The sequence below is a fragment of the Hyperoodon ampullatus genome (genome assembly GCF_949752795.1).
Source record: "Hyperoodon ampullatus genome assembly, chromosome: 10".
In the NCBI taxonomy this organism is placed as follows: domain Eukaryota; kingdom Metazoa; phylum Chordata; class Mammalia; order Artiodactyla; family Ziphiidae; genus Hyperoodon; species Hyperoodon ampullatus.
In genome coordinates, this window is record NC_136923.1 from 90,850,182 (window position 1) to 90,922,270 (window position 72,089).

A 72,089-nucleotide genomic window follows, 5' to 3' on the forward strand; every position below is an offset into this window, starting at 1 on the left:
ATAATAAGAGATGGGAGCTGTTTGTGAATGCTGGGACTATGAATGTCTTACAGATGCAGATAGAGTAACAGTATGAGCTAAGGCAGAAAGGTGGGAAAGAGCATGGCACATTAGAGATAGAATAAAAGTCATGGACCATCCACTATATCAAAATTACTTTGTGGTTCACTGATAAATATGAATGGGTAACTATGGGTCACCAGACATTTGAGTCAAACAACATGAGGCTTATAAAATCAACAGAAGAGGGCCTATAGAAAAGAATAATTGATTCTGGAAAGAAAAAGGTAATTCAGGAGGGAAAGAGAACTTTAAAAATACTATTTCAGTACTCTCAGATTTGAGAAACTATCTTATCCAGAATTGAACAGAATCAAAGCACTAGAAACTGTTCTTGGAAATGATACATATGGCTGCTAAAATAAAACACTAAGAGGATAACTGAATAATAATTTGGACACAAGTTATTAAAGTTGCTGATCTGAAATATTCTGAAATGTTTATCCCTCTCTGCACTTATACCTAAAAACATAAAGCAAAACCACAAAGAGATGAAAAACATGAGAAAATACTGAAACATGGGTAATATTTATTTAAAATGTTTTATAAAGTGTTCAAAAACAAAGTAAAAAAAAATTGTTGAAGATGTAACAGGAAAATTTCTCTGAGCAGAAGAAAACTACATCTTTAGATTTGAAAAGGGCTACAAAGTAATTGTGTATTAATTCATTGTTTGTTTACTTATTCAGCAAATAGTTATTGAGCTCAGGTTATTCCAAATTTGGGGGATATAAAAATGAGTATCAAAAATAATAAAAAATAATTTAAAAAAATCTGTGGTAGGCAGTATTTTTAAATGGCCTCCAAGATTCCCACCCCTTTTTGTACATGCCCCCTATAATCTCCCCTTGAGTATGGGGAGGAACCTAAAACCTAAAACTATGATGGCTCTTACTCCCATGCTAGGTTACATTGTATGGTAAAGGTGAAGGGATTTTGCAGATATAATTAAGGTCCCTAAACAGTTTGACTTTGAGTTGAGTTATCCATATCTAGAATAGTCTCCTAGGTAGGCCTGACCTAATCAAGTGAGCTCTTTAAAAGTGGATTTAGGACTTCCCTGAGCTTAGAGACTAGAAGAAGAAACTCTTTCTGTTGCTATGTTTTTTTGTTTGTTTGTTTTTTGTTTTTTTTTGTTTTTTTTTGTTTTTGCGGTACGCGGGCCTCTCACTGTTGTGGCCTCTCCCGTTGCGGAGCACAGGCTCCGGACACGCAGGCTCAGCGGCCATGGCTCACGGGCCCAGCCGCTCTGCGGCATGTGGGATCTTCCCGGACCAGGGCACGAACTCGTGTCCCCTGCATCGGCAGGCGGACTCTCAATCACTGCGCCACCAGGGAAGCCCCTGTTGCTATGTTTGAAGAAGGAACTTTCCATGAATTCTACAGCATCAAGGAAATAAATTTTGCCAACAACCTGACAGACCATGGAAATAAATCCTTCCCTAGTCGAGCCTCCAGATGAGAATGCAGCCAAATAAACACCTTGATTTTAGCCTGTGAGACGCTGAGCAGAGGACTTAACTAAGTCTTTCCTGGAGTTCTGACCTACAGAAATTATGCTATAATAAACAGGTGTTATTTTAAACTGCTAAATTTGTGGTAATCTGTTAAGCAGTAATAGAAATCTAACACAGTATCTACACACATTATTGCAAAATTTCAGAACTTCAAGTGTAAAAGAAAGTGCCATAAAGCTTTCAAAAGAAATTTTAAAAGCTATAAAATTCAGAATAACTTGAATATTTATTAAAAATACCATATTCTAGAAAACAATGGAAGAATTCCTTCAGTGTTCTAAGGGGAAATGATTTAAAAACAATTAAGAAAATGAGAGAGTGAAATAGAGACATTTTCTGACATGTAAGGACTTTGAAAGTACACTGTCTGTATGGCATGATTTGGAGAAAATGATAGAATATAAGAAAGAATCAATCTGACCTTCACTCTTAGAAAAGTCTCCTTAGAGGCATACACATGAATATGTGCCAAATGGGTCACTTGAATCTGGAGTATTTGCAGTATCAGTGTCATAAATGCCAATTATTGTTTTTCTTTTTACGTTTTTGTTGAGGTAGAATATATATAGACTAATGAGCATCAAGTTGGCTAATCTTTATAAGGTTTAATGAATTTTTAAGGGTGTATACATCTAAGTAATGACTACCAAGATTAAAATATAGAACATTTCCAGTGCCCCCAGAAGGTTAACATTAAGCCCCTTTCCAGTCATACCCCTCCCACCCCCAAAATGGTAAATACCATTTCCACTTCTATCACCATTGATTAGTTCTGTCAGTTCTTGAACTTCATCTATATACAGTCCTATGGTGTGTATTATTTTGTGCTTGGCTTCTTTTGCTGAGAGAGTCATTCTTATAATCATGTTTGCCAGTAGTTCATTCTGTTTTCATTGCTGTGTAGTATTTAATATATTACTTCACTTATATACCACAATTTAGCCATTCTCCTTTCCGACGTTTGAGTTGGTTTTGGTTTTTGGCTATTATGAATAAAGCTGCTGTGAACATCCTTCCACAGTTTTTGGTGGTTGTATGCACTCATTTGTGTTCAGGCAAATACCTAGGAGTGGGATTATTGGGTAAAAGGGTACTAGATAGTTTCATTGTTTTTAACATTTATATTGAACCTATAGGGAAAACATGGAAGGCTCATAGTAATAAAGTAAATCAAATAACAAAAATCTTGGCAACTTCAAAGCAAGGTTAAGACTGACAGAAGTAAAAGCTAGATGGAAAAAAATATCCCAGCTCATTTATTTATATCCATGAAACTAAACTCAGGGTAAATTTTTTGAACTCTATTCTGATAATGATTTGCCTCTACTTAAAAACCATTAAGTGCCTTTCCCTTGCTCTTAGGAAAAGGGCAAAACTCCTTAATAAAGCCTTCAGGCTCTGCATGGCCAGAATATATTTATCTTTTTTGTCTTAACCCTCTGCTCTTCCTGACTTTCTCCACTGAGTCCCACTGACTTCTTGCATATCAAACTCTCCATGACTTTTCTGCCACAGGGCATTTACATGAGCTGCTCCTCTGCCTGGAATGCTCCTACTACCATTTTGCACACAGTTAAATCCTACTCATCCTTCGGATCTCTTATCAAGGGTCATCTTTTCTGAGAAGCCATCTGAAACCTCCTTAATGTAAATTCTCATAACTTCATTAACTTCTGGGTAGTACTTATCGCTGCAATTTATTTGTTTACGTTATCAATGATTGATTTTTGCCCTTTCATTAGGTGGTAATTTCCATAATGACAGGGTTTATCTCTGTTTTAGACATTTTGTTGCCAGGATCTAACAGTATTTGGTCCATATGGACACTCAATAAATATTTATCAAGCAAAAGAAGCAATCTTACATGGTGGAGATAATTTTGAAATTGAAGAACCAGTATCATTTAAAATCATGAAGGTAATAACTTGAAGAATTGAAAATAATAATATAATATAAATTGGAACACAGATAGGAGAAGACTCTAGTAAGTGAACTAACTTCCTCTTATTTCTAGAAAGGAGTCTTTATAAACTATTGAAAGCCTAGTACTTATAATTATAATCACTATAAGAACTAAAATTAGAAACACTTAAATGTAATTATCTGCTTTTCCCAATCACCCTTCCCCACACTCCCAACACAAACTCTCTTTGCTGCAAACTTCAGCATCTCAGCAACCAGGAGTGCTGTGCCTCAGACAAACAGACACAGTTGGTGACACTACAAGTACTTTCTTCCCTCTCATGGGGCTTTGCAGCTTGGAAGAGTTGGTATGCAACTTTCCAGGCCCAGCAGAGGTGGGATAGCATGACCCTGGGCCTTCTGCTAGACCTGCCTACACCTCTGGCCCCATCTGAAACCCCAAAGGATAAAGGAACTGCGGTCGAGAACATCCAGTCATCTGTCCCAAGCACAGTTACAGAAAAACAAGGTCTCCTGAAAAGAAGAAAAGGCTGAGCTTTTTCAGAACTTTATCCTGTCTCTACCGTGTGGCTGACAGGGTCGTGGTGCTCCAGCCAGGTGTCAGGCCTGAGCCTCAGAGGTGGGAGAGTTGAGTTCAGGACATTGGTCCACCAGAGACTTCCCGGCCCCACATATTACCAACCGGCAAGAGCTCTCCCAGAGATCTCCATCTCAACGCTAAGACCCAGCTCTACTCAACGACCAGCAAGCTCCAGTGCTGGACACCCCATGCCAAACAACTAGCAAGACAGGAACACAAACCCACCCGTTAGCAGAGAGGATGCTTAAAATCATATTAAGTTCACAGACACCCCAAAACACACCACCAGATGTGCTCCTGCCCACCAGAAAGACAAGATCCAGCCTCATCCATCAGAACACAGGCACCACTACCCCCCAACCAGGAAGCCTACACAACCCAACGAACCAACCTTAGCCACAGGGGTAGACACCAAAAACAATGGGAACTACGAACCTGCACCCTGTGAAAAGGAGACACTAAACACAGTAAGTTAAGCAAAATGAGAAGACAGAGAACTACACAGCAGATGAAGGAGCAAGGTAAAAACCCACCAGATCAAATAAAGAGGAAATAGGCAGTCTACCTGAAAAAGAATTCAGAGTAATGATAGTAAAGATGATCCAAAATCTTGGAAATAGAATGGAGAAAATATAGAAACATTTAACAAGGACCTAGAAGAAAAAAGGAGCAAACAAATAATGATGAACGACACAATAAATGAAATTAAAAATTCTCTAGAAGGAATTAATAGCAGAATAACTGAGGCAGAAGAACGGATAAGTGACATGGAAGATAAAATAGTGGAAATAACTACCACAGAGCAGAATAGAGAAAAAAGAATGAAAAGAATTGAGGACAGTCTCAGAGACCTCTGGGACAACATTAAATGCCCCAACATTCGAATTATAGTGGTCCCAGAAGAAGAAGAGAAAAAGAAAGGGTCTGAGAAAATATTTGAAGAGATTCTAGTTGAAAACTTCCCTAATATGGGAAAGTAAATAGTCAATCAAGTCCAAGAAGCACAGAGAATCCCATACAGGATAAATCTAAGGAGAAACACGCCAAGAAACAAATTAATCAAATTATCAAAAATTAAATATAAAGATAAAATACAAAAAGCAGCAAGGAAAAAGCAACAAATAACAAATAACGTACTAGGGAATCCCCATAAGGTTAACAGTTGATCTTTCAGCAGAAACTCTGCAAGCCAGAAGGGACTGGCAGGACATATTTAAAATGATGAAAGGGAAAAACCTACAACCAAGATTACTCTACCCACCAAGGATCTCATTCAGATTTGATGGAGAAATTAAACTCTCTACACAAGCAAAAGCTAAGAGAATTCAGCACCATCAAACCAGCTTTACAACAAATGCTAAAGGAACTTCTCTAGGCAGGAAACACAAGAGAAGGAAAAGACCTACAATACCAAACCCAAAACAACTGAGGAATTGGTAATAGGAACATACATATCGATAATTACCTTAAATGTAAATGGATTAACTGATCCAAACAAAAGACATAGATTGTGTGAATGGATACAGAAACAAGACCTGTATATATACTGCCTATAAGAGAACTACTTCAGGGCTTCCCAGGTGGCACAGTGGTTGAGAGTCCACCCGCTGATGCAGGGGATGCAGGTTCGTGCCCCAGTCCGGGAGGATCCCACATGCCGCAAAGCGGCTAGGCCCGTGAGCCATGGCCGCTGAGCCTGCACGTCTGGAGCCTGTGCTCCGCAACAGGAGAGGCCACAACAGTGAGAGGCCCATGTACCGCAAAAAAAAAAAAAAAAAAAAAAAAAAAGAGAACCACTTCAGACCTAGGGACACATACAGACAAAAAGTGAGAGGATGGAAAAAGATATTCTAGGCAAATGGAAATCAAAAGAAAGATGGAGTAGCAATTCTCATATCAGGCAAAATAGACTTTAAAATAAAGACTATTACAAGAGACAAAGAAGGACACTACATAATGATCAAGGGATCAATCCAAGAAGAAGATAAAACAATTGTAAATATTTATGCACCCAACATAGGAGCACCTCAATACATAAGGCAAATGCTAAGATCCATAAAAGGGGAAATTAACAGTAACACAATAATAGTAGGGGACTTTAACACCCCACTTTCACCAATGGACAGATCAACCAAAATGAAAATAAATAAGGAAACATAAGCTTTAAATGACACATTAAACAAGATGGACTTAATTGATATTTATACAACATTCCATTCAAAAACAACAGAATATTTTTGTGTATGGTGTTAGGGAGTGTTCTAATTTCCTTCTTTTACACGTAGCTGTCCAGTTTTCCCAGCACCACTTATTGAAGAGGCTGTCCTTTCTCCAATGTATATTCTTGCCTCCTTTATCAAAAGTAAGGTGAACATATGTATGTGGGTTTATCTCTGGGCTTTCTATCCTGTTCCATTGATCTATATTTCTGTTTTTGTGCCACTACCGTACTCTCTTAATTACTATAGCTTTGTAGTATAGTCTGAAGTCAGGGAGCCTGATTCCTCTAGCTCCATTTTTCTTTCTCAAGATTGCTTTAGCTATTCGGGGTCTCTTCTGTTTCCATACAAATTGTGAAATTTTTTGTTCTAGTTCTGTGAAAAATGCCATTGGTAGTTTGATAGGGATTGCATTGCATCTGTAGATTGCTTTGGGTAGTATGGTCATCTTCACAATGTTGATTCTTCTAACCCAAGAACATGGTATGTCCCTCCATCTGTTTGTATCATCTTTAATTTCTTTCGTCAGTGTCTTATAGTTTTCTGCATAGAGGTCTTTTGTCTCTTAGGTAGGTTTATACCTAGGTATTTTATTCTTTTTGTTGCAATGGTAAATCAGAGATTTTCCTTAATTTCTCTTTCAGATTTTTCATCATTAGCTTATAGGAATGCAAGATTTCTGTGCATTAATTTTGTATCCTGCTACTTTACCAAATTCATTGATTAGCTCTGGTAGTAGTTTGGTAGCATCTTTAGGATTCTCTGTGTAGAGTATCATGTCATCTGCAAACAGTGACAGATTTACTTCTTCTTTTCTGATTTGGATTTCTTTTATTTATTTTTCTTGCCTGGTTGCTGTGGCTAAAACTTCCAAAACTATGTTGAATAATAGTGGTGAGAGTGGGCAACCTTGTCTTATTCCTTATCTTAGTGGAAATGGTTTCAGTTTTTCACCATTGAGGACAATGTTGGCTGTGGGTTTGTCATACATGGTCCTGGGCTGTTGTTTGCTAGAAGATTTTTAATCACAGTTTCAATTTCAGTGCTTGTGCTTGGTCTGTTTATATTTTCTATTTCTTCCTGATTCAGTCTCAGAAGGTTGTGCTTTTCTAAGAATTAGTCCATTTCTTCCAGGTTGTCCATTTTATTGGCATACGGTGGCTTGTAGTATTCTCTCATGATCCTTTGTATTTCTGCAGTGTCAACTGTTACTTCTCTTTTTTTATTTCTATTTCTATTGATTTGAGTCTTCTCCCGTTTTTTCTTGATGAGACTGGCTAATGGTTTATCAATTTTGTTTATCTTCTCAAAGAACCAGCTTTTAGTTTTATTGATCTTTGCTATTGTTTCCTTCATTTCTTTTTTATTTATTTCTGATCTCATATTTATTATTTCTTTCCTTGTGCTAAATCTGGGGGGGGGTTGTTTCTTTTTTCTCTAATTGCTTTAGGTGTAAGGTTAGGTTTTTTATCTGAGATGTTTCTTGTTTCTTAAGGTAGGATTGTATTGCTATAAACTTTCCTCTTAGAACTGCTTTTGCTGCATCCCATAGGTTTTGGATCATCGTATTTTCATTGTCATCTGTCTCTAGGTATTTTTTTATTTCCTCTTTAATTTCTTCAGTGATCTCTTGGTTATTAAGTAGTGTGTTGTTTAGCCCCCATGTTTTTGTATTTTTTAGAGATCTTTTCCTGTAATTGATATCTAGTCTCATAGCGTTGTGGTCGGAAAAGATACTTGATACAATTTCAATTTTCTTAAATTTACCAAGGCTTTGTTTTTGACCCAAGATATTATCTATCTTGGAGAATGTTCCCTGAGCACTTGAGAAGAAAATGTATTCTGTTGGCTTTGGATGGAATGTCCTATAAATATCAATTAAGTCCATCTTGCTTAATGTGTCATTTAAAGCTTGTGTTTCCTCATTTATTTTCATTTTGGATGATTTGCCCATTGGTGAAAATAGGGTGTTAAAGTCCCCTACTATGATTGTGTTACTGTTAGTGGGAATGTAAATGGATACAGCCAGTATGGAGAACAGTATGGAGGTTCCTTAAAAAGCTAAAAATAGAACTACCACACGACCCAGCAATCCCATTACTGGGCATATAGCCTGAGAAAACCATAATTCAAAATGAGTCATGTACCACAATGTTCATTGCAGCTCTATTTATAATAGCCAGGACATGGAAGAAACCTAAGTGTCCATCGACAGATGAATGGATAAAGAAGATGTGGCACATATATACAGTGGAATATTACTCAGCCATAAAAAGCAACGAAACTGAGTTAGTTGTAGTGAGGTGGATGGACCTAGAGTCTTTCATACAGAGTGAAGTAAGTCAGAAAGAGAAAACATATACTGTATGCCAACACATATATATGGAACCTAAAAAAATGGTTCTGATCAACCTAGGGGCAGGACAGGAATAAAGATGCAGACATATAGAATGGACTTGAGGACACAGGAAGGGGGAAGGGTAAGCTGGGACGAAGTGAGAGGGTAACACTGACATATATACACTACCAAATGTAAATAGATAGCTAGTGGGAAGCAGCCACATAGCACAAGGATATCAGCTTGGTGCTTTGTGACCACCTAGAAGGGTGAGATAGGGAGGGTGGGAGGGAGATGCAAGAGGGAAGGGATATGGGGATATATGTGTATGTATAGCTGATTCACTTTGTTATACAGCAGAAACTAACACAACAACGTAAAGCAATTATACTCCAATAAAGATGTTAAAAAAAAAACAACCCTTCCTAGGATCTGTCATTAGCTAGAACAATAAGCACTTCTTAATAGCTAGTGAATAGCTAAAGCAGTACAAGTCTGTGTTATTATGTCTTTTCAATATTACTTCAAATTTTCAAGTTAAAGTAGATTAAAGTCACAAATGAAATTTAAATAGATAAATAAAAATAAATGTAATTATCTCTAGGGAACATGTCTGGAGCTGGGGAATTGAGATTGGGGAGATGGATTTTAACTTTTAAAATTACACTTATTTTAAATTTATTATTTATTTTACACTTATTTTAAATTTATTTTACTCTTTTTCCTTTATTCTAGTGCATAACAGAAAGCTGAAACCCAAGGTTATTATACATTTCCAACTTTAGAAATCTTTGTAAGTGTAGGGGTTCAGAACAGGCCTCCCCAAGATGTCTACTTTGACATGTGGATTATTTTGAGCTAAAGGTAGTGGAGTCCCTTGGAGCTCAAGAGAAACTACTGACCCTCCCTTAGCTTAGAGAAGTTTATATTGGAAACTTTTCCCAGAAAAGAATTATGATCAGAGATAAATTTTATCTAAGCAGACCCATCTATCTGGCAGGACAAACATCTAATTATTAAACATCTGCTCTTCTTAGCATCCTGTGAATGACCCTCCTGTCCTTGGATTCCCCTGGCCCTTAGCCCATTCCTTAGCTCAGGATGGCATATACACCTCCTTTTACCTTTCTGCCTCTGATCCTCTCATGTATATAGGATTCCTGTACATACGAAGTTAAATTTGATTTCCTTCTGCTAATATGTCTCATGTCATTTTATTTGACGAGCCACAAAGAACCAAAGAAGGGAAGGGGGGCAGGAAATTCCCCCCTTCCCGACAGAAGATTGGGGAACCCAATTTGCATATCTGCCCCTGTGTCAGGGGTCAGGTTTAGGGTAAGGCACATGGGATTAGGTATTCGAGGTTGTTGACAAATGTTCTAGATCTGTGATAAATTCAAGCCTTCTGGGGTAAAGTAATGAAGCCACAAACTGATTCAAAGACTATAAAGGGTAACAGCAGATTTTCAAAGTTCACACAGTAATATGTCCAGGTTCCCTGGAATTAGTTCAGGCAGTCAGGCATTAGGGCAAAACATCGCTGTCCAGGATGGTTCCTGCATTTTCCCCACACTAGTCATAGGCTAGGTGACCAATTTGACCAAGCCAAATTGGTCACATATCACAATGCCAGAGTGGAATAAAGGGAATAAAATATTTGTCATATTATAGGTTTCAAATAGAAGACCTCAACAGCTGAGGAGGAGCAAATACTTTTAATTTAACTGCTGAATCCAAGCTAAGGGGTTGGATTATCAGGAGAAAACTTGATCGTAAGGTATGGGAACTTGGGTGCAGGGTGGTCCATATTAATTCTGGTAAAGCATGACTGACTTACTGTCTAAGTAACTTTCTTGAAGGGCCAGGCTCTTGGCATTTAACATATTTAGTAAATGCCAACCTGTTCTCTATTCACAAAACTAACTATTTTTGAAGGCTTTCTGTTGCCCAGAGCCAGAAATAATTCTTCTCTTCTTCATCTCCCAAAGCACTTTTTCCAATTTTTATGGCATTTAGCATGTTATGTTATATACTCTGATTACATATGTGCATTTGTTACTTCCCTCGTTAATCTCTGAACTCATGGAAATTTTGGGTATATACATTTGTCACAGGGACTGACCATGGGCCTTGCACATCATTTGTGAAAGAAGATTCAATACCAGATTAAGTACTACCTGAGGACCCCAAGATGACAAATTTTGCCCATCTCTTTTTTTTTTTTTTTTTTTTTTTTTTTTTTTTTTTTTTTGTGGTATGCGGGCCTCTCACTGTTGTGGCCTCTCCCGTTGCGGAGCACAGGCTCCGGATGCGCAGGCTCAGCAGCCATGGCTCACGGGCCCAGCCGCTCCGCGGCATATGGGATCCTCCCAGACCGGGGCACGAACCCGTATCCCCTGCATCGGCAGGCGGACTCTCAACCACTGCGCCACCAGGGAGGCCCTGCCCATCTCTTTTGAGACTGAATTGTCATCTGCAATGTGCCTTATGACGATGCTTTGGATGCGTCACAGAATTCAGAGTTTACATTGCCATATACAAGCTATAAGTATATACTATTATTTCCACTTATAACCTTTAGAGGAATGGAAATGTTTTCTATTGGTGTTAACAGGTACTACACATCTTTCTAGATCAGATATTTGTGTTAAGAAACTAAACAATGATTTTCATTAATAAGAACTGAGAAGATATTTGAATATGTCTGTTTTAATAATAACAATTTCTTCAGGCTGCATAGTTTAAGCTACTTTCTAAGATTACATCATCTAAATCCTTATAAAAGTTACAATATTTTTCCACAAAGACAAACTAAGACTCTACATATCCATTGTCTATAAACCTAAAATAGTAATGAAAATTCGTGCAAGCAACATTCAAAGCAAGCAATTTTCTGTGATTTTAAGTATATGCAAAGAAATTCTGAGTAACCTACACATTCAAGGTGTGTCTTCTAAGAAATAAAGATCTGGGGTCTACTTATGTTCCAGAGAATTCCTTTTTTCTTCTTCTCCTAAGGCTGTTATCTCTTTTCTTGTTATTATGGATGAAATTGGTTTAGAACATAAAAAACAGAATTGATATTTGATCCTTGAATAATGCTGAAGATAATATATGCAGGAAAGTTTTTCCAAGCATGTCTGGGTATATACCTTTGAATTTTACTGGAAAACATGTCATTTCATTCAGAACTCTGAATTAAGAGGCACAATTTTTTGCTGAAGGCTATTTTAAATTAGGCTAATAAATTGCTACTCTCTGCCTTGCGTGATAATGCATTACATTATCTACTGATGTACATGTATTGTTTGACTCTAATGGTGTGGAAATTAAATGTTAGACATGGGCCAGATGTTCCTATAGATGAACATGAAGTATGACTCTGGCATAGTTATGTCTCACTGGGACAGAGAGAAGAATGCGGCAACCACCTTAAAAAATATCCTCTGATATTGGTCTCGTAAGAACTACCATTGTGTAAGCCTAGACCTTCTCTTTGTCCTTGTTTTTGAGAAGTGTTATAAATGTCACCAGTATTTGCACCTGTTCGTGAGGAAAGAGACCCTGTTTCCTAAAATACAGGATAAAACAAATCATGAGTATAAAACTACCTGGAGGGGTATCCAGAGATGGTAAATATCTGTCATCTTTATTGGACAGACAGCAGCTGCTTGGAATGTTTCCCTGGACTGAGCACCTCAACGTGGCAGTGAGGGGTCATTCCTTTGCAACTGCAAAGAGTTCACAGCAGGGTAGGAGGGATGTGGAAGTTGGGGGGAAGGGAAATGGCAAACAAATGGGCCTTATGGTGAATTTTAATCAAGATTCCCTGCTGGCTTTAGCCCCATTGGAAAAAAAAGGGGAAAAAAAAGAAACCCATAATCTCCTATTTGAGGCTAACTTACGAATGGGATCATAACTCAAATAGCAGAAACACGTCATAAGAATGGGGAGGGTGGGGGAGCACACAGAGTGTTTGCTGCTCTTGCTTCTACTGATGCTAAACAGACTACTGCTAATATGTCAATATATCTTTGAAAATCATCAGAGAAGTGGCATAGGAAATAAATACATTACATCATCTTACCATAAGTCAGTCACCCACTCACTGAGAAATGTTTTTGAGGATCTGTGTTAATGGACGCAAGGATGGGCTTCTGGAAGCTTAGAGGTGGGTGCACTTCAGTTGTGGATAAAAAAGTGAAGAAGGAAATCTATGGGCATGTTCAATAATATCCAAGAAAAACTGTGGAGAAAGACAAACACATCTCACTGCAAGGCTAGGTCAGTGTTTGCAAGTATCTTCTTTTAAAAGAGCTGCTGACTTCCAAGAGGAATATCATGAGAAAATGCAACATGGAGAAAGAGAAGAATTTATCCCTTCATGAGTTATTTCAGCTGCAAGTGTTGCTATCATTTTCCCCTCTCACTCTCTTGTGTTTTGCTTGAAATATGGACAGTGAGGGATTCATTGCTTTGTGCACTAGAGGTTTCATTCGTATGCTTCTCACTAACAGTGATACTTCCTTTCTGATTTATGTGACTTCATTTCTATTTTCTTTATTTAGCATCATTTCTGATTTTTAGTCCAATAAACTGATTTCTCAGGAGTCGCCTAACTTTTCTCTTTTGCCTTGTTCTCCTGTCTTCTTTCCTTCTTTGTTAGGTCACTTTTGGGGGAAAAAAGTAGTGTTTTGAAAATCTTTTTCTTATTAATCATAAAGGCAAAGTAGTCAGTTTTTATCTCTCACATGAATTTTCTACACAGATGAATGTCATGCCTTTCTGGATCTCCCTCTCAAGCTATACATGAACAGAAACCTATCATTTTCCTATTATAAAATATTATTAGTCACATGTTCAGTATGTTCCTAATGTCATCAACTCCAGAAAATTAAAATAATCTATTCCTGCCTTCCAGGACCATTGAGGTTCATGAGTTGATAAGTAACTGTCAGGAACCTTCACCTGTTGGATAAAATTGCTCCCATTTCTCTTAGTCCCGGAAGTTTTCCTTCCTTATCATCTAATCAAATGGCTTCTCATGATCCCTGAAATAGAGAGTTGGCAGAATACCCTTCGATAGGTTGATGTTGGCATTTTTGTGCTTAACAAGTTTCCTGGTTATCCTGCCAAAATCAACAATTGACATCTTAAAGTCAAACTGTTTTGCTCTTTTTTTAATGTGCTAGAAGATATCTTTAATAATGAGACATTAAATACAGTCACCAAACAAGCAGAGCAAAAAGGGGGAAATGAGGGAGAACAAGAAGAGAAAACATGAGCTTCTGATGGTCTTGCTCTTAATTGGTCATTTCCTCTAGACTCTCACGTCTTCAGCTTTGGTACAGTAAGTGGATGGACTCAGGAAGAAGGAGGCCATTTTGACCCTTAGCCTCTACAAGAAGAGTCATCTGCAGAACCATTATGAGTTCACTAGGTATTTTACTGAGGTTGGAGACTAAAGCCTTAACTGGCTTTGTCCTCTGGACATATGTTTCCCTGCACACCTAAAGAAGCAGATTACCATGGCAGGATAACCTGGGAATCCAGGATCCTTAATAATATTCAAATACTAAATATTGTGTAGCTAGAATAGTATATTGTTAAAGAACATGAATTTGGGAGTTAGGGAGGCTTGAAATAGAATCACATCATCACCACCAATGGTCTGTATGGTCATGGCCAAGTTGTTTAAATCCCCTCAACCTCAGCTTTCTTATTTGTACAGTAATTGTGACTATAGTATGAACTTCATAGGATTATTGTGATTATTAAATGAGATAATATACATTAAAATGTTTAATCAAGTGCTTAGTGCATACACCCTAAATACATGTTATCTGCTATTAGTAAAGCATTAATACTAATCATAATCATATTGGTAAAGGTTAGTAGGAAAAGGTTTTTTTTAAAAAGTTCAGTTAGACTCTGGCTGTTTAGGATAAACTGAGTATTTTTCCTAAATCCAGCAGTCTTGGTAGACTGCAATCTTGAAAATAATTGGGGAATTGAGGCTAACACATATGAAACAACATGAATGCAGAGATAAAAACAATATTTTATAAACGAACTTTGCTTTCAAAACTATTATGAGTTGTACCTATCCACTTAGGTCTTTTTGGTCTTGTTTATGGTCTTAGGTCTTATTTTTTGTTTTGCTTTTTTTTGTTCAAAGAGAAGCGGGAGGTTTCCTGTGTGAATTCTGGACCTACTACAATTGCTCACTTGCTTATCAAACATTGCTTGCTTGAAAATGATTTGCCCAGAAATTACTAGATGTGAGGTCTTTATGTTAACCCAGAATATATCATCTCAGTTTGACCTCTGCCATCACTATTATTGTAAGGGTTTAGATTTGGCATCCAGTCCCTGCTTTCTTCAGCTTCTGACCCTTACCTCCAGTTTTTGGAACTGCTGTCCTTAATTTCACTCTGGCAGTGCCAAAAGACTACTCATAATGTTGCCATGATATTTGTATTGTGTTTTACAGTTTAGCAAGTGTTTTTGCATGCAATTGGTTCATTTAAACATATGAATAGGCACTAAATTATGTAGCATGTAATGTGTGGATTTTAAGAGAGTAGATACAACAAACCAGTAAAAGATGTATTGGTCTAGGAAGACTTCATATACTGGAGGATTGGACTGGGCATTGAAGATGGAGCACAATAGTGTTTATCTTTCATACCTTCTCATTTCATTCATTTTGTTTAGTTTTATATAACAAATGAATATATTCTCCTTAGTGACAGAAAAAGCAACTGGGGTAAATTAAATAATTGTAGAAATTCAGAATTTTTTCATCATATGAGATAATAGATACTAAAAGATTCCTCTAAGAAAAACATTATTAAATCCATCAATAAATTATAGTCAATATGGATTTATTTAATTTACATATTTTAAAATTAGTAACCTCTATGCCTCCTTTCCTCTGAGTTTATTGCTTTTATAATATTTAATTTTTGAGTTTATTATATAACTGGGGTAATAATAATTACCCAGTGGTTTTATCTTAGAGTTATATTAAATGAATTATTTGGCCTCCTGTCCTATTATCATGGTTTTCTTAATTTCTGTATTCTTTATTTTGATTCACCTCTTCATTGGTCGCATTTAATCTTGAAGTAGGTTTCTCAAAAAAAAATTTAATTGCTGCTGAGTTTCACTGAACATGTTATTTCATGTGTGGAAATACTTTTATGTTGTTTTGTTGTTTTCATCTGAAGAGAAAACTGACTTGATATAATGGAGATTTTGTTATATTATTTTAGAAACTGAGTATTTATTGTGAGACCAGTCAGATCTTCCCACATATATGTTACTTGCTTTTTCTTTCTGGAAACTTAAAGTGTGCTCTGTTATTCAATAACTTAACTAAATGTTTTTTATATTACTAGCTTTATATCAACTCTTCTTGGTAATGATACATCCTACCAACTGGAAGATTCAGTCATGATTTTACTTTAGGTAAATTTTCCTGTATTATATCTCTGGTTATTTTCTGTGCTACTGGTTGGAGTCTTCACTTCAGCAATATCAATCACCTCTATGGTGGATACAGTTTCCACATCTACTGCCTTTCTAATTATTTTAAACTTATTATCTCTTTACTTCTACTCACTATGAATAAATAAAGCCTTATCTCCATGATAATTTTCTTGCTGCTTCTAGTCTATTTTATTAGTTCTTTCTTATCTTACATATTTTTTTTTACAACATCCCTTTTCTTCTTATTCTCATCTTTTTCTGTATTATTGTGCTTTCCTTGTGTTACTGAATCCATATCCTTATTGGATTACTCAATGGATACAAAGCACCAGCAGAGACTCTGCCTTGGTTCCTTGGATTGCATATTTTTTCATATTGAATATCTATGTTACCTTTCAAAATAAATGCCTTTCTACACTTATAAATTTTGATTTTTGTGGGCCCTAATATAATTTCATAGCTTTCAAACCATTTCCTTTCCTTTTCTAACTTTGTCCAGATCTTAATTTTTCTCTGAAATAGTGTTTGTGATTTTACCTGGACATCATTCCCACTTTATCTGGGATCTTCTGTTATGAACTAGAGGGCGTACAGAGCAGGATGTAGAGAAGGGGAAAGCACAGCTGAGGCTGACTGCAATCTTTGCTGAGCTCCCAAGTTCACTCTTATTGCTGAGATCCCACCAGATGTCCTTTATTAGACTCATTCCACCCAGCTTGGCATGAATTCAACTCTTTGGGGCTTTGGCTCACTCCCCCAACTTAGCACTATATGCTGGAGCAAGAGAATTAGGGCCTTCCTGTTTCTGTCAAGGTCCAGATGTAGTTTGTAAAGCATTTACTCAGTGTTTATCTTGATTTTCTCAGGCACATCTACTCATCCCTTTAGCCCACTTCTTTTCAAGTTAGAGTATTCAGAAGTATCCTCAGGATTTTTATAGCTTCCTATATCCTTAGTCCTGCTTCCTGAGGTAGGAGCAGGGTTGGGAATCCTGTCAACTTGGTCATTATACCAGAATCTTCTTTCCTTTCACTGGTCATCACTTTTTGGAGTTTATAATTTTCCATATTTCTTTCTACTGATGGAAATTTTGTTGTAGGGTTGTTTTTGCTTTTGTTTATTGAAGGTGGGAGATTCTGTACCACTATTTCATGGTGCCACCACCTCTCAGACTCAAAGTTATATTCAACTGTTTTTGTGAGATATGCACCTTAAAAATGTAGATTAAATACTAATGTATTGAAATAAATAAGAAGGTATGTGAAACACTTAAATTCAATGGCTTGGGCTATCAAAAATATTAAAATTTATCAACACTGAGTGTTCCTTTTGTATGAAGTTTTGGACCTAGTGGTGTGAGAGACATAAGGGCAAGTAAATAGAGACAGGGAAATGGAAAGAGACACAAATATGCTTATGATTATTCTACAAAGGAACATTAAGTACTTTCAATAACAAATCATAGACTCAATGTTTAGGTGAGTTAGTATTCCCAGTTAAGGGAATATCGAAAGGCATAATGGAGAACACAGCATTGATAATGTATTTCAGAGATAATTAGGGAAGAGGATAAAGTCATAAATTTTAGATATGGAGGTAGAAAAGCAGAGACTTTAGTAGGAAAAGAACAAGCTATATGATAAGCATATAATTTTACACACACAGGTGCATTGGGGGCAGTGGGAAAAAAAGACTAAAAGTGGAGTGTGGAGCTGCAGTGTAGGCAACTGAATGCCAGAGTGACTTAACTAATGGATAAGATTAGATAAGTCTTTCTATTGAAAGCCATGAATAGTTACAATAAACAAGTAGTAATAATAAGCAAGAGCATGATACAAATAGGTCAGCAAGGATGAACATTAACCTGGTGGGAGGACAGAGGTTGAATCCTGAGATATTGCAAAAAATGCCACAGTAGGTATCATGAGACAGTCTCCCCTTCCAGCTTTTCCACTCTACCCAGATGTGTGAGACAGTGAGTCATTTGACCCCTCCTGACCCCACTGCTCTCTTTGTAAAATAAAGGTGGTGAACCTGGGTTCTGATATTTATTCTAGCTCTCACATAGCAGAGGTCTGGATATTGTGATAAGGAAAACATGGGAAATACGAAGACTCTTTAGAATATAGTAATAATTTTTGCAAAAATAAATGGAGGGAATGAATTATGGTGATTGGAGTACTTATAGAAAATATTTTTGTAATTCAAGGGAATTTTCAGAGGAAGAATCAAGTAGGAGAAATTGTATTCTAAGATGATTCCAAGTTTCTGATTTTGTGTTATAGGAGGATACAGATGACCTTCAGAAGTGGAGAAACCAGGCTAAGGAGCTTCTTTTAAGAACAGAATCATTACATCAGCATGGAATATTGGGATGTTAAGGTAGTGAAGCCTACATACAGTGATGGTAATTTGGCAGTTAGAAATACAAGTCTAATACCACGAAAGAAAAATGTAAGAAATTTAATAATCAACTTTATAAAAGTAATCATTGAACCATAAAAGTGGAATGTAGTTTGTGAGATAGAGAGGAAATAAACAGAAAATGCAGTATAAATTCAACCTTTAAAGGAATGCTTAATAGTAGTTAAGATGCTCTAGGCAAAATATAAGTGGTAGAGAAAGGAAAGATAGTAACATGAATAATTTGTTCATTGATCAACCAATGTTTGAGGGGTACTTATTGAAAGACACTGAACTGATACTTTAGGAAGGAAAATGAAATTCTACCCTCAAATCTGACAGAAATATGACATGTGTTGTTTTTTATTTTGGTTAATTATGTACATCTATTAAGAGATATGGCTAAATGCCTTGAGAATTCTGAGAGCAGATATATTATTGAATACTTTCTACTGGGAGATACATGGGAATATTACTTTACATAGTAATTGGCATTTCTTCCAATACTTAAAGATGGATAAAATATTCATATGGAGAGAATTCGGTAGGGAAAATCCCAGATGGAAATTGATACTAGTTGTGGTTCTATAGTAGTGGGGATGCTTGTAGGAAGCCTAAAGCACAATCTGATGGAGATCTGGGAATACTTGAGTCACTATTTATAGGGACTGTTTATAGAGATGCTAGCAGGATTAAGGGATGAACAAGGGATGTTGAGGGGCCCAAGGACACACAACAGTGAGAGGTCACACCTAGGAAAGAGTGTTCTAAGGATCATTGAAGATTGGAGCCATGGAGAGAGGACCCCCTGGCAGAGCTGTAGTCCTTGAGGGATACAGCCACTGCAAGAGCCATGATGCTGAAGCAGGACAGGAGCAGGTGGGGAGACAACCCCAGTCCCTTTTTTTAAATTGAAGTATAGTTGATTTATAGTATTATATTAGTTTCAGGCATACAGCATTGTGATTCAGTATTTGCACAGATCATACTCCATTAACAGTTATTAACGAGAATGGCTCTGATTCCCTGTGCTAGGCGATATATCCTTGTTGCTCACCTATTCTATACATGGTAGTTTGTATCTCTTAAACTCATGCCCTAATTTGCCCCTCTCCCTCACCTCCATCTCTTTCCTCCCATTCCTCAATCTCCTGCTGTGACTCCCATCCATAGATTCCAACAAGAAGCAAGGGAGCAAGGGAGCTAGGGTGCACAGTGAGGAGGGACAGCTCCCTGGATCACAGCTCTGAGGTGGATAGTGGATTGGGGTAGGGGCCAAATGAAGAACAACCACCATAACTACTTAGTTGGCAGAGAATAAAGCATGTATATGATAAAAACAAATAATTCATTCTGACTAGAATAAATAATATATGAGGGTGAGAAGCCCGAAGTGTGCTTAGAACAGTAAGTGGTGAGGGGAGCTTCAAGATGGAGGAAAAGTACGACGCAAAGATCACCTTCCTCCCCACAAATACATCAGAAATACATCTACACGTGGAACAACTCCTACAGAACACCCACTGAACGCTGGCAGAAGACCTCAGACCTCCCAAAAGGCAAGAAACTCCCCACGTACCTGGGTAGGGCAGAAGAAAAAACAGAGACAAAAGAATAGGGACAGGACCTGCACCAGTGGGAGGGAGCCGTGAAGGAGGAAAGATTTCCACACACTAGGAAGCCCCTTCATGGGCGGACATGGGGGAGTGGATGGGGGGGAAGCTTCGGAGCCACGGAGGAGAGCGCAGCAACAGGGGTGCGGAGGGCGAAGTGGAGAGATTCCTGCACAGAGGATCGGTGCTGACCAGCGCTCATCAGCCCAAGAGGCTTGTCTGCTCACCTGCCAGGACGGGCCGGGGCTGGGAGCTGAGGCTCGGGCTTCGGAGGCCGGATCCCAGGGAGAGGACTGGGGTTGGCGGCGTGAACACAGCCTGAAGGTGGCTAGTGCGCCACAGCTAGCCGGGAGGGAGTCCGGGAAAAAGTCTGGAGCTGCCGAAGAGGCAAGAGACTTTTTCTTCCCTCTTTTCTTGCCTCTTTGTTTCCTGGTGCACGAGGAGAGGGGATTCAGAGCGCCGCTTAAGGGAGCTCCAGAGATGGGCGTGAGCCGCAGCTACCAGCGCGGAGCCCAGAGACGGGCATGGGATGCTAAGGCTGCTGCTGCCACCACCAAGAAGCCTCTGTGCAAGCACAGGTCACTGTCCACACCTCCCCTCCCAGGAGCCTGTGCAGCCCGCCACTGCCAGGGTCCCGTGATCCAGGGACAACTTCCCTGGGAGAACACACAGCGCGCCTGAGGCTGGTGCAATGTCATGCTGGCCTCTGACGCCGCAGGCTCGCCCCGCACTCCATACCCCTCCCTGCTCCCGGCCTGAGTGAGCCAGAGCCCCCGAATCAGCGGCTCCTTTAACCCCATCCTGTCTGAGCGGGAATAGACACCCTCAGGAGACCTACACGCAGAGGTGGGTCCAAATCCAAAGCTGAACCCCAGGAGCTGTGCGAACAAAGAAGAGAAAGGGAAACCTCTCCCAGCAGCCTCAGGAGCAGTGGATTAAATCTCTATAATCAACTTAATGTACCTGAATCTGTGGAATACCTGAATTGACAATGAATCATCCCAAATTGAGGAGGTGGATTTTGGGAGCAATGATATATATATATATATTTTTTCCCCCTTTTTCTCTTTTTGTGAGTGTGTGTGTGTATGCTTCTGTGTGTGATTTTATCTGTATAGCTTTGCTTTTACCATTTGTCCTAGGGTTCGGTCTGTCTGTTTTTTTTTTTTTCTAATATAGTTTTTAGCACTTGTTATCATTGGTGGATTTGTTTTTTGGTTTTGTTGCTCTCTTCTTTCTTTCTTCCTTTAAAAAAATTTTTTTTTTATTACATTAAAAATTTTTTAAAATAATTATTTATTTTAATAACTTTATTTTATTTTACTTTACTTTATTTTCTCCTCTCTTTCTTAATTTTTTTCTCCCTTTTATTCTGAGCCATGTGGATGACAGGCTCCTGGTGCTCCAGCCAGGCATCAGGGCTGTGCCTCTAAGGTGGGAGAGCCAAGCTCAGGACACTGGTCCACAAGACACCTCCCACCTCCATGTAATATCAAACGGCAAAAATCTCCCAGAGATCTCCATCTCAACACCAACACCCAGCTTCACTCAACAACCAGCAAGCTACAGTGCTGGACACACTATGCCAAACAACTAGCAAGACAGGAACACAGCCCCATCCATTAGCAGACAGGCTGCCAAAAACCATAATAAGGCCACAGACACCCCCGAAAAACACGACCAGACGTGGACCTGCCCACCAGAAAGACAAGATATAGGCTCATCCACCAGAACACAGGCACCAGTCCCCTCCATCAGGAAGCCTACACAACCCACTGAACCAACCTTAGCAACTGGGGACAGACACCAAAAACAATGGGAACTATGAACCTGCAGCCTGCGAAAAGGAGACCCCAAACACAGTAACTTACACAAAATGAGAAGACAGAGAAACACACAGCAGATGAAGGAGCAAGGCAAAAACCAACCAGACCTAACAAATGAAGAGGAAACAGACAGTCTACCTGAAAAAGAATTCAGAATAATGATAGTAAAGATGACCCAAAATCTTGGAAGTAGAATGGAGAAAATACAAGAAACTTTTTAAAAAGACCTAAAGGAACTAAAGAGCAAACAAACAGTGATGAACAACACAATAAATGAAATTAAAAATTCTCTAGAAGGGATCAATAGGAGAATAACTGAAGCAGAAGAACGGATAAGTGATGTGGAAGATAAAATAGTGGAAATAACTACTGCAGAGCAGAATAAAGAAAAAAAGAATGAAAAGAATTGAGGACAGTCTCAGAGACCTGTGGGGCAACATTAAACACGCCAACATTTGAATTATAGAGGTCCAGAAGAAGAGAAAAAGAAAGGGACTGAGAAAATATTTGAAGAGATTATAGTTTAAAACTTTCCTAATATGGGAAAGGAAATAGTTAATCAAGTCAAGGAAGCACAGAGAGTCCCATACAGGATAAATCCACAGAGAAACACGCCAAGACACGTATTAATCAAACTATCAAAAATTAAATACAAAGAAAAAATATTAAAAGCAGCGAGGGAAAAACAACAAATAACACACAAGGGAATCCCCATAAGGTTAACAGCTGATCTTTCAGCAGAAACTCTGCAAGCCAGAAGGGACTGGCAGGACATATTTAAAGTGATGAAGGAGAAAAACCTACAACCAAGATTACTCTACCCAGCAAGGATCTCATTCAGATTTGAAAGAGAAACTAAAAGCTTTACAGACAAGCAAAAGCTAAGAGAATTCAGCACCACCAAACCAGCTTTACAACAAATGCTGAAGGAACTTCTCTAGGCAGGAAACACAAGAGAAGGAAAAGACCTACAATAACAAACCCAAAACAATTAAGAAATTGGTAATAGGAATATACATATCGATAATTACCTTAAATGTAAATGGATTAAATGCTCCAACCAAAAGACATAGACAGGCTGAATGGATACAAAAACAAGACCCGTATATATGCTGTCTACAAGAGACCCACATCAGATCTAGTGACACATACAGACTGAAAGTGAGGGGATGGATAAAGATATTCCATGCAAATGGAAATAAAAACAAAGCTGGAGTAGCAATTCTCATATCAGAAAAAATAGACTTTAAAACACAGACTACTACAACAGACAAAGAAGGACACTACATAATGATCAAGGGACCGATCCAAGAAGAAGATAAAACAATTGTAAATATTTATGCACCCAACATAGTAGCACCTCAATACATAAGGCAAATACTAACAGCCATAAAAGGGGAAATTGAAAGTAACACAATCATAGAAGGGGACTTTAACGCCCCACTTTCACCAATGAACAGATCATCCAAAATGAAAATAAATAAGGAAACACAAGCTTTAAATGACACATTAAACAAGATGGACTTAATTGATATTTATAGGACATTCCATCCAAAAACAACAGAATGCATTTTCTTCTCAAGTGCTCAGGGAACATTCTCCAGGAGAGATCATATCTTGGGTCACAAATCAAGCCTTAGTAAATTTAAGAAAATTGAAATCATATCAAGTATCTTTTCCAACCACAATGCTATGAAACTAGATATCAATTACAGAAAAAATCTGTAAAAAATACAAATACACGGAGGCTAAACAATACACTACTTAATAACCAAGAGATCACTGAGGAAATCAAAAAATACCTAGAGACAAACGACAATGAAAATATGATGATCCAAACCTATGGGATGCAGCAAAAGCCGTTCTAAGGGGGAAGTATAGCAATACAATCCTACCTTAAGAAACAAGAAACATCTCAGATAAAAAACCTAATCTTACACAGAAAGCAATTAGAGAAAAACAGAACAATAAACCCCCAAAGTTAGCAGAAGGAAAGAAATAATAAATATGAGATCAGAAATAAATAAAAGAGAAATAAAGGTAACAATAGCAAAGGTCAATAAAACTAAAAGCTGGTTCTTTGAGAAGATAAGCAAAATTGATAAACCATTAGCCAGACTCACCAGGAAAAAAAGGGAGAAGACTCAAATCAATAGAATTAGAACTGAAAAAGAAGAAGTAACAACTGACACTGCAGAAATACAAAGGATCACGAGAGATTACTACAGGCAACTATATGCCAATAAAATGGACAACCTGGAAGAAATGGACAAATTCTTAGAAATGCACAACTTCCGAGACTGAACCAGGAAGAAAGAGAAAATATGAACAGACCAATCACAAGTACTGAAATTGAAACTGTGATTAAAAATCTTCCAACAAACAAAAGCCCAGGACCAGATAGCTTCACAGGCGAATTCTATCAAACATTTAGAGAAGAGCTAACACCCATCCTTCTCAAACTCTTCCCAAATATAGCAGAGGGAGGAGCACTCCCAAACTCATTCTATGAGGCCACCATCACCTTGATACCAAAACCAGACAAAGAGGTCACAAAGAAAGAAAACTCCAGGCCAATATCACTGATGAACATAGATGCAAAAATCCTCCACAAAATAGTACCAAACAGAATCCAGAAGCACATTAAAAGGATCATACACCATGATCAAGTGGGGTTTATCCCAGGAATGCAAGGATTCTTCAATATATGCAAGTCAGTCAATGTGATACACCATATTAACAAACTGAAGGAGAAAAACCATATGATCATCTCAATAGATGCAGAGAAAGCTTTTGACAAAATTCAACAGCCATTTATGATAAAAACTCTCCAGAAAGTAGGCATAGAGGGAACTTTCCTCAACATAATAAAGGCCATATATGACAAACCCACAGCCAACAGCATCCTCAAAGGTGAAAAACTGGAACCATTTCCACTAAGATCAGGAACAAGACAAGGTTGCCCACTCTCACCACTATTATTCAACATAGTTTTGGAAGTTTTAACCACAGCAATCAGACAAGAAAAAGAAATAAAATGAATCCAAATCGGAAAAGAAGAAGTAAAGGTGTCAGTATTTGCAGATGACATGATACTATATGTAGAGAATCCTAAAGATGCTACCAGAAAACTACTAGAGCTCATCAATGAATTTGTTAAAGTAACAGGATGCAAAATTAATGCACAGAAATCTCTTGCATTCCTATATACTAATGATGAAAAATCTGAAAGTGAAATTAAGAAAACAGTCCCATTTACCATTGCAACAAAAAGAATAAAATATCTAGGAATAAATGTACCTAAGGAGACAAAAGACCTTTATGCAGAAAATTATAAGACACTGATGAAAGAAATTATAGATGATACAAATATATGGAGAGATATACCACGTTCTTCGATTGGAAGAATCAACATTGTGAAAATGAGTATACTACCAAAAGCAATCTACAGATTCAATGCAATCCCTATCAAACTACCACTGGCATTTTTCACAGAACTAGAACAAAAAATTGCACAATTTATATGGAAACTAAAAAGACCCCGAATAGCCAAAGCAATCTTGAGAAAGAAAAACGGAGCTGGAGGAATCAGGCTTCCTGACTTCAGACTACACTACAAAGCTACAGTAATCAAGACAGTATGGTACTGGCACAAAAACAGAAAGATAGATCAATGGAACAGGATAGAAAGCCCAGAGATAAAGCCATGCACATATGGTCACCTTATCTTTGATAAAGGAGGCAGGAATATACAATGGAGAAAAGACAGCCTCTTCAATAAGTGGTGCTGGTAAAACTGGACAGCTACATGTGAAAAATGAAATTAGAACACTCCCTAACACCATACACAAAAATAAACTCAAAATGGATTAAAGACCTAAATGTAAGGCCAGACACTATCAAACTCTTAGAGGAAAAAATAGGCAGAACACTCTATGACATAAATCACAGCAAGATACTTTCCAACCCACCTCCTAGAGAAAAGGAAATAAAAACAAAAATAAACAAATTGGACCTAATGAAACTTAAAAGCTTTTGCACAGCAAAGGAAACCATAAACAAGACGTAAAGACAACCCTCAGAATGGGAGAAAATGTTTGCAAATGAAGCAACTGACAAGCAGCTCAATATTAAAAAAACAAACAACCCAATCCAAGAATGGGCACAAGACCTAAATATACATTTCTCCAAAGAAGATATACAGATTGCCAATAAACACATGAAAGAATGCTCAACATCATTAATCATTAGAGAAATGCAAATGAAAACTACAATGAGATATCATCTCACACAGGTCAGAATGGCCATCATCAAAACATCTACAAACAATAAATGCTGGAGATGGTGTGGAGGAAAGGGAACCTTCTTGCACTGTTGGTGGGAATGTAAATTGATACAGCCACTAAGGAGAACAGTATGGAGGTTCCTTAAAAAACTAAAAATAGATCTACCATATGATCCAGCAATCCCACTACTGGGCATATACCCTGAGAAAACCATAATTGAAAAAGTGTCATGTACCCAAATGTTCATCGCAGCTCTATTTACAATAGCCAGGACATGGAAGCAACCTAAGTGTCCATCACCAGATGAATGGATAAAGAAGATGTGGCACATATATACAATGGCATATTACTCAGCCATAAAGAGAAACGAAATTGAGTTATTTGTAGTGAGGTGGATGGACCTAGAGTCTGTCATACAGAGTGAAGTAAGTCAGAAAGAGGAAAAAAAATACCGTATGCTAACACATATATATAGAATCTAAGAAAAAAAAATGTCATGAAGAACCTAGGGGCAAGATGGGAATAAAGACACAGACCTACTAGAGAATGGACTTGAGCATATGGGGAGGGGGAAGGGTAAGCTGTGACAAAGTGAGAGAGTGGCATGGACATATATACACTACCAAACGTAAAATAGATAGCTTGTGGGAAGCAGCATCATAGCACAGGGAGATCAGCTCGGTGCTTTGTGACCACCTAGAGGGGTGGGATAGGGAGGGTGGGAGGGAGGGACACGCAAGAGGGAAGAGATATGGGGACATATTTATATGTATAAATGATTCACTTTGTTATAAAGCGGAAACAGAACATTGTAAAGCAATTATAATCCAATAAAAATGTTTTTTTTTTTTTTAAAGTAAGTGGTTGTTGAAACTCATTAGGATAATGACAAGGGAAGAGGGGAAAAAATTCTTGTGAACTTAGTGCTTAGTCATCAGGAAAGTTCGGTGCCTTTCCTGAAAATGAGCGCATGAAAGCATCAGGGATAAAGAAAAATGACATCAAAAAATGAGATATTGCAAAAAATAAGTTAGATTTTAGAAATATTAAATAACTGTAGCCAAGAAAAGGCAGTAGGGACAAAGGAGTTCCCTTATTGAATCCTTCTTTTCACCTTGTAAGTTGAGTACCAAGAATGCCACTTATTTCCTTGGACAAGGGCTGGGATCAGGAGGGACAGATTACTTTCAGATCTAGGTGATTGTGGAGACTTGGTGAAGAAAAAATAAAGGACAGTTCACACTAAGACAGGAGTTCCTGGGAAATGTCTGTGGGACTAGTAGGAGGGAAGGCAGCAGTAGAGTGGGGAGAGGTGGAACAGAGCTAAAGAGGAAGGAAAGCGCAAGAAGGGAAAGCAGAGGAAGGGGCTGTGTGCCTACCATGGTGACTTTCCATAGCAGGATCAGAGAGAATGTTGTTGGAAGGCTTAGCAAATATACATTAACCACTGTGAGAATTCTATAGTGAGGAAGACCAGCCAGGAGACCCTACTAGGTCTACAGTCTTAAAAGAAATCTTGGTGTTTGAAAGTGGGTGTCAAGAGGGACCTGGGAGGTGATGAACCATCACCTGCAGTGCTGTGCCGGGGTCGCTGGCTCTGGCTCCTGAGAATCGACTGTACACTTCTCTTTCCTACTCTGGGCTCTGTGCCTCTTACTGGTACATGAAAGAGGTCCTGGTAGGTGTATTCACACCACAAAAATTGATAAGTGCTACACATCAGGGTCCCCCCTCCACCTTAGAGCCAGTTGTTAAACATTCACTGATCTGCTGTCACGACTCAAGTTGAGAATAGGCTGTTGCCTCAAGCAGTGAGGATGGAACCCCGTGAGAACATTCTCACGAGAGGAGGGACACCCTCTTTGCCAGGGTGAGTGTGCACAGAGTAGGTACAGGTATGTTTTTCCTTGAGATACTATAACGAATGGCTGCTCACTGCTCAGAACCATCTACTGATCCACCTGAGAGAATTCCAGAGGATACGACCGGAAGAAGTTGAGCAAATGAAAGTAAATCATAAACAAGGCATCAGGCAAGCAGAATTCAGTCAAGAGAAAATTAACCCATTCCTTTGAACCAAGCATGCTTGGTGAGCCTTACAAGTTGAAGCTGGCGCCTTCTTCCTGTTTGCACCCACTGCAAGCATGGAAATTTACATCCCACCTACCTGAAGCCTGTCACAGTTACCTGTGATCCTTTAGAAATCCTTTCCACTACATCCTAAGTTGCTGCTAGACATTTCCAGCAATTGTGTCTGTGTTTTCTGGTTTGTGGAGGAAATAAATACTTTCAAGGCCCCACTGTTGCCCTGTCCCCCCTTCTGAATCCTCATACTGGGTTTAGTGCTTTCAAATAAACTCTGCTGCTGAATAAAGAAGTGGTTATTCTAGGGATAGAGTGCTGAATGAGAAAAGAGAGTTATCAGTTTTGCCTTCCTTATAATTTTCTGGGTCTCTACCCCACCTTTTTCCCTTAACTTTCCTTTTTAATTTTTTTTTCCATGTGGCATGTTTTCCATGCCAGTCTTATACACAGGGTTTCTTAGGGACTAGAAATGCATAGGAAGCTTAACAAGTGGAGATTTACCTACTAACTATAGTGCTCACACAGCAGAGTTATCCATCACTCATTCAATAATATTTGTTAATCATGATGTGTGTGATAAACACTGTTCAAGGAATCATATATCATACAGAGCAGTGGCTCACGTAGTACATGTCGAAACAGCGAGAAGATGCAGCCATCAGGCATGTACTTTCTACATTGACTTGGGTTTAAATTAAATGGCTTATTTGTAACTGTATTTACCTGAACACGCCTGAGTATTGACCTTGTGAATGCCTTTTACTTTCTTTGTTATTTTTAGTTTTTTAGCCTTACATCTTAGGAACTATTTAGTTTTCAGAGTGGACACAATTCAGGTTAGTCATACTCTAGGAAATATACTGAGATTGCTATAAAGGGTACTTGTGGGAGACTGCTGTGGATTTGTTCCCCCAAGGGCAGCCATATATATCAGTGAAATGGTATGTGTGTTGGGGGGTGGGGAGGAGGGAGTCAAAATGTTATTTAAAGGATGGCTATAGGTCTTAATGCATGAAAGGATCGCCTCCATACTTCAGTTACCACGCCTGACCTCTCTACCATTCATCACCCTTTTTCTAATACAATAAAAACCTCTGCTAAAATGTAAATAATATTAACCACTTACAACATTTCTTAAGGAATGTCCTAAACAGAGATCTGAGTGAGTTTGTCAAATTACATGTACGTTTTCACAGGAAAGGGGGGTTTAGGAAATAACTGGGGTATAGGCTTTGCAGAGGAGGATGTGCAGGGGAGGTCAGGAGGTTGCATGAGAGTACTCTGTGGGGGTGGCCTGAGAAAGAGGGGTATTACGAGGATGCAAGATCTCCTGCAATTAGCAGAGATACAAAATAACACTGGCCAGGGAGAGAGAACTTTATTTCTTTCTCACTGAATGGCATAGAGAGAGATGGCTGGGGCCAGTATTGTGGGGTGGCTTCATGAGGGACCTAGGGACCCAGGGACCCAGGCTCCTTCCCTCTTGTTGCTCCACATGCCGCCTAGAATGTCTTCCCTCTAAGCCTCACTAGCTGAGAATTCTCAAACGTTAGTACACATGTGCTCTCCAACAATTTTGCTCTGCCCTGCTCCACTGCCACTCTACCTGGTAACCACTACATCCTCCCATCCAATAGGTGGTAACACTGGCACTCACAGATCCCACACACTCTCAGGCTCTAGCGCCCACTGGTGGCTTGTTTTGATAAGTCTATGGGGTTATCTGTGGCTCAGCGGGGAAGTATGTTCTTTCCTCTTTGGTTACACTCTGGTCTAGAGTTCCTGAAATAAGACTGTTTATGCTTCATTGTTCTGCAATTATCTTAGAAAAAATAAAACAAAATCATTTCAGCTTTAATATACAGTCTCTGCTCTCCACTGCCCTTGATATGCATCCAGAGAGCTAGGTTGCAAAACACATCTGGGAGGTAGCAATCAAGCTGTATTCAGAATCACTTCTCCTCTCTTACAATGAAATATTTATTATAATAAGCTCATTGACGTAGGACCCTTCTTCCCCAAAACAAGATCTCTTATCCTCGTCTCTCACTCTAAATACCTTTCTTTGGACTTGCCCTATTCGTTTAGCAGATATGCTCAGATCATTCACATTTAAAGTGGGGATTGAGTGGGCATAGTATTGGATATGGGTTGGGGCATAACATTTTGAAAACCATGATACATGAGAACTGGAACAATGCATTTCTTCACTGGGATCCCTCCATAGCATGAGACATACCATTCAATACAGCCAAAGTCTCTGAAACTGTGACATTTGTATTGCTCTAATTAGCCAACTGTCGAGTGCAGCATCCCACTTGAGGGTTGAGTGTATCTGATTGAAACTTCTGTTGTGATTCTAAAGTGAATTTAATCTCCCATGTTGTAAATGACAGTGGCAATAAATTCTCAAACAACAAAAATAGAGGTTTTATGATCCAGCAATCGTGCTCATTGCTGTTTACCCAAATGAGTTGAAAACTTATGTCCAAAAGTATGCACAGGGGTGTTTATGTCAGTTTTATTCACAATTGCCAGAACTTGCAAGCAACCCAGATGTTCTTCAGTAGGTGAATTAATAAACTGTGGTACATCCAGACAATAGAATATTATTCAGCATTAGAAAGAAATGAGTTATCAAGCCATGAAAAGGCAAGAAGGAAACTTAAATGCATCTTAGTAATGAAAGAAGCCAATCTGAGAAAGCTACAAAATGTATGATTCCAAATATATGACATTCTGGAAAAGGTAAAGCTATAGAGACAGTAACAAGCTCAGTGGTTGCTAGGAGTTTGGGGAGGGAGGAGTGAACATGTGGAGCACAGAGGATTTTTAGGGCAGTGAACCTACTCTGAGTGATACTATAATGGTGGACATGTGTCATTATACATTTGCCAAAACCCACAGAATGTGACAAGTGACCCCTAATGTAAAGTATGAACTTTGGGAGATGATAATGTGTCAGTGTAGGTTCATCGACTGTGACGTACCACTGTGATGTGGGATATTGACAGTGGGGAGGTGATGCAATGTAGGGACAGCGTGTAAATGCAAACTCTCTGTACTCTCTGCTTGATTTGGCTGTGAACCTAAAATTGCTCTAAAAAATAAATCTATTTAAAAGCAGGAAGTAACCGGGAACTTTCATGAAACAAATATTAACATCCTCAATGTAATCTATATTCCATTAAAATAAATGAAGCCCTACAGTCCACCTATAAAAATGTCTATTCCCAAATTCATGAACCCCAGTATTTTTTCAATAATAATTATACTAATATAGGTTAAATTTTTGTATAAAAAATCCTGAATAATTTAAACAAGAAAAAGTTCACATTCTTCTTTCTTTGAGATTATAGGAATATATCCCATATGTTTCAAACCTGACACACTAAATATAATAATCTGGATGAGATCCATATCACAGTTCCCTGACCTTAAAGAATACAGAGGAGACAGGTGCCAACAGTTGAAATGTGTTAATGTATGCCAGCTACTTGGAATGTATTATTTCATCGCAACCTCTATAACAGCTTTTACACAGATATTATTCCCACTTTACTAATATTTTGCATGAGACAGGGTCAGGATTTGGTCTTACAAACATGTTTTGTCTTGGAGTCCCTAATTCTCCAGGTACCCAAATTCCTAGATAAGAATACTGGGTTTCCCCAGGTTATTCGCTCAGAATTACATGACAAAATTTAACAACGGGGCCAGAGGCCTTGAATAGGAGGAAACACTGGAGACCTAGTCCTGTGAACTAGAAGTAGGAAAGGATAGCAGAAAAAGTAGGAACTAGTCTAAGGCAGCTAAAACTGGGGTTAAAAGAACCCCCAGGAAGGAGAGCAGCACTACCGATCCACGATGGGATAAGAAATGCAGCCATTTTCCTCACCAGGATGAGAAGGTTAAAGGAGGACAAGGAAAGGACGGCTACAGATGAAAAAAAAAAAAAAAGTAAAAAGAAAAGATGAAGATGAACCACAAGTGGAGGCACCCAGCAACTGTGGGCCAGTGGTGGGGGGTGGGGAGGGTGGTGATGGTAAGCCATAAAGGGGAAGGAGGGGGTTAAGAATGTTTAAAAATTTTATTTTTATATTTTACTTCTGAACCCCAGCTCTAACCAGCTTGAAATTGACCTCACTCTCACCGTTCCATGTACTGATATGGGAAGTAGCATCATGAAAGCAACAATCTACTAAGTTTGTCTTTGAGGCTTTGAATCTGAAATATGGGGATGACCCTGACATTGGAATCCCGGTCACTTGCTCAATGTCAAGGTCAGGATCTTCCCAATATGCCATATCCCTGCCATGGAGTAGGAAGAATAAATAATAATTATTTCTAATGACTGTTGGTTAGCTCAAACCCAACTAACATTTTCTTTCCTTTTTACCCCCTTCCTCCAGATGATTAGTCATGTTTCTGGCTCCTGTGTGTGTCTTCTGCTCCACTGATGAGAGCTGTGTGAAGCTGCGGTGGTTCTCAAGCCTAGCCGCACAGTAGACTCACCTGGGCAACTTTTAGAAATAAAAAGCCTGGGCCTCACCCCAGTAAAACTGAACCAAAACCTTGGGGGCAGGGAGGGCCTGGGCAATGGTAGGTTTCAAACACTTCCAAGGGGATTCTCATGTGCAGCAAGGGCTTAGAACTACTGACAGAGCATCCTTCTCTCTGAACTGCATGTTCAAAGAAACAAAGGATGAGATGTTATGTATTGAATTCTTGAGCAGGCTTTATAATCTTATATGTGAGCTAGGACCTCTGCTGTGAGATAATCTGTCTGTTAATAAAACTATCTTCAAAATTTTAAAGATTGAGATTTCTTGTTTTCAGCACAAAGAATAGCATATGCCAGTATCAAAAGGAATTTGGATTTAAACAGATCTGGCATTTTTCTTTTATATCTTTTTTTTTTTTTTTTTTGGTCAATTCATTATCATCTTTTCCAAGAAAAAGAGCAAGAAGTGAACATTTCCTTTGTGTAATCACTTGAATGTGAATGCCAATAATTCCATTCTTAAAAAAACCCAGGTACACAACTAGAGTCTGCCAGGAAGAAAAATTAAATATATTAAATTCACAAGGATGGTTTCCAGATACTGAACCTTTAAGTAACTTCAGGTTTTAGAGGGTCACTTATATCTGAAGTGTGACTAGCAACAATAAGAAGCTACAGGATCCTGACAAGTGCTCCAGCACTAGAACATAACATGATGAAAAACCTGCAAAGAATTGCTTGTTTCCTAGAAATATGAGATCTTGTTAAGAATTTTAAAATGATTAATTTTTAGAAGGGGGGGTGTTTTTCAGGACTCTCTCTTTTAGGACTAAAGTCTCTTGTAATTGAATAAAAGTAAAAGGAACATTAAATATCAACATTTGATGTCACGAGCTAAGGATGTTTCCTTAGACACAGACTAAGTTTCTCTCCCCCAGGGCACCCTGCCATAGGGATTGCTTAGGACGTACGTTTACACTAATGTGAACATCTGGTAAAATGACATACATGTGACTTTCAGTATTTTCAACCTGCGTGAAGCTTGCAGACTGCCTTTGGTGTTGACTTTCCTCTCTCTAGAGTTTGCAAGAAATTTCCATAGTTTCTAAGTAACTTTGGGTTTTTCACAATCTATATTTTCCATTTATATACATATATATACACACACATATAACTCTATCCATGATAGAATAAAATCCTGAAATCTCACCTTCTTTATGAAGATTTTAAAAACTGAGTTCTTAAACTGACTAGACATGTTCACGAGACTCTCCTGGTTATTTGCCACCAGTAACTCTTGTATATAAGAACTACATCCCCTTGCTTGATGAAAAGGCAGGGCAAATAGACGCTTTTGTAGCAGGGAAGGACTTTCAGACTCATGAATTTTAGGCTCCATTATGATTGGCTTGCAAAGACCCCATGTCAGATCTATAAAAATATTTGCAGAATCTTGGTCCTCCTTGTCTAGTGGCAGACAGGGAAACATCAAACTCCAAAAGATGTGTTTTTTTGTTTATTTGCTGATGATTGCATGGTAGAAAATGAAAACAATGTATTAGATACTGAAAGAATTGATTATGAAATGTATTATGTATACAAAAGCAAAAAGTTAAAAAATTTTTTTAAAAGGATGGAAAAATCACGAACCCACCATATAGATTTGATAAACAGATCTGGGTTCCAGTCTTGCTTCTATATATCCTTACTTAATATTCAGTAATTTCCAAAGTATCTCCAAGCCTTAGGGTCTCATCTGTAGTACAGCCATAATACTTCCTACCTCACAGGTAGCTGGGAGGGATTAGATGAGAAAAGGTTTTCAACACACCTAACATGGCATCTGGAATATATGAGAGAAAGGACTTAATAAATGTCAATTACCAACTCCTTCCCCTTTGTCCTTAGAAATGTAAATGCAAAAGTAGTATTACTACCCAGGACTTCAGAGGAGCTGAATTCTGACACTAGATCTTAATAGTTCATTATATTTTTCTCTTGGACCCTGAAAAAGTGCAGGGTGAAGACAGTTCTTTGAGTATGAAAAGTAAAATAAGATCCCTGTAAGGAAAGCCTGGATGTATAAGCTGGTGTAGCTGGGTTGCTTTTATCTGGGATCATGATAACCCATTATGAGTGTGCTTCAGCAACCTTGAAAGTGGATAGCAGCAAAGTGCAACTCACTGTACAAAAGCAGTAGTAGACAATGCATCTTTCAAAAATGTTCTGAAATCCTGATCACGGTAGTGTCACAGAGATTAACAGTAAATTACAAGGTAAGTGCATGATAGCAATGCATTTTTAAATGAAAGTGAGGGTGTGTGAAATCATAACAGGCATCTTCTTTCTGAATTTCTTATTTCCATGTCTTTAGTGAAAGAAGAGACATAATCAAAAGTAGATGAGGAGCACAACCCAGAAGTTGGTCAGGATAATACGGCTTTAAAAGGTGAAGGTCATGTCACCTTCTCCATTTTAGCCTCTATTACACTCCTGAAGACAAAGATAAGCATGTCTCTATTTAATAGAGTAGCCACAAAACCAATACAGAGAAATTGTTAATACTTAGTGCAAATGCCACTTGAAGCAAATACCCTCAAGAAAAAGAGATTTTGAGAGCAAAAAGGGACTTTGGAAACAATCTTGCCCAGCTGTATCATTTTACAGGTGAGGAAAATGAAGCCCTAAGATGTAAAGAAGACATGGTGGTTAGTCTCAAAGCCTAGAATTGAACTGAGGCCCTCTGACACCATAGTGGTTCTCTCACCATCATTTGTATGGTTGGGTCTAAGAGTGTGAGTTGAAAGCATTCAAGTAAAGCTACTCTTTCCACTCTCTAACAGGATTCACTAAAAGTCACAAAACAAGTAAAAGGTGATTTTCACCAACGAACATATTTTTATTCTAATTGAAACTATCTATTTCATCATCTATAATTCTGCACAAATTGAAAAGACTAAAAGGGTAGAAGAGAGTGATGGATAGGTTTTTCACATGGGGTTCAAGTGGAAGTGGTTTGATATAAAAAATTATTTTATTTTCTTATTAGGTTTATAAAATTTGGCAACCATGCCCATTTCCCTAAAAGTACTGCCTTCGGATTATACAACTTGGAGGTCAAGAATAATTAATGCTTCAAAGTCCTTCTCCTTCTTTGCCCAACTCCTGTTCAAATTTGTCTTTCTGAAAGAAAAACCAAAAAAAGGCCCTGCAAAGTCTTGCCCAAGCCTGAGAAAGCTTTATGTTAGGCTGTAGGGAAAAACAAGGCAAAATAATATAAACAGCAACCCTGACAGCTGAGATGAGAGCCCTTCTCACCGTGCTTTCCCTGGCTGCTCTGTCAAGATCTTGATGCCTGGTGATGAATAGACTGCATGTGTGCAACAGAAGATAAAAATGATCTCTGCTGGCCCTTTCCCAGCCACAGATGTCATGGCCTTGACCTTAAATATCTTATTGCAGCCCCAGTTTGCTGAAATGCTCCAAGGCAAAATACTCTGTGTCACTCCACCTCAGTGCGGTGAGAGGCTCCCAGAGCCTGGGAATGCGTTCATATTTGGTGATGCCTTCCTGCATCACTAAAGCAATCAGATGGATCAAGCCTGAGAAGACAATAAGGGCTGGACAAAAGCCGAGAGGGCAAACAGATGGGTAATAATCCCCTCTTTTATTACTCGTGCCTATGGAGAATTATTCAGCAGAATTGAATTCTCTGATGAACAGAGCCCCAGACGGCTTTATGCAGTTAAAATTATGGGATTCTTTCCTTTCTATTTGCTTCTGTGTTTTGAGAGAGATGGTAAGATGATATTCTTATTCATAACAGTAGTGATTATTTGCAAAATAAAAAGGGATCCACTGATGTTTGTGACAATCAATAGTGTGATGCCAGAGAGTGCGAGCTCCATTCAGCCAGAGCCCCTTCATCATGGATCAGGATATATATGGGATATTTGTCAATACCCTCTGTAAGTTCCCAGGGTCTATGATGGACAGGGCTCTGGAAAAGAGATGGGACATCTGTTATTCAGAATTGATTTTGGAAATCAGAATGACCCAGAGGGCCAAGCAGATAATAACCGCCCCCCTGCATTTCATAAGTTTTGAAATAATTCAGTAATCTGTGACTTAGAAAGCTTCAGCCAATTGATTGGGGAAAAAGAAGTCCCCCATAACCCAGGATTAGAAGGCTGGAAAGTGAGGAGGCATTGGCTGCAATGCAAAGTGCATGGGCTACTTTCCTATTTTACATGCCCTCCCATGTCCTCAATCCACTGCATGGATCTACAAAGGTCCTGCAGGCAGTGTGGGTACCAGCGGACAGCAGGGGTGAGGCACACACTCTAGGGCTGCTTACCACTGCAGGGCACCCCAGCCAACTGCTGCTATAATCTTGCTGAGTGTAGCTTTTGTAGGCTTACATTCCCCAGAAATGTAGCAGGAAAGGTCTTCTAAGCTTAGGCTTAGAACCTGACCAGATGTGGAAGAATTCTTTCAGACTCGATTATCTTTGTTTGGGGGCTGCTGTTCAACAGGTGTTTAAAAAAGAATAAGTAGTATAATATCCTACGTCATTGCATACCCTGGGAAAAAAATCTATTTCTCATCAAAGATGTTTTGTTACACAAAAAGAAAAACAAACAACAATAATAGCCACTATTTATTGAGTTACTAAGGACGTGTGTGTGTGTGTGTGTGTGTGTGTGTGTGTACACTTACAGTATGTATGTGGATATATATCTTTAGAAGTTAAGTGACTTTTGTTTTTGTTTTTTTTTTTTGTGGTACGTGGGCCTCTCACTATTGTGGCCTCTTCCATTGCAGAGCACAGGCTCTGGATGCGCAGGCTCAGAGGCCATGGCTCACGGGCCTAACCGCTCCGCAGCACGTGGGATCTTCCCGGACCGGGGCATGAACCCGTGTCCCCTGCATCGGCAGGCGGACTCTCAACCACTGCGCCACCAGGGAAGCCCTAGTGACTTTCTTAAGATAATACAATTAGTAAACTTTGGAGCCTAGGACTGTCTGATTCCAAACCTCAAGGTCCTTCTACAAAACCAAACTACCGCATCTCTTGCACTTAGTTGCAATTGATCCTACACTGCCTTATCCTCTTAACTCTCTTTTCATATTTCCTTAACTACATTGTAAGCAACTTGAGAGCAGGAGCCCCATTCTATATTTGTCTTCCCCACAAAACCAAATAGGAGTCTAGAGAACACTCTCTTCAGGCCACGACCAAACTTCCTTGTGATGAAAGTCTATTGTATACATCCTGTTATGAGACACTGTTATGAGACCTCAACACCTCATTTCGTTCGAAAGACATGGTGGGAATAGTTGGGATCAGACTACTGAGGGCCTTGTATGCCATTTGTGGCACAGACACTGCTCACTGGATATCCATGTGCCCCTACATTTCCCAGCCTCTCCACGTTGGCAGCATTTGGGACATACAACTAGTTCTGAGGGGTGGGCTGTGAGCAGAAAAGACATGCATCTGGACCATGGCACTTAAGAGTTAATGTTCCTTTTCCATTCTTCTCCTTCCTCATCATGGTGCTATGAGATGGTAGCATCACAAGATAAACAAAGCCTGCATTTCTCAATAATTGGATGAGAACCCTTTCAACAGACTTTGCTAGTGAAAAACACTTTTGTTTTCCTAAACCACTGAGATATAGGGGTTTACATACTACTACTGCAGACCCTATCTTTTAAAAATTTATATACCGTGCCATAAGATTTGGACTTTATTTTAATGGAATTGGCACATTAGAAGCTTTCGTATAGGGAAGCAGCAATGGAAAATATCTTAACTATCAAATTAGCTCTTTTAAAAATCATTTCCTTGTATTTGCTTTCCTACTGGCATTTCCCCTAGGTCATTTACTTTTCACTCATTCATTCAACAACTGGTTGTTAATCATCTTATTTATCCACTAGGATATGTCTGGTATGGGACATTCAGAGATGATGATCTGGCTATTTATTAAATATAGAAATGAAGCATATTATATGCCAGACACTGTTCTGGTACTTGTCAAATATTTACTTATTTAATCCTCATAGCAATGCTAAAATGCACTATCATTATCCTCATTTTATATATGAAGGAAACTGGAACCCAGAGAGATCAAGTAACTTGCCCAAGGTCACAGAGCTGCTAGTGGGAAAAATAGGACTTGAACCCAGGCTGTCTTCCTCTAGAATCTGGGCTCTAATCCACCAAGTATGTTGATGACAGTGTGATAGTCTAATCCGTGCAGAAGATGGAGTCCTAACAGACCGTGATGGCCAACTTGGTCCTCCTCCCCCCAACCCCACCCCATGGGCCTTATTGAAGCTGAAAATTCCCTCCTTCTAATGCATCACAAATATCACCCTGGGAGTTAGGTTAAGACCAGGAAATTCTCAGAAAAGTGCTGAGAGAACTAACAGGGAACTGATCCCATCTCTGCATTCCCTTAATGTTTTCTTTGCATTCCTATTAAGCCACTGCTCATACCACATCTTTATTTACTTACTTAGTTATACACAAGTTTAATTCATTTTGGTACGCTTACAGCACTTACCTCACTACACAAATATGCAGAGTAAATGTCTGACAGATGATGTAAATGAAAGAATGAGTAATATAACCTAAGCCATATCTACAGCTAAAATTTTAGCATCTTTGGATATTTCTGCTGAAATGGTGGGGTAGACAATCCAGCAGTTAATAAATTCTCTTTCTGCCATATTATCAATCCTGATGATATAACACTTTGAACAAGTATTAACACTTAATTATTGTTCCAATTGTGGAGTAATATTTCTATTCTAGTTCTGAGAAAATAATAATAAAGGGCATATACTGATTATTCAGTATGAGTTAGACAGTTGCTGTGGACTAAATGTTTGTATCCCCCGAATTCATATGTTGAACCCCAGTTCCCAAAGTGATGGTATTTCAAGGTGGGAAATTTGTGAGATAATTAAGTCATGAGGGTATAGTCCTTGTGACAGGGATTAGTACCTTTATAAGAAGAAACATGAGAGAGATGATCTCTCTCTCACCAACATGTGAGTATAGAGCAAGAAGGCATTCATCTGCAAAGCAAGAAGAGGGTCCTCAGCAGGAACAGAGTCAGCCAGCACTGAGATTTTGGACTTCCCAGCCTCCAGAAATGTGACAAGTGTTTGTAGTTTAAGCCACTCAGTCTATTTGTTATAGCAGCCTGAACTAAGCAGTCTCATAAGGACTTTATATATAACTTATTTAACCCTCATAGTCATATAAAGCCAATTCTCATTATTCATGGTCGTTATGTTCCACAATACTGATCTGATGCTTCTAGGAAAAATAAAGGGTTAGGTTCCTGAAAGCATCTGGTTGAAATATTTTCTTTGACTGGTCAATACATAATCTTGTTTTATGTGTGTTTCTGTTGAAAGACACTTAATTTAATATATGATATTGATTAATTTACATTGAACTCATGGCCAGTAGCACTCAGACCAACTCATGCCTGAACAAAGCTTACCTAATGCATATATTTTCTCCATAAGGCACATCACAGGCCTCTTGCACTTAGAAGCACCAGATAGCATTTAATACTATGCTTAGGGTCATTTTAAACAGTGAAATCACCAATAAAAGCACAAATATGTTAAACACGTGGCACTAAATAGACCATAAAAAGGACAATTGTTTACGGTATGAGAGCTGAAACAAGTCAGAGCATCACCTTGTACAACCTCAGCTGGGAGTGTGCATGCTGGGCAACTCAAAATTTTCACCTTTCTTTGCATGCTTGCAAATGACCACAAAAATGCCAAGAGTATTGATCTTGGGGTCATAAATAAATTGTAGCGAGAGTAGGTAAATTCACAAACATGGAATCTGTGAATAATGAGTGCACAGGATGAATGCCTGTGCTCCCCCCAAATTTTTATGTTGAAGCTCTACCCCCCAGTGTGGCTGGACTTGGAGGTGGGGCATCCAAGAAAGTAAATTAAGGTTAAATGAGGTCATATGGGTGGGGCCCTGATCTGATAGGATTAGTGCCCTTAGAAGAAACATGGGAGAGCTCCCCACTCCAACTTATAAATACTGAGAAGAAGCCACATGAGGACATGGTGAGAGGGCAGCTGTCTGCAAGCTGGGAGGAAAGCCCTCACCAGAAACTGAATCAGCCTGAACCTTGATCTTGGACTTATAGGTTCCAGAATTGTAAAAAGTAAATTAAATCTCTTTTAAGTTAATCAGTCTATGGTATTTTGTAATAACAGCTGAGTAGACAATGAGGATCAACTATACTATTATAACTCCACTTTAAGGATGAAGAAATTCAGGCACAGAGATCATATGTAACTAGGACATAATGATAATATCTACTATATTTAATGGACCAGACTTCAAACCTAAGCAGTCTGAGTCCAGATTATATGATTTAAGTGCTGGAACATGTTGCTGGACTACTTCCCTTGATGAGACCACATGATTAGGGTGCCCTTCCATTTGAGCTCTGAAACACACCTCTTCCTTTCCTGACAATATAGGTTCTCCTGCAGCTCTCAGATTCCCTAATGGCTCAAGACTTAACAAAAGAGCAGAATATAGATATGACACATTCTTTGAGAGCTGGGAGATGATCCTCCTGCCTGGATAGGACTGGAACACCAGTTCTCTCATCTTCCTGCAGTGGGTCAATCTCTTCTTGAAAATTTCCTCTCCTTGGTCATTTTGTATCCATTAACCAGGGAGAAAGCTTTCCCAGTGCCCTGTCCATATTACTATATTGTAACAATTGAAACTATTAATTACTTTCTTTCCATATGTCTAAGTGCAGCCAACATACTTTATTTAGTGATACTTGAGTTCATTGATTCTTAATACTTTTTGGGTCATGGACCATTTTGATAATCTCAGGAAAATGATTGACAGATTCCCCCAGAAAAACGCACATGCAAAATGACATAGAAGTTTTGCATAAATTTCAGAAGCTCAGGTACCTTCTCCCTTCTGAAAACCCTTGCTGTATTGATAGCCATCTCATTGACACAGGGAGAATGGAAGCCTCTGCTCGACTCAACACAGTGTTAATGACAGCAAATGGACCATCTAGATGGGAAGGATGGGCATGAATGTGAAGGTGGGTCTCTGGTCATTGCAGAGCCTCTTGTTTCATTACATCAGGCTTACCTTTATCTTGTATTTCAACACCGCATCTTTATTCTCACCGTCCTTTAGCTGTTTGCAAGCCCTTCTCACTCTTAAACAGGAGCAAAGCACAACACTTACGTGTAAAGAAAGAAACGTTCTGCTTCCCTTCAGAGGCACATTGGTTTCTGAACCTTGGGAAATGGGTGATGTTACCACACGGTCAGGCAGAGTTTCCAATGGCAACTGAAAGCAGAATAGCAGGAAACCAGTTCAACAGCTGACACCAAAATGCTTTTCCATATGTAAAGCTGTCTTAAACCCACAAGAGACACTGAGAATAAACTTTGTGCTTTCTTTTCTTTTTGCTTAATACCAAATGGGTCAGAGAGAAGCGCTGGACACTTTTAAAAATGCACTTATAATTTTGAATCCAAGCTGTGAGAGTACCCATTGGAGACAACTGTTCTCTCATGGCCTGCTTTGAATAAACAATCACGGCTCTGTGTGATATTACTTCTTAACTAGATTCTAGCATTGAACTCTTGGCTCGCCATGGTTACTTGCATTTTAAACCAGCGTCTCCTTTTCCTCCCCCTTGGCTAAGATTCCTGCTTACTTGGCAGTGGCTCCTTCTCATTTGAACTTTTGCCCTCTTTTAATCTCCACCAAATTTTAGTCTAAAAGAACCTTTCACAGGCACTTTTTGTTACTCTGAGTTTCTTTCTTGTGTGAGAACCAGCTTAGGGAGCTGGTTACTGGAAAACACTCAAGGGCCTCTCTTCCTTCTCTGGGAAGCCACCAGTGACAGGCTGTTTTGTGTGTGTAATTTCCTTTAAAAAAAAAAAAAAATCGAGGAAGCACAAGATGCAAGCTGTTTGCTGAAAACAAAATGTTTGCTTTCAAAAGCAAGTGAACACACACATATTTGCATCTGTCCATGTGGCTTTGTTCTTGTCCATTCCAGGGCTGCTCCTCCTTATTTCCCTAGCATAGAGCACTGCTGAAATTATTTCAGATCCAAAGCCAAACCAGTGAAGACTTTATTCCCTCCCAACTTCCCAAACCAGTTACATTTCAGCGAGGCATTCCAGGTCAACACCTGTGGAACCCATTTCCCTTTCAAAAGAATAACCAGTATGTCAAGCCCTCTTCTCATTTAACAGTTAGACGATCTGCTTCCTACTTAAGCAGAGCCTACCGTTTACTCGGAACCTCATGCTTCTGCCTGTCCATTCTGTGGATTCACGCCCATGCCTGGGCTATAGACACTCAGTTCTGTTGTGCTCTCCTTGCTCACTCTAGCCATGCCTCAGCACCCAGCCATGGCGGTTCCTTTCCCTGGATCCAATGCACCATCTCTCTACATTCCTTTTCCTGAACCTCAGAACATATAGGTCTGTTGAGAGCCACGAGCCCCACCAACAATCTAGGGTCCAAATGAAGCTGGAACCTACGTCACAGCCTGAGAATTCAGTTCTACAAATGCTCCTCTACCCTTTGCTGAATATTCTAGACCTTCTCTCTCTTCCTTTTCACTCTGTCACTCTCAGTGACCTTCTTGCCTTCTACTTGACTCAGAAGATAGCAGTTTACTGGCTTACAATACTCCTTTTGCTCACACTCATTCTTTTTTCACACCCATCATCCAGTCTTACAGGGCAGATAAACTTCCTCTTTCAGAAAGCCAATCCCTCCATCTGTGTGAGCTCTTGATAAAGTCCTTCCAGATGCAGCGGAGCTGTGCTCCACATTTTCTTCACAATCACACCTATATACTGTCTACCAGCTCCTACTCTTCTGCCTTCACACATGTTGAAGTTATTAACAACAACAGCAGAAAATTTCCAAGCAAACTTTCCTGCTCTGTATGTTCTTCTAACTACCAGCCAGCTTCTTTCCATCCTTATAACCCCACACTTGAATTGTCTCTATCTGCCACGTTTATCCCCCCGTCCCCCGCCCTCTGCTCTCTCATGCCCTTTCGCTCGCTTTCATCTTCACCATCCTCCTAGGAATTTTCTTATGAACGTCATCGATCAACACAAGGATGTTCCCTTCACATTCAGTCTCATCTTCTCCACTACAAATGGCCTGCTTTTAAGATAAAACTCTTATTTTCTGGTTATCACAATGTTTTGATTTCCTCTCCTTTTATGCCTTCTGCTTCTTTATGGGTTCTGCTTTCCAAGGCTCATTCCTTAACTCAGTTACATTTATCAAGAAATTTTTTTGGATGTTGGCTCCATCATAACTCAAATGTCATGAGATGTGGAATAAGACTTTTCTTATTATCTGGAGACTACAGCTCAAGCTTCAATCCCAAGAATAGGTCATAAGAAGGGCTGATATTCACCTAGTAGCTAAAATATAGACATACTTCTGGGCAGTTGGTAAATAGACACTTCCCTTAGCTCTACCGCTCCACTACCTTGGCCTCTTCCCTGGAACCTCCCTGATTTTCTAATGATCCAGCAAATAGATAGTGGATCCTGGATCATCAAGGCCTTTCCAGAAAGATGTTTTAACATCATGGTCTGAATCCATTCCAATGGTCTGCCATGATGGCCATTAAACACACTGAATATCTCTGTCAATAAGTCTACGTTCTAAAAAGCAGCTAAAGGGGCTTCCCTGGTGGCGCAGTGGTTGGGAGTCCGCCTGCCGATGCAGGGGACGCGGGTTCGTGCCCCGGTCTGGGAGGATCCCACATGCTGCGGAGCTGCTGGGCCCGTGAGCCATGGCCACTGAGCCTGCGTGTCCGGAGCCTGTGCTCCACAGTGGGAGGGGCCACGACAGTGAGAGACCCACATACTGCAAAAAAAAAAAAAAAAAAAAAAAAGCAGCCAAAAAGTTAACCTCAAAGATTTCCTAAGAAGTGATCAGATGAGAACTTCTTTTTCCTTTGCACCTTCCCCATCCACTCTATATAAGCGAAAGACAGGAGTGTCTGGAGAGGGAGATAAATTGTGGAAGGAGAATTATCCACCTAATAACAAGTGCTGTTACCAGGAAAAATGCATATGAAGAAGGGAAGGAAGGCTTTCCCCACTAACCAAGAAAGAGGGGTTCCCTGAGACTTTGAATGTCTGCAAAAGAAACCAGATCATACCCTCAAATCGGATACTTTCAAGATGCAGATTTTTAGCCTTACTCAGTGCATCAAATTTTGATGAAGGAGGCCTTGGGAGCACTTGCCATTTAGGAGGAATTTATGTGTGTTCCTGAAGTTTGACGGTGTCCATGAAAATAGGTACTGGAACCTGCTGCCCATCTGGAAAAATCAGAAGATAAGTGGCTGGCTGCAGTTGCCTTTTATGGCAAGACGAGGAAGAGAGAGTGGCTTGGGGAGCAGAGTGCCCATCGTCGGGCACGAAAACAAGGAATGAATTTCTTTTCAGACCAAGTGACCTTGAGCTGTCTTGATGGACTCACACTTTAAAAAATGCTTCTGGGGAAGTGGGGATCCGAACAGGATGGAGCCCTCAGGACAAAGGCTGAAAGGATGTCACTCTTGGTCAGCTGGAAAGTACATCACCCATGTCACGAAGCAATGATCTGGAACGATCTCAGTGAACAGTGTTTGAAGATATTGGCTGAAGAACTCAAAAAAATGTGACACATGAGAACAGCAGTATTGAGAAGCTTGCTATAATGGAGAACACACTGGCCATTTCCTATGAGCCAAGATAGAACTACAAAAAACAGCAGCTAAATAAAGGCTTGAAAGACGAAGGAAAACATCCAAAAGTTGAGTTCATGGCTTGTTCCCTACTGCAGGCCAGAGCCATGTGTCTAGCCTAAACTGTGAAAAGACTCTCAAATCAAATTAGATAAGAGACTGGAATTTTTATTTAAACTTGCTGAGAATTTTTTACTTTCTGAAAGTGAGCAATACGTACCTAAATGTTCTTATAATCTAAAATGACTAGGAAACTAAGAATCACCTCAAAAAATAATAGGAATAAATTAGAGATATGACTAGCCATTTTAAAAGACAGAAATTAGAGAAAAATAAAATTATTTTCTCTGTGAACCCCTGCTCAATAACTAGTTATACATGTTTTCAACTATTTTGATTACTAATGCACTTTTATTATTGTGATATTGTGATTTATAATAAGAAATAAATATTTGGTCTTTGTCCATTATCCCTGGCACATAGCTCCTATAAACCTTGGACTTTCCTAAGTGATGGGAGTTGGGAATGTGTCTTTTGTTATGTTAATGAGGGGACTTTTGGACACAAGCAACCACAGAATTAAAGGGCTGGCACCTTCAGTCCCACCCCCGAATGATCCCCGGGGAGGGGAGAAGGGTTGGAGGTTGAATCCTGTTTACTATTTTTATCATTAGTAGATAGCATGATACATGGAAATTCAACAAATCATTTTTGAATTAATTAACTGTTAAAATAAGTAAATTTAGCCATAGAAAAGAACTGTCTGTCTCATTACCTGTTTTACATTCCTATACCAGCATAGCCAGGAATTAAAAGGGCTTGACTTTTGAACAAAACCAAGGAACAGGATAGTTTCATATAAAGAGAAATGGATTATTCTAGGATAAATATCCAAAGAAAGGAAGATTTTCTTTGTGAAACACCCATCAGCTAAATTCTCTTCTGGAATCAAAATTCCATACACCTCTCAAAGATGCCCAATAATGTGAACTAAGTGGATTTTGGAATGGCTGGCTGATGGATGATGACATTAGCTGACTTTGGAATGTTCGGGGTTTATACCTCAATTATACATCATATTCCATCAAATCTAACATGACGTTAATTGTTATATGCACCATTATTTTACATACCTTCAAAAAAGAAAAGAAAAACCTGCTGATTATGATACAGTGTTTAGGAAATTTCTATTGTAAGATACACTTCAATATTAGAGATATTAAAATGTGGAAAAAAATGTATATCTTAAACTCAATTAACTATGTTAGATAAGAGTCAGAATTGTAGATTGAGGAAGAACCTAAGACTTCATCCAATCTAATCTTCATCAATTTACAAATGAACTGAGAACTCAAAAGAGTTTAAGTACAGACAGGTACACAGAAATAGAGCAAGTCAATCAACCTGTAAGACCAGATGGGCTGCTTTGTTCCAGTGTTAACATTTCATAGTTCTGTGCACTAACATTAATATTAAAAAAGAGACTCAGGGGAAATATATGTCATCGTAATATGACAAATGTCTCCTTTTTATGTTAGAGATAGATAATTTATCTCAACAAATATGTAACTTTAAATTCTCTATCCTCAAATACCTGAATCCTAGCATCTTCCCCAGTGAATCCAGGGTTTGCCTAGAAAGAGAAACCTGAATCCAGTTTTTGGTCATCAAGGAAATACCTAATGAGATGTATGTAAATCTAATGGTATACTGGATTTCTTTTCCTCTGCTCCTTGAATATCTTTCATTGGATCAAAGACTATTTTTATGGTGTCAGGCTATGTGATACTTCACATGAAGAACAAATCAAATTTGCCATAATTACGATACATTTAAAATTCACTACTTCTAATGGCAACTTTAAACTTGATTTTCTTCAGTAAATTTTAGCCTGCTTGCCTACACAGCACTATAAGTCTTGTTTGAAAAAGCCACTTATTCACCTTCTCTTTCCTTCATTTTCCCCTTCCCTTAACACAGCAATTGAAAAACTTCCCCTGGCCTCCACCCCCTCTTAAATTCCCCCACCTACCTGAAACCTCAGGCCCTCCTTTCATTACCTTGCTAATAACAAAAGCATCTTCATTTTCTCTGGAACTCATGCAGAAGAAACATTTTAAGCTCAACTAAATAATTACCCACCTATTTTCTATTTCCTCCCAAGGAAAAAAAAAAATCCTGATTGACTGAAAAATCACCAGGTTGTTGTCACCAGAATCCTTAATGTGAAACCTTCCTTACAATCTTCCTTCTTCAGCTTTCTGGTTTTGATGTGGGAAGTGGCAAAATTAAGGGCATTTGTGGGTTGTATTAGATAAATGAAGGCATATTTAATTGAACCAGTCATCGTGAATGCATTCAGCCTATGACTGACATGCCAAAGGGGACCACGCGCATGAGCGCTGCGTGGTTATCTTCCAGTTTGCCACCGACCCCTTCAGCAGGCCTGCGAGGTACCTGGAGGAATGCACTCAAAGCAAGGCTCACAGTTCAGGGGCAACAGTTGGGAGGATGGTCGGGGGCTGCCAGCTACAGAATGATGTACCCAAGCAAGTAAAGACAAAGCCTCTCTTGAGAGATACAAATTCCAGTTGCTTCATCGTCCTCACTTTGCAACAAACACTCTGCTTAGAAAGGATGAAAGAAAATCATTTTAGTGAAGAATGCCTCTGACAACGCCCCTCAAAATTGTCTATTAATCCTTACTACTTATAAATACATACACGAAACACACACACACACACACACACATGTATACATACACACACATACATACAGAGCCAATATTTTAATTGGCAAAAAGCCCTTTCTGAAGCCAGAGTTGGCCCCTGAACGAGACTGTGATTTAGCAAAGTGTGACTTGCTGTCCTCTCACTTCTCTTAATGCCACCTTTCTTCTCCCTGTCTCATCTCAAAATGTCTCATTCCTGTTGTCTCTGACAGGTTTGAACTTCTTCCTGCTAATGTGCTTACTAATAACTAAGTACATGTTTCAAAATTACTACCATATCTGAGGCCTTTTTACTGGTAGCGAAAGGGTCTTCAAAGGCTGAGAGTAATTCAATGTGAAATGTGAACTTGGTAACTGGGAATTAGAAAATAAATCTCATTATTTCTTGGTCTTCTCAGCAGTTTGGTGGCCAAGAGGAGTCTATTTTATATATCATTTTCTTCTGCCAAAATACATTATCCATAGATATTTTCAAAAATATGGGAGCTGGAAAAGATCTTAACAGTCATCTTAAACCATCTCCACATTTTATAGACTTAGAAACTGAGGCCCAGAGAGGCAAGAGAGTTATTGCCAGAGGTAATCCCCACCCATCATCCGATTCCCAGGATAGTAGTTTCTAGAAATCTTGTCTTGGTAAAACTAACATTGCTTAAGGGCCCTGAATTTCTGGCACTTAGAAAGTTAAATAATTTATCATATGTCATTTGGGAAGGCTGAAGAACTATGTCTAACTTAAGGACCCCCATGTTTGATGGCATATCCATACTCAACCAGTTTATTTCTATCAACAGGTCAATGGTTGCTTAAAAGGAGTCTTTCAACTTAATCCTATGGAGCCACATAGCCCTTGATAAAACGATACTGAACACCTCTGTAGTGGAAAGAAGCAGTCTGCTCCAATCCTGTAGGTGAGAAAGCCTTTGTAAAATCTTTTTGGCTATTTGCTTCTAGCACTATGGCTGACCAGGTGCTCTGAAGGCCTCCTTCTACTACAGTTTACACAGGACACAGTCTTCAAAACACTGTTGTTTGCATTTGAGTTGGTGGAGATTTTCAGATTCCTTCCTTAACCCCTGCCATGTAAATGAGAGTAGATAACTGGGGACAGTAATCAGGGGTCAGAAGGAACAGGCATGACCTGAGGATGGATCAAGATCATAGCACTGCTGCTGGGGACTGAGTCTTAGGCAAAAGCAAAGTAGGAAAGTTAGGTCTAAAATTTTTGAACTGGCTGAAGGCTTTCAAGGTAAACAGAAGTTTCCAGCTATGGGCAACCAAAGCCACAGGCAGAAAGCACACCCACTCTGAAAGAAAGCCTTCTCAATTTTGAACCTACAAAATCTCACCAAAGAAATCAAGTAATGTGTTCATAATCAAAGATCATTAGCAAACAGGAGAACTGTATTAGTTACCTGTTGCTGTATAACAAATTATCTTAAAACTTAGCTTTAAATGACAATAAACATTTATTCTGTCCCTCAGTTTCTGAGGTTCAGGAACTTGAGGATCTGGAATTTGGGTCCTGGCTCAGGGTCTCTCAAAAAGTTGTGGTCAGGGCTTCCCTGGTGGCACAGTGGTTGAGAGTCTGCCTGCCGATGCAGGGGACACGGGTTTGTGCCCTAGTCTGGGAAGATCCCACATGCCGCGGAGCGGCTGGGCCCGTGAGCCATGGCCGCTGAGCCTGCGCATCCGGAGCCTGTGCTCCGCAACGGGAGAGGCCACAACAGTGAGAGGCCCGCGTACTGAAAAAAAAAAAAAAAAAAAAAAGTTGTGGTCATCTGAAAGCTTGACTGGGGCCGAGGATCCACTTCCAAAGGGACTCACTGACTTGGCCGTCATGTTGGTGTTGGTGTTGCTTGTTGGAGGCCTCAGTTCTCCTCCATGTGAGCCTCCCCCTGGGCCAGCTAAGTGTCCTCAAGACATGGTAACTGGTTTCCCCAGAATGCATGATCCAAGAGAAAGGTATTCAGGCAGAAGCTATTCTATTTATGTGCCAATCTTTGATGAAAACAAGGGCAAATTTACTTGTAATCTTGGGGCAGAAAAGGCTAACCATGAATGAAAAAAATAATAAGTTCAATTATATTAAAATTAAGAAATTCTGGGGCTTCCCTGGTGGCGCAGTGGTTGAGAGTCCGCCTGACGATGCAGGGAACACGGGTCCGTGCCCCGGTCCGGGAAGATCCCACATGCCACGGAGCGGCTGGGCCCGTGAGCCATGGCCGCTGAGCCTGCGCGTCCGGAGCCTGTGCTCCGCAACGGGAGAGGCCACAACAGTGAGAGGCCCGCGTACCGCAAAACAAAAAAAAAAAAAAAAGAAAGAAATTCTGTTCATCAAAAGGCATCATAAAGAGAATGAAAAAATATAAATAGCAAACTAGGAGAGATATTTTCAACTCACTTAAAAAGCAAAGTATTAGTATTCAGAACACATAAATAATATCTACAAATCAATAAGACAGAAAACCCAACAGAAAGCTAGGCAAAGGCCACTAAGAAAAAGAAACAAGTGTGGACAATATATATGTAAAAAGGTTCTCAATCTAGTTAACAACCAAGGAAATAGAAATTACAACCATAATGAGACACAATTTTACACCTATTAAGTTGTCTCAAATCAGAAGATCTGACAATACCAAGTGTTGGAGAGGAAGTGAATCAACAAGAAAGTCAGGGGACACTAGATTGTTACAATTACTTTGGAAAACAATTTGGCAATTTGTAATGAATATTCACACACCTGATCTCCACCCAACAGTTGTATTTCTAGGTCAGTGATTCTGATCCCTGGAGAATATTTGGCAATGTATGGAGACATTTTCGGTTGTCTCAACTGAAAGGCACTACTGGCATCTAGTGGGTAGAAGCCAGGGATGCTGCTAAACATCTTACAATGTAAAGGACAGCTCTATACAATAAAGAATTATCTGGCTCCAAATGTCAATAGGGCCACCATCAAGGAACCCTGTCCTAGGTATATAGACAAGAGAAACTCCTGCACATATGTGCACCAGGAAATATAGAATATATTCAAAACAACTACCACAAACTAGAAGTAATACTTCCCTTTTGACAAGAGAATAAATAAATCAACTGTGAAATAGTTATTCAGTGAAATATACATGACTGAACTACAGCTATAGACAATGACGTGAGTGGATTTTAGTGATGTGATGCAAAGGGAAAAAGAGTAAATCTCATAAGAAGATATCCAATGTGATATATTAAATGTAATATTCAAAAACAAGAAAAACTAAAAAATCTGTTATTTAGGGATACCTATAAACATATGCTTAAACTACAAATATAGGCTAGGCAATGATAATATAAAATTCAAAGTACTATTTACCTCTTGTGTAAGACAAAAGGAAAACCGGAGGGTGGACGAAGATAAACAGAGGAACACTGTTGAACACTTGGATTGTATAATGGGTTCACAGTTGTTTATTACATTATCATACTTTATAACTTGCATATAGATATAGATATTTACATACATACATATATGTCATATATCATTTTGTACCAACTATTATATTAAAATGTAAATAAACTGAAAAAATTATTCAAGGCAGAAGTTGTAAGGATGGGTTATACAATATGACCACACGAGTAGCTTTGAAATTAGGGCAATAAGTGGTTAAGAATCCACCTGCCAATGCAGAGAACACAGGTTTGAGCCTTGGTCTGGGAAGATCCCACATGCTGCAGAGCAACTAAGCCCGTGCACCACAACTACTGAGCCTGCACACCACAGCTACTGAAGCTCGCGTGTCTAGAGCCCGTGCTCCACAACAAGAGAAGCCATTGCAATGAGAAGCCCATGTAACGCAACAAAGAATAGCCCCCGTTCGCCGCAACTAGAGAAAGCCCGCGCGCAGCAACGAAGACCCAACACAGCCAAAAATAAATTAATTAATTTAAAAAATAATAAATTAGGGCAACAAACTCACTGTTTTTTTTTTGGACAGGAGATGCAAATACAAAAAAATTCAGTATTTTTGTATTAAGAGTCAGGCTTAAAACGGAGTGTAATTTGCCCAATGTTTTCCTTCCTGGCAGTCCACTATAATACCAATCCCCACACAAATATTGTTGGCCTAAGCACCCCTTACTCTGAGATTTATTGGCAATAAACACAGGGCAAATAAAAGATAACATGAAAATTATAAGATAGTTTTCCTCTTTCTGTATAATGTGATCATACACTGGTAGGGGCATAATGACATAGTGTAACAAGAGGTGAGAAAGTAAATGATCTGTAGCTTTCCTTGTCCCCTAGGACAAGGGTGTCTTAGGGAAAACCCTGATTCCTTTTAAAAATCAAATTTTCAAAACAGGGTACCTTTAAACCCTAGTTTGGAAAATTAAGGTAGCCCAAATAATCTGAAGTGCCATGACCACTTATTAGCTTTAAGCAAAATTATAAAGATTTCCTTCCTTTTTTATGTTTCTCTCATTTTATTCTAACCAGGTTTTACAAGTGCCAACCTGCCCCCTTGTTCCTGTTCTCAGCTGACTTTCAAATAATCCCTGCTAGAGTGTTAATTGAAAAGTAAGGTATTAACTGATTATAGCTTAGTATGATACCTCCTAGGATGATTTTCATTGTCACAGGGGACTCATAAATGTTGGTGTGGGGAGCAGAGAGTGAAGGCTAAGAGATGACCTTCAGGAAGCTATAGCTAACTCCAACACCTGAAGAAGCAAATAAAGAATATTTGTTATGCAGCCTCCTAAAGGTTGGCAAAACCTTGCTTCAGGCCCTGTTTAAACATCCAGGCTCTGTCTACCACTTTTGGAACTGAGCTGCAATAAAACCTCTTACTTCCCTGACCCAAGAGGGAATATTTTATAAATTGTAGTGTAGTGAATTATTTGGTCAACATTTAGACCTGAAATACCCTGAAGATGAGAAAGTTACAGAAAAAATAGATTTGGAGAAAGTACAAAGGCCAAAATTAATCAATAAAATGCTTAATAGTGTAAAGGGAAGAAACTTTAAGGGTCCAAGAATAAATGTCGAGAGTATTTCAACAAAACCCAGAAGGCTTGAAGTTGAAGCTGTATAGAAAAAAAGGGGGGGCGTGCAGATAGAGAAGACTACTGTGGAGAATACAAGTGTGTCTTGTATCTTTATTTACAAAATAATTCTTCTACCACTTCCCTGCTTCACAGTACCTGGTATTAGTAACTGCTCTGCCAGATAAGAAATGGTATCAGCCTTGTATAAAAGAGGTATCCCTGAATCAGGATGTGTAAGCCAAAAGGAAACAGCTAGAATCAAATCCAAATGTGCAGTCCTGGTTTTTAAACTTCATAATCATCTAATGGTATTTATATAAAATGAAGATTCTAGGACCCTAGCTGAGGTGATTCTGATTCAGCAGCCCTGCATCATGGCCCAGGTGTCTGCATTTTAGAGCACTCTAGGGGAGTCTAATGCCTGCAGAGGGCCACAGTGAAACAGGCTTAAGGAAGCCGAACCTTGGAAATTAACAAGACAATTTAAAATTTATATGTTAATATACAAGGCCAATTATAGCCAAGACATTTTAGGAAAAAAACCCTACCAAAGTAAAAAGACTTACAGTACCAAGTTTGATTTATTATAAACTACAGTAATTATGACAGTGTGGTACTGTCACAATACTCCAACGAACAATGAAATATAATATGGAGTCTAGAAATAGATAGATGATAGACAGAAAAATCTATATATCTACTTGATTTACAATAAAGGTGACATGGTTGATTGAGCATTGTGGAAAGGATGATCTTTTCAACACATGGTTCTAAGTCAATATTACATCCGTATTGAAAGAAATAAATCTTGATCCCTATAACACACAATACACAAAATCAATTCCACAGTCTCCCCAAGGCTGTCAGTCTTTACCAGGTATACATTTCATCAGAAAGAAAAGGATCTAAAGTCTAATCAGATGTATATGTCTTTTAATAAGCCTTATTTTCATTTGTATTGAATTAGTGATTTAGGTAATCTTGTTTATTGAGAATAAGATTAAATCTTTAAGTATATTTTGGAAATTTTATTTTCCTCTCTCCACTTTCCCCCGTTTCTTTCTCCTTCCTCCTTCCCTTCCTCCTTTACTTAACACTCTCCCACCATCTACACTTTTATTCTTTTAACTACATGCATCAGATATCAGGTTAACAAATCAGCAGCTCTACATACCAAATCTGACCTATAGAACTATTTTAAAACAAATCATGTTTTTTTGTTTTTGTTTTTGTTTTTTTTACAAAAACCCTGTTGCCAACATGATTGTGAGATTTCACAGAAAATTTAATTATGGGACATCTCTTGAAAATTTGGGAGATCTAGCTACCCTTAGCCAGCAGTAGTCCAAGGCAACTGCCTACTGGATTTTATGCTTTAGACAGGGCAGCCCTCTCAGATTCACTTAATCCTCACTAGGCCTGCTTTACTAGTATATACGACCTACCTGACTCCTGTAAGAATTTGTATTTAAGATCCCTGTTACCGTTAATGTTTGAATAAAATAGCTAGATGTTATAAATAAAATAGCTAGAAAACATGTTTCTAAAAAGTTATAGATACATAAATGTCAATATTGTTTTCTATTTATATACAGTTTTCAGTGTTCTACATATGGTAGCTAAAAAGATTTTTTCTTCTTCGCTTTTAGTTTTTGGGCATAAATTCCTTCTTGTTTTCACAGGAACATTAGCTCAAATTTACAGATACTGTGTGCTACAGATAAAATTGTTGCATTTAAAACCATATGTCACACTGAACTATTCAAGAGGCATCAAGCCTCTCTTTCTCGCAGATCTTTAAAGATATAATTTTATGCTCAGTTAAGATGGAAAAGAGCATTAGGTTGGAATAGAAACCTATTTACTGTGGATGCATTTCACTAAATTATTTCACCAAATTACTAGGTAGAGAGACATTAATACAGTATGGTAAAAGATAACTTTTTCAATTTACATATGTCTTCCTCCATACTAATCAGCTGCTAGGGATTATAATTGTGAGAGCAGCTGGATAAATGAGGATACTCCAAAGAGTCTGCCTCTTGTTTATTTACACATTCATATTTACATTTTAAAGATTACAATAAGAACCTCAATTCAGAAAGTGGCTTTGATTCATTTAACACTTTATGGGAATTTTTGTTCTATTTCAGGCCATCATTATATTATGGCTATAGAAAGGCATAAAACTCTATTACTGTTTCATGGAGTCAAAAAAAGTCAACTTGAATTGTACAAAATAAGCAGTTCATATCTGTGAAAAGTCTTTCAGGAATAAGATGCATTTCACTATAACTATTTTCATTCCCATACACATAACTTGTATTTTTATTTTCAGACACAAAAGCATGTAATGGGAGTGAATGTTTTAAGAAAATATGACCCCGAGGGCCCTGTTCGCTTCAGAAGTACATCTCATACAAAACACAATTCAAATGACAACAAAACTGAATTCAGATCACAGCCTTGCAAAATTAGCTTCATTCAGCAGTTACACACACACACACAAGCATTTTTTTCCTATCAAATGACAGGTCAAAATATGGAAAATTGGAAGTGACCATAGAGTACATCAGTGAAAAAATGTAGCTTAGTGGTGACCAGAACCCCTACACCACTTAACCGACCTAAGTCCCGAAAACAGTGACACTAAAATTTTAATGTTCTAAATAAATTTTTACGACTGGAGTAAATAAAAAGAATGAATAGTCAGTCTGGGATACATACATACACAACCAGCCTAAGGCAATTTCTGACTTAGGAATGCCTGGACCACAAATCGCTGCCATCACCATTTTGACTCATCTCTTTTAGGACTGAGAACTCATCCCCAGCATCTCACTTCGCTGGGTCCTTTACACTCCCACTCCAGCCCATTTCCTCTCCTCCATCCTGTCCCAGTTGTTTATTTTGAGCTCTAGGGTCAAAAAGAAATTATGATAACCCCTCCCCACACTCCCATCTCTGCCTCTTTCACTGTCCCAGTGTGCTGGGTGAGAAGGAAAAGAGGAGGTAGCCCTGAAAATGTGAAATGGGGATAGAAATCTAAAAAGGAAGGAAACTTTTATAAGCTTTTGACAGTCCATTATCATCTACAATTCCCTTCTTTCACATAAACTTCATTCTGAACCTGCTCTTCAAAGCCCTGCATCCTTAAACATATTTAAAGCCCTTCTCCAGCTAAATTTCCTCTGGCCAGAGCATCTATCTTGAAAAGTATTCTTCCAACTCAATAGCCTTTTGTCCTCCTCTAGCTCCGAAAAGGCCCCCATCAGTTAATACTCCTCCTTGTAAATCTAGAAGTGCTTACCAAGTCTTCTGAATTTATAACCTTGCTTTGCAATCTCCAGAATCCCAATCAATAAATACTTGACAAGTTTCGAACATAAAATGTCCTATGAAAATTTCTTCTTACATTGGTATGACAGTGAATCCAAAATAAAATTCCCAATAAACCAGTAGTCGAACATTCAACTTCCCTCTTCTTGCTTATGGGTCATCAATGTTGCTGGGGGAATTTGTATAATGTTATAAAATGAGGACCCTACAAATTTATGGCTTTCAGTGTCATAGGACAGCTAAAGCTGCACAGCAAGCCTCTGACCTGACTTCAGTCTTCCTGTTCCCTCAAGCCCCTCCTTCAATATCTTTGTCATCAAACTTCAAGTGTAAGTGATGTGTGTGTATGTGTGCATGTATAGATAGATAGATAGGTGGATAATCTGAATCCAACCAGATGTCTTCTGTGTTCTTCAAATCTGTATCTCTTTCCTCTTTTCAAAATCAACATTGCCACTTGGGTCATATGCTCTTTATCACATTTCTATCTCCATAGAGACCACACAATTCTAATTTCTCCTATTCTATCATATACCTCTTTCTCTTTGCTGGTTCCTATTTTTCAGCTAATAGATACTGAGGTACAATAAAAGTATATATTTGGACTTTGACCCATGTTCCTAGCATAGAGCCCCCCAAACACTTGGAATTTCCTGAGTAATAATGAGGCCCTCTAGAACACACCTGAGTCTTCGCTAGTGTGGTGATTCAGGGTGGGTTTCCTAGATAGGCTCAGGATGGGGCTGATCACCAGAAAAACCAAACATGTGATTAGAGGGTGGGAACTCTCAGCCCCGCCCCACCTTAAACTCTGGGGAGGGGAGTGAAGAGGAGTGGGGCTAGAGATTGGGTTATAAAATCTCCTGAACAATGGGGTTCAAAGAGCTTCTGGATTGGTGAACATGTAGAAGTGGGAGGGTGGTGTGCCCAGAGAGGGCATGGAAACTCTACCCCCAACCGCACCATACCCTGACCTATGCATCTCTTCCATTTGTCTGTTCCTGAGTTGAATCCTTTGTAATAACCTGGTAAACTTAAATGGTTTCCTGCATTCTATGAGGCATTCTAGGGAATTATCAAATCTGAAGGGGTAGGGGGTACCATGGGGAACACTTGAATTTGTAGCCAAGTTGAACAGAAGTGCATTTAGCTAGGGCAGTCTTGTGGGACTGATCCTTTAAACTTGTGGAGGCTGATGTTAACTCCAGGTAGTGTCAGAAAAGGATTTAACTGTTGGCCATCCAATTGATGTAGAGAAACAGAGAAATATATTCTGGTATATTTCATCCCTAGCTAGCTCTCCTCAAGTCTTTCTCTTCCCTTTCACCATGTAACTTCTTGAAAGACAGGTCCACAATAGATATTAACCATTCCTTTCTTCATCTCTTCTCTCCTCTCCCCACCCCTTACCTGCCCTTCTCTCTTCTGCTCTTCTCCCAATCTCTCTGTACACATCTATATCCCCAGCAGTACCTACGACTTTCATCAAAGCTCCAAGCTTGTATTACCATCTGATAATTGGATATCTCCAACTAAAGATTTTATAGGCATCTCAAACTCAGTATGTCTGAAACTAGATTTATTATCTCCCCTTTGCTAAAATATTCTTCTCTGCTACTTCAGAACCCAGTTAAAAGCATCATTTAGATTAATTACCCATAGTTTTCTCTCTTTGTTCTTCCTGTTCAATATGGACAAGAAGAGTTGCAAAGCACTGGGTTAGAGCTTAGCTATCCATTTAGCTAAGGATATCCAGCTAACCATAATGCTTCATTCATCAAACATTCAGGAATAACAGAAGTCAGTTTGCATTTGGGTGCTTCATTTGTGTCCCTTGTTGCATTATCTTCTTAATCAAGAAAGGGATCTATAATGGCTGTGGATTTCCCTTCTATTTGAAACTCATTTGTGTTCACATTCCCACTTCAGAAAAGAGGAGGGCAGTGCCAATTTTAATTAAAAATTTCAGGACATCAATTCACCTAGCCAGACATGAATTCCACAGAATGCTCTTCCTTAAAGATTATTTCCTAATTAATACACTGAGTATCTGTTATATTCATCTAAATGGGAATGGGATGAGAAACTGACATCATTTTTTAAAACCAGTTTTATTAAAGTATGATCCCCATGCAGTAAGCCACACCTATTTAAAGTATATAGTTCAATGAGATTTGACAATTGTATACATCTGTGTAAAGACCTCCACAATCAAGGTATAGAACATTTCCATAAAACCAAAAGGTTTCCTTATATCCCTTTGCACCAAGGCTCCTCATCTTTCTTTAATATCAAGGAAAAAACTTATCTGACAGTCTTCTTTGCTGCTCTTAGTTGAATTCTTTCACCTATCCTGGGCCTCAGTTGGGACAACTAAATTGGTTCAGCTTTATTCCATGTGGTCTACATTTGGTCTCATGGTGGTGGCAGTTTTCCAAGAAAGCAAATGGAATTATTTAAGGCTTCCTGGACTGGCACAAACTTCTGCTGCACTCTTTTGGCCAACACAAGTCATAGGGTCAGCCCATATTCAAGGGTTAGAGAAATAGACCCTACCTCTTGATGGGAGGAAATGCAAGTCATATTGCAAAGGGTTTGGATACAAAAAGCAGTGGAAATTTAGAGCCATTTTTACAATCCACCTACTACATATACTTTACCTATGCAAAATGATCTTATTTTAGGAAACTCACTAAGCTCAGAAAGATTACTGTGATCTGAAGTTTTCTCTCCTGAGCTTCACTAATCATGATGAGTCACTCTAGCATATGGGCAATGAGAACACTAGGAAATCTCATTAATCAGCCATCTATATCTGTCTCCTCTAGCCTCTGCCTATGACTATTTCCATCTCCTTTATTGTTATTTTTGCCAAATCTTGAAAATATGCCATAACCTATGATCAAGCAAATACTACTGAAATGAATACTAAAAGAAATACTAAATGAATAATAATAATAATGTGCTAAATGAAAGCTATCCTCAGTGCCTTGGTGAAATACTTTCATTGCACTTTGCACCATCACCCTTATAACATTTATCATATTTTTCCTTTCATTTTAGCTATTTATTTAATTGTATGATCCTTTACTATACCATACAGTTCTTGATGTCCAAAATCATGTTCTTTTTACTTTGTGCCTCCTTCACAGCCCTTTATGGAAGAGTTGCACCACAGGATAAGTGGAATGAAAAATAGATTGATGCGTATATCCTGCAGCTGTTTTTCTAATGAGTAGAAAAAATGGATTTAATTGTAATTTTAATCAATACTATAAATAATTGTTATTGGCTACCATTTATTAGGTTCTATGTCTAAATACTGCTCTAAAAATTCAACAAAAATGGTAAGTAACTATTCACTGTTGCCTTACATTTTAACTTCTATCTATATTACACATTTTCAGCTAATACCTGCCTAGTCAGGTAGAGGAAAGAACAGGGCCCTGGAGACACAGAAACTTGATTCAAACATCTCACTCCTGCTTCTCAGATATGTTACTCAACCTGAGGTTCAGTCCCTACAAAATAGAGGTTTACCAATATTTAACTCATAATAAAAAAAGTTAAAAGAAATAAGACATATGGAGGGTCTAACACATAGTAGGGACTTAACTCCATGTTTATTTAATTCTATTTCTCCTCTCTCTCTCAGAATACAGGTCTGTCTTACTGGCAAACACTGCAGAGCAGAAGTGGGTCCTTGTAATTTTACAGAAGCTAAAATTAAGTTTTTCCAATTTAATCTTTGGAAAGATTAACTTGAGGGAGAATGGAGAGATTTGGCTGCTGTTTTTTTTTTTTTTAACATCTTTATTGGAGTATATTTGCTTTACAGTGGTGTGTTAGTTTCTGCTTTATAACAAAGTGAATCAGCTATACATATACATATATCCCCATATCTCCTCCCTCTTGCATCTCCCTCCCACCCTCCCTATCCCACCCCTCTTGGTGGTCACACAGCACCGAGCTGATCTCCCTGTGCTATGCGGCTGCTTACCACTAGCTATCTATTTTACATTTGGTAGTGTATATATGTCCATGCCACTCTCTCACTTCATCCCAGCTTGTGCGTCCCCCTCCCCAAGTCCTCAAGTCCATTCTCTACATCTGCATCATTATTCCTGTCCTGCCCCTAGGTTCTTCATAACTTTTTTTTTTTTTTTTAGATTCCATATATATACTCCAAATCTTTTTCCACTTCACTCTAGTTTTTTGGAGAGAAGTCTTGTCAAGTATCTGAAGAGCTGAGGATCATGCTGGGATAATATTCCACCATCACAAAAGGGAGTGAACTGCTCTCCCCATACAGACTCAGAATTAGGGGCAGAGTCCTTTATAGGATGGATTAGGGGAGGTTTTATTCTTGCTTATTCCCTTCCCAGGAGGCTTAAGACCCATTGCTCAGGAGCACTTTGGTCATCTCCTTCTTTCTCTTGAAATCTTTACTCCTCTCTGTTTGGTAGTTACAACTACTCTATCTTTGGGACTCACTCCTCAAACTTCCCACAGTCCCCAAATCTAGGTAACTAAAAGATACTTAGGAGTCTCAGAATTCATTTTACCAATAATGACACTTTTGGCTGCAGCAAATGTCTAGTTTTCCTCATAGCATCACAGCAAATTTTAAAAGATTTTTAAAGAGAGAGAAGGCTAGAGAACACATGAGAAGGAGTGGGTGTGGTAGGCAGAATAATGCTTCCCTCACTCACACACACACACACACACACACATACATGACCACATTTTGGAACTGTGGATGTGTTACCCACATGGCAAAAGGGACTTTGAGGTTGTGATTAATTAAGGACCCTGAGAGGGAGAAATTATCCTGAATTATCTAGGTATGTCCAACCTAATATCCACCTCCACCTCTCTTGGCTGTGGTCAGAGAGAAATGTGACAATGGAAGAAGGGTCAGGGAGATGTGATGTTGCTGTCTGTGAGGATACAGGAAGGGGCCACTAGCCAAAGAATGCAGATATTCTATAGAAGCTGGAAAATGCAAGGAAACAGATTTTGCTCTGGAGCCTCCAGAAAAAAAATACAGTTTTGCCAACACCTTGAATTTAGTCCAGTAAGACCTATGTTGGACTTCTGACCCACAGACTGTAGGATAATAAATGTGTGTTGTTGACACCACTGCTTGTGGTAATTTGGTATAGAAGCAACAGGAAACTAATATGGTGGGAATGCATAGAGATCAGAAGAGACATTTTCCAGAAATGCACGGCTATTCTCAGGTGATCACATTTATCCTTTACTCAAAGATTCCTTTTCAAGTCATTGAATATAAGCCCCCTCATGAACAGTGAGGTTTTCTCTCCAAGGCAACAGTTATCCACAGAATTTTTTCTTCTCCTCCATAATGTCACATCTCTGTGCACATGCATATATTTGAGATTAAAATAAAAAACAGAATAAGAGAAACAGAGGTTATATAGGCAGGTAATATTATAAGCCTTCAAATCTCCATCACTATCATTGCCACAAACATTTGCCAACTGCCTGCTGCATGGAAGGCATGTTGCTATGTACTGAGGATATAGAACTAAACACTTGGCTTTGACCCTCAAGGCAAAACCATTCACTTATTTGATGCCTTGCTTAGCTTATTTCTGAGCACTGCTCTTGGGAGGAACTAGTAAATGATTTTTTAAAGTTGACCTTTTTCTGTAATATAGTGTTTAACAATGGCACCTGATTTTCCCAGTGATAATGGGTCCTGGGAGGCACTAAATCACCAAAGTGGAAATCTGTCTTATTCCCCATCCTGTGCCTACTAAGGCGAAGATTTTAAGTGACACATTTTAGGAAGATCCAGCAGAAACTGGAATAGTGAAAGGATCGGCACTAGCAGAAGGCCACAGGCCCACGAGTTCGTGTTAATGAACACCATATTGTGCAGTAACAACCAACTGAATAAAGGTATAGAAAGCCATTCCCAACGGTTGCGTATGTAGAGAGAGAGTGTCAATAAGGACTTTATTTCTGGTTGAAGGAAAGCTTTTTTTTTTTTTTTAGAGATATTGATGAAAACTGGCCCTTCAAGGAGTGAATGACTTGAGATCAAACCAATCTGTGATACCTTACAGTTGTATAATTTTGAGAAAGTTCCTCAACTTCTGTTTTCTCATTTTGAAAGCATGCGTAATAAATTTCTGAATCACAGAAATGTTATCAGTATTATATCATATGGGGAAAAAATTGCAAAAGCACCTAATGATGTGTTTGGTCCATACACTATAAATAAAAGGTCTTTTATTCATTCTTTCATTTATTCAAAACCTACTTGGAATTTGCAAATACAGTGACACAATCCTTGAGCATAATGACTCCACGCACATAAGAATTGCTGACTTTCAAATTTTGAGATTTGCAAATGGAGTCACCAATCTGCCAAGATTTGCACAAAATGCTTCAACAGAGCAATTATAAATTAACTCTCTCTTTTGTTTCATGCTTCATTTTAGATGTTTCATAACCAACTCCTTTGGAAAGGAAAAAACTATCTAGCACATCAGCACTTCTCTAGTACAATAGGATTTGAAGAGCTGAATGACAGTGTCTCCTGGAGAAGGGATTTTCTACTCACAGAACCTGAGATGAAAATCATCTGTCCCAGTTTTACAAATTAGAAAAAAAAATCTCCACTGTCTTTTCTGCCAGTATTTTTCTGGTGTTGGAATTCTGATGGAAACATTCAAGTTTAATGCAACCTCTTTATCACTTTTGAAGGCAAGACCATGCATTTTTCTTTTATATCCTCTATGTTCTAATCCACAGTTAAGATATGTTTATCTTTATATATACATATATATGATATATATTAGATTTCTGAAAAGGAAGAAAGACTGTTTTTACAGGTCAGAATTAACTATATGGTTTTTAAATTAGAAAACTACTAAGGTGCATTTAACCTGCTTTAACCCTCTACCCGTTTTGGTTTTTTTTTTTTTTTTTGCGGTATGCGGGCCTCCCACTGTTGTGGCCTCTCCCGTTGCGGAGCACAGGCTCCGGACGCTCAGGCCCAGCGGCCATGGCTCACGGGCCCAGCCACTCCGCGGCATGTGGGATCCTCCCAGACCGGGGCACGAACCCGTGTCCCCTGCATTGGCAGGCGGACTCTCAACCACTGCGCCACCAGGGAAGCCCAGCCCTCTACCCGTAATTCTCAATCCTGGTTGCAAAATAGAATGACTTAGGCAACCTTTAAGAAATATCTAAATTCAGAAGTGCCCCTCTTCTAATTTAATTGGTCTGGGATGGGGCCCAGGGTACACTGTGCTTTTTTAAAAAGTTTCTCAGGTAATTTTAATGAGTAGCCAAAGATGAGAAATAATGACCTACACCAATGGGTTAGTGGTTTGTAGCCTCAGCAGTTCATTGGAATCACCTGGGGGAACTTTAATGCTGATGTCCAAGGCACACTCCAGACCTATTAAATAAGAACGGGGGATGAGGGAGGAGTCAGTACTTTTTAAAGTTCCCCAGCATGTGCCACCAGGGTTAAGAACCAGTGCCTTCACTGTGCTAGTGAGTCATGATTATGATGTACATTGGGCATCAAATGATCCATCATGCAGCTTTATAGTCCAGCTCACTGCAGCTGGGACTCATATTCAACTCCTCATCTTTGTTTCAGATATGGAATTAACAAATTAAGTTCAAGTTCCATCATACCTTTATTAAGATGAATATTGTCAGTGATCAGAGAATTGCCTCTAGTGTCACTGACATATTTGCTTTCACAATATTTTGAGAACTAAGAGTTTACTGTGAGCAAATATTAATATCACTCCATGTGACCGAATTTTGTCCCGGAATTGGCCTTGGACAATTCATGATTTCATGAGTATCGGGGTCTCTTGACCTTACTGATACCTTACATTTTAGGGATTTTTTTGTTTGTTTGTTTGTTTTTTGCGGTATGCGGGCCTCTCACTGTTGTGGCCTCTCCCGTTGCGGAGCACAGGCTCCGGATGCGCAGGCTCAGTGGCCATGGCTCACGGGCCCAGCTGCTCCGCGGCATATGGGATCCTCCCGGACTGGGGCACGAACCCGTATCCCCTGCATCGGCAGGCGGACTCTCAACCACTGCGCCACCAGGGAGGCCCATTTTTTAGGGATTTTTGAACCATGCAGTTGGCTTTGGGTAAACTTTATAACCTTCATACTCACCACTTTTTAGTGTCTTCCAACCCCAGGGGAATACTTTTAATATTATAGGGAAGTATGGGGTCAATATTACTTATGTTATCACTATTTTTCTGAAGCTCAATCATGCCCAGAATTTCAGAGAACTTCCAGGGAAGCTACATCTTTTCTTGGCACCTTAATATTACCTGTCTCTAAAGTAGAACCATCTTTGTGTTTCTCAGTATATTTCTTCAACAAGCAATGGAAGCATCACTCTAGTGTTATTGAGTAATTTGACTTATTAACAATGAGAGTAGTCTTTAGTATGAGGAATTTTTATGCATTTTCTTACATGGTCTTTGCCTAGAAACATTTTATTCCGCAGTCTTTGTTGGCCCTCTTGTAAATCTGTTTTGGAACAGGTTCCTTGGGCAGCTGGATTTGAAATGAGGCTTTGTTAGTTGTGAAATCAAAATCACAGTCCTTCTGTGGTTTTGATGTGAGAGCTCCATCTGGAAATGGATCAGCCCTTACTGTCTCAGCATATGTCCCAGGGACTACATTCTCCCAATAATTCCAACAACACTGTGGTTCCAAATTCAGCAGTTTTCCCCCTCTTTGCTGTCATACATCCATCTATGAGCATCCAAACTTCAGGAAGCTAAAAAGAGTGTGGAGAGATATTTATAATGAAGAAATAAAATAGTCCCCGCATCAAAATTAAGTGAGGCTGAAATATTCTTCTGGTTTCTATTCTACTCAGGGTTATGGAGGGGTTTTACTTTGTTCTGACTTTGTTTACATGTAAGTCAGCTGAGTTCTCACCATTTCCCTGCAGATCAGCATTTTAGTGTCACAGACTGACCTTCTCTGCCATTAACTCATCGGACATGCCAAACAACAAGGGGCCTTTTTAATTACAGAGCTCTGGGGCACAAGAGAGTGGCTCACATTGCTGAGGTGGAAAGAGGACAAAAAATGAGTTTTCTCATTCTAGGTTTGAGAAAAAATACAGAACAAAAGTGTCCATACCTCAGTATAGAATGTCCACACAGTGCAGATGGCCACCATGCCCTAGATGGAAGAAATTCACACACTGCTTCCTCTGCCTTTTATATGAACCACCACAAATGGCCAGTCATGACCCTCAGAGACTGCTCTTTGATTTCTCTTGCAATGTGAATGCAACTGTCAATGCCAATTTCTGGACCATGTTCATTGGCAACACAGGTGGAAACATAGTCATGAAAGCAGGATGAGTAAGAACTGAAGAATCAACCACGCTTTCACCTGGGCTGGCATCCAGTGGGGGAGGATTTCCACAATAATAGTAGAGACATAGTTTCCTTCATGCCTCCCCTCATCCTGATCTCTGACAGATCCGTATGTATGCTCTGTTTCCAACTGAAACCGCCTGCTGCTAAATCCTTCAGACTGCTCTAATTCTAGAAGCTTAGTTTCAGATTACTGTACATCCTCTCAGAGGGAATGGAAGTCAGAGAGAGATCCTAAGGCCATAATAATTCCCAGAGAATAACTCTGCTTGAAGATCTAGGGCTGCCATTTGAAAGAATGACCAAAAGGCCATTTTTTAGGTCCATGAGTCTCAAAAGTTAATGCCCATGAGTATCATTTCAGACACTTGTCAGAAATGCAGACTCTCAGCCCCCCTTTTTTCCAACTCAGAAGGTCTGGGTTCAGGTCTGGGGTGGGGGGGCCTGATATATCACTGCACACGATTCTGATGTAGTTGGTCTGTGGTGTTCACACTGAGTGTTGCTAATCTAAACTATAAGAGGCTTAGAAACATAGCAAGAAGAGTTTTTTCTATTTTTCCTGAAAGGTGGGTTTTAAGGTATACTTGTTATCTATTCTCTTAGCTTATTTTGGGTACCAGGTAGCCTTGAGACTCTATGAAACCTGAAGGCATATGGAGTTCTCTCGGTTTTAGTGTGTCTAGGTACATGAATTGACTAGGATTAGCTAATGGGGACACATCCAATCAGTCAGCAAATAATAGCTGAACTCTTGCTCGGCTGAGAATTGTACTAGGTACTGGTGGCACATAGTGATAAGAAAAAAGTATTACTAATGCATTTAGGGCAATGCAATTTACTTTGGAAGGGGAAATTTAACAGAAATGATGGAAGCTGAGCTTTGTTTTAAACTATTGCAAGAAAACTGCCAGGCATGGAAGAGAAGGAAAATTTTGAGAAATAGGGAAAAAATCATATGCAAAAGCAAGGAGCTAAGAATTAGCCTTTTATAGTCTAGACATTTTAGGAAGTTCGAGGAAGTTGGAAAAACACGTGGATGGTGAGAAGTGGCAGAAAATAAGGTGGGCAGGAGAGAGCCCTGAGATCATATTACAAAGAGTTTTATATGGCAAAACAAGAACTTTGATTTTGATCATGTATGGCACAAAACATTACTGAGAGAAACTAAAGAACACCAAAACAAATGAAGTGTACCATATTCATAGATTGGAAGACTCTCAAAGACAGTATTTCAAAAATAACCTTTCTTCCTAAATTGAACTATAATTCAAAGGAATCAAAATCTCTGAAGTTTTGTGAAAATTGATAGGCCTATTCTAAAATTCAGGCAGAGTGGTGCTGTCAGAAGAATAGCTAAATAGACCAATAGAAAAGCATAGAGATTCTAGAAACTGATGCACACACACAACGTCACTTGATTTATAAAGAGATATCACTATACCACAGTGAGGAAAAAATGGTACTTTGAATAAATGGTACTGGGCCCATTAGCTATCTACATGGAAAAAACAATTTTTACCCATACCCCACTCCTTGTACAAAAGTTAATTCCAGATGGTCCATAGATCAAAAAGTTAAAGTTAAAATAATAAACATTCTCAAAAATAACATCTTCTACACAGACATTTTTTAAAACACTAACCAAAATGAAAAACCTTGATCAACGGGACATTAGAATTAAAAGCCTAAGTTTATCAAAAGACCCCATTATAAGAAGACCACAGAGTAGAAAATATTTGCCCCACATATAACTGACAAAGGAATGAAGTTCCAAATACACAGAGAACTCCTATAAAAAACTGAGCCAGCCACCAAGTCTTCTTAAGTGTTCAGAATGTTTGAACAGACACTTCACAGAAAAGACATCCAAATTAACATTAAGCATGGGAAAATGTGGCCAATCTCATTACTCATCATGAACTGAAAGTTAAAAACACAATGAACACAACTATATGCTCATTAATTAGCTGAGATTGAAGGTACTAACAATACCAAGTGCTACCATGATTTGGATTAAGGGACAGTCTCATATATGGCTGCTGGAAATAAAAATTGGTATAACCATTTGGGAAAAGTGGTCATATTTATAAAGACACATGTTCCTACCACCCAACAACTCCTTAGGAATATACTCAACACAACTGCATCCATATCTGTACCAAACTATGTATTAAAAATGTTCTTAAGAGCATTCTTAAAGTAGCCCAAAATTGAAAAATTCAAATGTCAATCAATAGCAGATTTGATAAATAAACGGTGGTATATCCATACAATGGAATGTCATACTACAATGAGAATGAGCAAATTACTATTACACATAACGATGTGAATAAACATCAACTTTATAGTTGAGCGAAAGAAGACAGACACAAAAGAACCATACCATTATTCCCTTTATATAAAGTTCACATAAAGTTCAAAACAGGCAAAACTGAGAGTATAGACGTCCTACAAATGGTTACCTTTGGGGAGGGAACATGAAAGAGTCTTCAGGAGTTCTAGAATATTCTTTTTTCATATGTGGTGGTTACACAAGTGTGTTTACTTTTTGAAAATTTACTGAACTGTACACATATGACTTTTGTACACTTCTGTATTTATGATATAATTTAATACAAATTTTACTCCAAACATTTTCACAGGAATTTAATCAGAATGGAGGAAGCATGCTATTTTCTCAGATGGGACATAACTTCTTCTAGCATTTTGTTGAAAGTTTTTTTCTTTTTGTTGATGTTTGTTTCCTCTAGGACAATGTTTTCAACAACAAATATCAAGGTGATTTGCCTTAAAAAAGATAGATTGTTGTGCAAATGCAGGAAACAGATGAGAGTCTGAATTGTGTGGAAATAGAAACATGAGTCAGAATAGAGGCAATGTTTCAGAGATAGAAATCACAGGACTTGAAGTTCAATTATCTATAGGATGAGAAAAAAGGAAGATAAAAGTCACTCTAAAGTTTCTAGCTTGATATATTTAATGATTATGCAGTTGAACAACATGAATCCTTTTTTTTTTATTTTGGACACAATTGGTTGTCAGTATTTGAGGGTTATCTAGATGGACATACGTTTATGCAATTGAAAATATAGGGCTGAAACTTAGTAAAAAGGTCAAGACTACAAATGTAAATTTGGGTCTCTTCAAATGTGTGTTTTATGTTTCAAATTTATGTTTTGTGGCTAAAGCCCTGAAAATAAATGTATCCCTCTCTACCCTGAGGAAATGTGTTGGGTGAAGAGAGAGAAGGGTAATTAACAGAAGCTGGGAGCAGTAGGAGGACGTTTCAAGCAAGGAGCTCATTTGCTATTTATCTTAACTGCTTTTTTTAAGTGACCCTCACATATCTGAATATCTAAACACACAGTGGACCTAAGTAATTCTCATATTCTCTTGTTGTCCTTTAATATCTATCTTCTAAGTATAAGAATTATTTTAGAAGCATCACAAATAGTGTCTGGTGTTCCACAAAACTTAATAAATCACTTGCATCTGAATCAGAGTATTACCAGAAAACAGTATTAGATCGATCCTATTATAATGATAGTTATTTCAAAAATATCTTACAACTTAAATAAAATTGATGTTAACTTATCATGTCTGTAGCCTCAAAAGTGGATTTCAGAGGTGTGAATCAGGTATCCATAATAATCTCCTGGAAAATGGATACTTTTCAGAAGAATCATATTTTAAATCAATGTGGAGCATAAAATATTCCCAGGTTTGTATCAGATGATCAACATATACTTATAAATTTATCTTGTTGCTAAAAATGTTACAGTTTTATTCTAAAGCCTACTATTCATCCATTACAATTTACTAAAGCTTACACCATATTCCCTGAATTCATACTAACAATACTCGTTAAGGAAAGACAGACTCTACTTCCCTGTCTGTAAATCCATTGTTCTGGTTATCTATTGTTATGTAACAAATCACCCCAAAACTTAGTGGCTTAAAACGATGCCCATCACAGTTTTGGGGGTCAGGAATGCTGGCAGGGCTCAGCTGGGCAACTCTTCTGCTGCATATGGCATTAATCAATGTCCATTGATGGTATTCAGCTGCTGGATGGGCTGGGTAGAGTATTGAAGTTCACTGCACTCAGATGTTTGGTGTGTTGGCAGGGATTCCTGGAAGGCTGGGCTCAAATGTTGACTGTCACCTGGAGCACCTACAAGTGACCTTTCCAACATGGTGGTGTCAGAGTAGTTAGACCACTGGCGTGGTTCATGGTTCCTGAAGATGTTGTTCTAGAGGAGTTGGACACTGCTGGTTTCTTAAGGCCTAGCCTGGAAATGGGTATGTTACTTCTGCTATCATCATTTTGCCAGGCAGTCAGGAAAAGTATTCAGGTTCAAGGAGAGAGAACATAGATAGGCCTCTAACTCTTGAGTGAAGGTGTGTCAAAAAATCTGAGGTTTTCTTTAATCCATGTAATAATTGCAAATCATTTATGACCCTGAATTTTAAATGTTTGTATACCAACTTAGGTTGCAAAAATACAATGAAAGCAAACACGAAAATAGTCTAATTTCATGAAGTGCAATAATCTCTTTGAAAGGTATTTAGATCTGGACCTAGAAATATCTGGAATTAAAATTTGAGATTAAAAATGAAATAGATGATATGTATATATATATTACGTATATACTTATAGATGGTATAAAATACATGATATGGTAAAAGTAGAGGAAAACTAGAAATTAACTCAATTATTTTTGATGCCTTTGTTTAGGGATAATAAATTTGGACTCTTTCACTTAGAAAAATAAATATGATTCTTGATCTTTCTCTACTAACAATTTAAAGGAATTCACATTCATAATTTTTTACACGTGTAAATCTCTATGTATTTGGCTTTGATGCTTAAGTGTTCTGAAAGAGATTCACTGCATTTGTATCCCTCCTATATGCTAGGCCTGATGTTAAGCACACTGTTTATACAACTTATTTAATCTTCAGAACCAATCTTTGAATTGAGCATTATAAGCCTTATTTTATAGATGAGGAGACTGAGGATCAAAAAAGATGTATGTATACATGTGTATGTATGTATGTGTGTGTGTGTATATATATAATATATATATATACTTATGTGCATATAAAAATGTGTTTAATATACAATAGGTATGCATTATATATGTATAGTAATAATATATGTAATATGTATATATTATACATATATTATTACATACATAGTATACATACATATTATATATGCATAGATATTTATTGTGATATAATATGTATTTTTATATATATATATATATATACTTGAGGGACACTTTTCAGATTATACCTCCTTCTGTTCTTGAATAGAAATTATTACTATGGTAATCTCTCAGGTGTATCATCCTACTGTCTAGTGCAGCATGCCAAAATAGCTTTTAAATTATGAGATATGTTTTCACATACATTACAGGTAAAATTTCTGTCCATGTCTTTTCTTCAAACACAACTTTAAAATTCAGTTAATATTAATTACTATCTGCAGTTTTTGCTGTAGATAAAACACACGACGTAGTTCCAATCTAAGGTTTCAAAAATAAATCTATGCCACAGTATAATTTGAGTTCCAATATTCCTTCTTCAGATGCTTGGCAATACTGAGCTGACAGCTGGGAAAAGCAGAGAAGACGGCCATGACATGATTGGGCAGGTCAGGACTAGTGCTGGCATGGTGCACAGGTCGGACTTTCAATCATCTTAATAGCATCTTTCTGAACTGCAGCACAAAGAATCTGATTGGCATTTGTCTAACAGTGATTAGAGATATTTGTGTCAGACCTTCATTTACTTTGTTCATAAGGAGAAGTAACCTACCTCAAAGGAGCAGGTCGGGGATTCTGATTCAGACATGCTTCAGTATGTTGGGCAAGAATGTCATGCTCTATCCT